The 69,833-nt window shown below is 51.3% G+C and overlaps 2 protein-coding genes across 3 annotated transcripts; both read left to right on the forward strand.

Annotated features, from left to right (window-relative positions):
• The first annotated feature begins 557 nt into the window (after nucleotides 1-557).
• On the forward strand, nucleotides 558-25,401 carry LAPTM5 (lysosomal protein transmembrane 5). 2 transcript variants are annotated; one of them, XM_053964827.1, is made up of 8 exons: nucleotides 558-695; nucleotides 6,674-6,767; nucleotides 13,346-13,422; nucleotides 14,807-14,935; nucleotides 16,713-16,838; nucleotides 17,490-17,585; nucleotides 21,688-21,780; nucleotides 24,845-25,401. In XM_053964827.1, exons 1-8 carry the CDS (start codon nucleotides 609-611, stop codon nucleotides 24,917-24,919), a joined length of 777 nt encoding a protein of 258 aa, XP_053820802.1. In that variant the 5' UTR covers nucleotides 558-608; the 3' UTR covers nucleotides 24,920-25,401. The 2 variants fall into 2 exon arrangements, with proteins under 2 accessions (XP_053820802.1, XP_053820803.1); XM_053964828.1 differs by having other exon boundaries at nucleotides 16,716-16,838.
• A 9,173-nt stretch (nucleotides 25,402-34,574) lies between these two features.
• MATN1 (matrilin 1) lies at nucleotides 34,575-54,413 on the forward strand. The gene is made up of 7 exons (XM_053964272.1): nucleotides 34,575-34,733; nucleotides 39,661-40,007; nucleotides 44,833-45,055; nucleotides 48,547-48,672; nucleotides 48,922-49,335; nucleotides 51,740-51,892; nucleotides 54,295-54,413. The coding sequence occupies exons 1-7, from the start codon at nucleotides 34,646-34,648 to the stop codon at nucleotides 54,411-54,413; spliced, it is 1,470 nt and encodes a 489-aa protein (XP_053820247.1). The 5' UTR covers nucleotides 34,575-34,645.
• Nucleotides 54,414-69,833: the final 15,420 nt, after the last annotated feature.

Raw genomic sequence — 69,833 nt, forward strand, 5'->3', positions numbered from 1 at the left:
TGACCCGTAGTCCATTTTTGGGTGTAGCCCTTGGGGGGGCTTCATCTGCTCAAAATATACCTGAAGGCCCTTCAATAAATATGACTGCTTTTTATTCCCTTATTTCTGTCTGGCCTGCGGTTTTAGGTAGCCCCAAAAAGACGTTGACACCCTCTGCCATCCTCCTCCTCCTTGCAGAGCCCAGGGCTGCTCCAGCAGCACTTGCAGGGAATGATGCCTTTGCTGGTAGGGAACGCCAGCTCCAAAGGGAGGAACTTGGATGCTTCATTGCAAAAACAGCAGGGTGAGTTTGAGGTGAAATTCCTGGCCTCTGTTTTGTTCCTGAGGATTTCTGTAGGACAAAGCCCCGTCCTGCTCCTGATGGTCCTCTCCTGACGCCCCGTGCTGGACACAGCATTGGGGCTCTGATTTCCCAGCTGGATGTGCTCAAAAAGCCCCCCAGTTTTGCTTTCTTTGTGATTGAGAAACCCAAAGGCTTCATGTGACTTTGTAGATGACTTCACACATTCAGAGAGCAGGAAGGAAGCCGAGCTGCTCTCACTTCGCTTTCTGTGGGGCGGCTGCAAATCCAACCTCATTAACTCAGGAGTGCTCAGAGGGACCCGAAAATGACTGCCCAAACCCCCCCTGAGCCCCCCAGGTGCTGCTGCTTCAACATCAAGACAGCGACAGTGGCCCTGGGGATCTTCCACATGGTGAGTCCTGCAAGGGGGCAGGGACGGGGAGACAGGAGAACAGAGGTGGAACCTCTCCAGGAGGCGCATTGTTGTGGGTTTGTTCACAGGGTTCCCTGACGCTGGAATGTTCTCTGTTCCCAAGAGGAAAACCCAGTGAGTTAAGAGGGATGAACAAAAGGTGGTGGGGGACAGGGAGAAGAGGAATTCACTGCACTGGGGGGAGGGGTTGAATGATTTTTTTTTTTTGTGGCTCTGCCAATTGGAGCTCAGGGAAACTGGCTCTGCTTCCTGTTTTTCTGCTCAGTGCAGGAGCTCCTACCTGAGAGCATCCAGAGCCTGCTGGGTGGGAATGGGCAGCACTGGCAGTGGGAATGTGGGAATGGGGCACTGGAGGGATTTGGGAGCTGGATGAGCAGAGGGTGATGGGCAGAGCTGCCTCCTCTGGGTCTCTTTTGGTTTCCATTGGGATCTTGGCCGTGTCTAGAAGCTGTTCAGGGCAGGGATGGCAGAGCAGGAGAGCCTGGAGGCCCCTCTCTCCCACGCTCCTGGCTGCACTGAGGAGCTTTAGGGGTTTTCAGCCACCCTGAGGATGTGGTTTCTTGCATGGCTGTGCTATTAAAATAATCCCTGTGCTGCTCTGGGTGTGCACAGTCAGCGTTTGGGAGCCCTCGGGGTGGTAACGGGGCTCTCACAGGTTCCTGGGACAGCAGAGCGGGATCTGGGGACCTGCAGCCTGCAGAAATCCCATGGGATCAGCTGCTGTGGCACGGGAAGGACATTCCACGGTCCCACCACAGCTCTGGGTGTGCACTGTCAGGGCGGGGAGCCCTCAGGGTGATAACGGGGCTCTCACCACTCCTTGGACAGCAGAGCGGGAGCTGGGGACCCACAGCCTGCAGAAATCCCATGGGAATGGCAGCTGTGGCACAGGAAGGACATTCCAAGGTCCCCCCTCATCCCTGGAGCAGCAGGAGCTGTACCATCCCTCTTGTCCAGGGTAATTTTTGGATAGGTCTTGTCTTACTTTAGGGGCTATCACACAATAGCAATCATTTCCCCCCTGCCTCTTCTCTCCCTTTCTGATGGTGCAGCTGCAGCTGGGCAGGGGGAGGGGAAGGGAAAAGGGGATTTATACCTTCACTGATTTGCTCCATCAGTGCTGGGGCTTTGGATCAGGATAAATTCCTGCTGCAGGTGCCAGGGATGAATCCCAGCCATGCTGGGTGAGAGCAGTGCCACCAAGGAGCTCTCAGGCTCTGTGGCGAGGTCTTCTCCTCCCATAAATCAGCTCTGCCTCGCTGCTGATCTCTTCAGAGACAACTGGAATAAATCCTGGGCATTCTGGAGCAGACAGGGAAGGAGGAGGAGAGCGAGGGGAGGATGGGGGTGTGTGATCAGCAAAGCTCCACTGGCTGTGGGGGGGTGACCTGCAGGTGACTTTCAAAGACAGCACTGGGGAGTTTGTCCTGCTCCTCAGGCCTCAAGGTGTTTGACAGAGAGATATAGGATCAGGGCTGGAAACCTGCTCCAGTGCAGGAACAGAATTCCCTTCCTGCTGCTCCTTGACTGGAGCCAGAGGAGCCTCGGGAAGCCGTGTCTGCACCTTGTCTGGCCTCAGCTGCACTCCAGCTCCTGTCTTTGGCAGCTCTGTAACTCACAGAGCAGAAATTCCCCTCTGGAACCCGCCCAGGCCCTGTCCTCACCTCTGGACACGACTCAGGCGAGCTCAGAGTGGGATTCACTGAGCTCTCACCAGGCTGGGGCTGGCCCAGGGGTCCCACAGAGCCTGAGCTGCTTCTCCTGGAACAGCTCAACCAGCAGGAGAAGATGAAATGCTGTGAAAGGAAACCAAATGAGAACTCAAAGCACTCCTCACTTCATCCTCAGCCACAAGAGCTACTTGGAAATTCAGGAGAGAAAAGGAGAAGCTCTGACAGGGTGGTTTTTGGGTGGTGCTCTTTGTGCTGGTGTCCCCAGAACACCCCAGCACCCAGAGCACCCTGTCCCTGTCCCCAGTGGCCCCTCTTGCCCACGGTTTCCCCATGGTTTCAAGCTCCCCTTGCAGAAAGCCCTGCTGTGAAGCAGAAGAGGAGCAGCCTCACACCAGGGCCACGTGCACGAAGATAAATCACTTGGAGATCAGGCAAGCTGCAAATATTTCAGGAAAAAAAAAAAAAAAAAGGCACAACATGGCCTCTGAGAGCAGTTTAACCCCTCTGCAGCTGCAGCAGGATTGTCCCCAGGGAATGGGGGCTCTGTGTGTCAGATTCTGCCTTCAGGTCACCCTAATTTATCTCCCTTGATTTAATGACTGGATTTATCTCAGTCATACATTATTCCATAATATTCCATATCATGGAATCCCAGAATGTCTCGAGCTGGAAAGGACCCACAAGGATCCTCAAGTCCAGCTCCTGTCCCTGCCCAGACCCCCAACAACCCCACCCTGGGCATCCCCGGAGCTCTGGCAGCCTCGGGGCCGTGCCCATTCCCTGGGGAGCCTGGGCAGTGCCAGCCCCCTCTGGGGGAAGAACCTTTCCCTGAGCTCCAGCCTGCCCTGCCCTGGCCCAGCTCCGGGGATTCAGATTTCTTCTACCAAGAACTGTGAAGCTTCTTTTACAGACAGGCAGCAAGAAGATGGGGACTGCTCCAGAAGTTCCAGCTCTAGGAGATCAGGGAGGAAGGGTTGGAGAGGGGATGGGAGTTGAGTACCTGGAAGTGAAATCCTCTGGTTTAAACCTGCATTTCCCTTTGCAATGGGAGAGGGAACTGGGTACTTTTCTGTCTGAAATGAGAAGTTTTTGGTTTCTGCCGGAGCTGAGGGGGGATCTGCAGAGGGAGTAGCTGAGCAAGGAGTGCAGGGCAGGCACCACATCCATCCTCCTCTGCCTTCCTCCCAAAAGGCCCCTCTGCAGAAGGTTTATCCCCTTGGATGTGCATTCCCTGCAGGAACAAGGAAGGCTCCACATCCCAGCAGCCCAGCTGCTGGAGAGGTGTCCTGTGCTGGCCTGGCTCTCCATGCCAAGGGAAAGGCCTGGAGGTCTCTGCCTGCTCACAGCTCAGTGCTTCTTTCTTTCTACACAAAATGGAAAATTTTAAACCAATTTTTGCCTTAAAAGTCTCCTGAGTCTCTGAGGCTGGGCTGGGGTTTCCTGCCATGTCCTTATCTTGTGTGACTGCACTTGGTCTGGGTTGTGTGGCTCATTTCCTCACCAGCAAGGGAACCAGGGCCTCGTTTTTCTCTGGCAGACATCAGAGAGGGTTTCTCATGCTCAGCTTCAGCCTCTGGATCTGCTGGATGCGATGGGAGAATTTGGGGTTTGCTGTCCTGCTCTGACCCACTCCTCTTTCAGAACAAAACTGATATTCAGGGCCCAGCTCATCCATTTTGCTCAGGCCTCCTTTTAAGTGGAACCTGAAAAAGCAATTTCTGCCCATATTTCCCAAGCTGGCAGTTGAGGGGTTGGACCAACAGCAGAAATAAAGGAAGCAAAAAGTGTTTGGGAGCCTGAACACAAAACCTCTCAGCCACCTTGCAGTCAGGTGTGATCTCCATGTGTCTTCATTAAGAGATCCCTCTCCTCCCAGGGGGCACCAGCAGCTGTAAAGACACTTTGGATCGATGCAATTTCATCCTTGACAGCGTTCAGAGCTGCCCTGGGAGCTGAAATGCTGTTCCATTAAGCTGAACTCGTGTTAACTTTGTCGTGTCCTCGTGTAATGAGATCTGGATATTCCTCTTTTTCTTGCCAGCTCATGAGCAAATTGCAAAGTTCATTTACTTAATTGAAAAAAAAAGGGAAGACAGCAGAGTGACTCTTGAAGAAGCTGGTATCAGACAGGCCCAGGGAAAACCTGACACATCCTTCCTTCTCACTCAGACTCTGGACAGAATTTTAAATTCAGAGGGACAGGGTGGACAGGGGCTCCCAGTGCCCTCACAGCCTGGCGTGGCTGGGTGGGTGCTCGCTCTGGGAGTGCCACAGTTCTGGAAGCTGCAGCTGGGGCCTCAGAAAGTTGATGAATTTGGTTTGAAATTATTTCTAGGTCTTCTGCGGCTGACACAGAGGGAGAGGGAGGGGCTGTGCTCAGCTCCTGTCACCTCCCAGCCTCGCTTCCCCCTTTCTGGGGCAAGGCAGAGCCCTCCCTCCCATAGCTCCTTTGCAAGGGCAGCACAGCTCCCCTGGCTGGGCATCCCCGCTGCCCAAAGTGTGCCTGGATCCCTCTGAAAACCCAGACCCACCCCCTGCCCAGCCCCAGCCCGTGCAGCAGCTGGCCCTGTGCCGTTCCAGCAGCCCCAGTTTGCAAACACAAGCCCAGACCACAGCAGTGCCACTTCCTCCTCGCCCGCGGCGCTGCTCAGGCCGTGGTTGAAGTGAAAGGTTGCTGCAGCTCTGGTGGAAAAGTTGTTTCAGCTCTGCCTGGGCTGGTGCTGATGTGGGTGGCAGATAGGGCCTGGCTTCTGCATCCCTGCAGGGCCAGAGGGCTCGGGGTCACGGAGAGGGGCAGCTGGAGGGACCCCAGGGTCACTGGTGCCACTCCCTGCTCCAGCAGGGCCATCCCAGAGCCCAGGGCAGAGCAGGGTGTCCATGTGGCTCTGGAATGTGCCAGGGAGGAGACTCCAGCCCCTCTCTGGGCTCTGCCCGGGGCTGGCACTGCCCAGGGCAGTTCTGCCTCCCGAGCAGGGGCAGCTCCTGGGCTCAGGCCCTGCCCGGGGCTCTGGGGCCATCGCTGGGCCTGGAGCAGAGCCTGGGGCTGCCCTGCCCTCCTGCACACAGGGATGGACAGGGATGGCCAGGGATGGACAGGGACAACCAGGGATGGACAGGGACACCCTCAGGGACAGCCAGGGATGGACAGGGACAGCCAGGGATGGACAGGGACAGCCAGGGATGGACAGGGACACCCTCAGGGACAGCCAGGGACGGACAGGGACAGCCAGGGATGGACAGGGACAGCCAGGGATGGACAGGGACAGCCTCAGGGATGGACAGGGACACCCTCAGGGATGGACAGGGACACCCTCAGGGATGGACAGAGCAGCTGGGGCTGCCCCTGGATTCCTGGCAGTGCCCAAGGCCAGGTTGGACACTGGGGCTTGGAGCAGCCTGGGACAGTGGAAGGTGTCCCTGCCCATGGCAGGGGTGGGATGGGATGAGCTTTCCAATCCCTTCCAACCCATGGGCAAATCCCTTCCAAATGTGGGCAATGGTTCCCACATTTCCCATGGAGCAATATTCCCAAATATTCCCGTGGATGGGTTGGAGGCTGCTCTGCTCAGCTCAGCCCCCAGTGCAGGGTGCAAACCCCTTCCTGCAGAGCTTTCCCAGGAAATGACCCAGCAGGGAATGACCCAGCATGTTCCATCCTTTCTGGGATTCCCTAACTCCATGGCGATCTCCTAAGCTGGGCTCAGACATCCCTGGGTGAGTGCAGAAGTTCAGGGCCAGGACTGAGCCCACAGCTCTGGACCTCCCTCCATCTCCCAGCTCATTAAACTCCAGGCAGAATGAGCCCTGGAGGCAGGGGTTTGATGGTCCACTTGGAAAACTTGGGGAAAATCATTCCAGTTCAATGTAAAAAAGAACATTTGGAGACTTTCCTCAAATAATAAAGGAAAAAAAGTGGTGGTTTTGTCAGTGGAGTGGCACAGCTGCACTTACAGGGAGATCTTTCATCTTTTTTGTGTTTCTTTTTACTCTTTGGAATACTGGTATTGCATTTTCCTCAACTCTGGAGCAAAAGGCAATTTCAAAACATAAAACCAGGATTAAAACCATTGAAACAAAACTCACTGCCTTTGTCATTTCTCCATCCTCCTTCTGCTGGCAGTTAAATCCAAAATATTAATAAACTGATAACTCTTGTCTCAGGATTTAAACCCTTTGTGTTTGGCTCACTTGGAGACTCATCCATCCAGCGTTCCCTGGAAATAAATTCACTGCTGGGAATTTGGCCCAAGGCCCCTGAATTGGGTTTTTTGCTTTGTTCTCCAGGTCATGAGCATCCTGCTGCTGATCGAGTATTCCCTGGAGGTGGCCAACGGGAAGGGCTTCTGCAAAGACCTGGACAAGGATTACTACAGAATTGGTGCGTCCTGGGAATGCTGGGAAGCAGCTGTGGGGCACAGAGGGATCCCTCAGTCTTGCATTGCTCTCTCTGTCTTTTCCATCAAAGAGTTTGGAATTCTGGGTCAAAAGCTCAGGAGGGAATTTAGGCTCTCTTGGGGGTTTGCTTTAGGCCAAGGCAGTGTTGGAGATCAATGTGGAGCCCAGAGAAGTTTTTATTTCAGAGGATCAGCCCAAACTCTGCAGCACCTGCAGAATCCTTCAGCTCCCTCTGGAATCTCCTGTGGATTCCCCTGGCAATCCTGGTTTCCCTTCCTCTCCCTTTTCCCCAGCTGTGAATCATTCCAGCCTCACACACACACTCCTGACCTCCTTCACATTCTGGGCATTTCCAGGGAAACACTGAAGTGTCCCAGAACTCCTCAATGGACAGAGGGGACAAATCCCACCCACACTGATCTCACAGATGTGTGGGCTGTGGGACACTGCCACCAACACACCAACGCTCCTCCATGCCATGGAACCATTGCCATGGAGCCATTGCCATGGAGCCATTCTCATGGAACCATTCCCATGGGACCATTCCCATGGAACCATTCCCACGGAGCCATTGCCATGGAGCCATTCCTGTGGAACCATTCCCTTAGAGCCATTCCCATGGAACCATTGCCATGGAGCCATTCCCATGGAGCCATTCCTGTGGAACCATTCCCTTAGAGCCATTCCCATGGAACCATTGCCATGGAGCCATTGCCATGGAACCATTCCCATGGAGCCATTGCCATGGAGCCATTGCCATGGAACTATTCCCATGGAGCCATTTCCATGGAACTATTCCCATGGAGCCATTTCCATGGAACCATTCCCATGGAACCATTCCCATGGGACCATTCCCATGGGGCCATTCCTGTGGAACCATTCCTGTGGAGCCATTCCTGTGGAACCATTCCCATGGAGCCATTCCCACAGAGCCATTCCCATGGAGCCATTTCCACAGAACCATTCCTGTGGAACCATTCCCATGGAGCCATTCCCACAGAGACAATCCATGGAGCCATTCCCATGGAGCCATTCCCATGGAACCATTCCCATGGAGCCATTCCTGTGGAACCATTCCCATGGAGCCATTTCCATAGAGCCATTCCCTTGGAGCCATTCCCATGGAACCATTCCCATGAGGCCATTCCTGTGGAACCATTCCCTTAGAGCCATTTCCATGGAACCATTCCCATGGAGCCATTCCCATGGAACCATTCCCATGGAGCCATTCCTGTGGAACCATTCCCATGGAGCCATGTCCATGGAACCATTCCCATGGAGCCATTCCTGTGGAACCATACCCATGGAGCCATTCCTGTGGAACCATTCCCATGGGGCCATTCCTGTGGAACCATTCCCGTGAAGCCATTGCCATGGAGCCATTCCCATGGAACCATTCCTGTGGAACCATTTCCATGGAACCATTCCTGTGGAACCATTCCCACAGAGCCATTCCCATGGAGCCATTTCCATGGAACCATTCCTGTGGAACCATTCCCACGGAGCCATTGCCATAGAGCCATTTCCATGGAGCCATTCCCATGGAACCATTCCCATGGGGCCATTCCTGTGGAACCATTCCCATGGAGCCATTCCCACAGAGCCATTCCCATGGAGCCATTTCCACAGAACCATTCCTGTGGAACCATTCCCATGGAGCCATTTCCATGGAACCATTCCCACAGAGCCATTCCCATGGAACCATTCCCACGGAGCCATTGCCATAGAGCCTTTCCAATGGGGCCATTCCTGTGGAACCATTCCCATGGAGCCATTCCCACAGAGCCATTCCCATGGAGCCATTCCCATGGAACCATTCCTGTGGAACCATTCCCACGGAGCCATTGCCATGGAGCCATTTCCATGGAGCCATTCCTATGGCTCTCCTGCCTCTCAACTGGACAGAGCCACACCACCCCTCCCTCCCCCTGTGACCCCCATTCCCAGATTCTCCCAGCCCCTGGTGTATTTTTCCAGAACACTGGTGGCTGGAAGAGGCAGCCAAGCCATTCCACAGCTCACAATTCCTGAAGGATTGAATTCCTCCAGTAGGATCCAGCTCAGATCCTTGCGAAGACCTGGAGCTGCCTCATGAGCTGCCATCTAAAAAAAACCAAAGGCCTCAAATATTGCCCAACCAGGATGTTCTTCCGGAGATGTTTGGAAACAAGTGCAGGGGGGTTTTCCTTTCTTGAGTCCTTTCCCGTGAAAAACCACAAGCTGAGAGAACCCCGGGAGCAAAAGAAGGAAGCCAGGCCCCCTCCCTGCTCCGCCCATGCCCACGGAGAGAAAACACAACCCCTGGCAGCCAGGAACTGCTGTTCCCTGATTCTCCAGAGCTGAAAGTTCCCTGTACATGGAGGAAAAGGAGGCTGAGTACGGGTTCCTGCACATTCCAAACCCTCCTGTTCCCAGGACAGGAGTCAGAAATAGGGGAAAGCACCACACCAGGAACAGGCACTGCCTGGCGAAGTTACAAAAGCTGGCTTCACGTTTTTCCAAGGAAAGATGCAGCACTGGGCTCCGCCAGGGCTGTTTGACATCAGCACTCAAAGGTTTGGTTCATCCAGCAGAATCATGGAATGTCCAGGCTGGAAGGGATTTTAATCACCCAGTTCCAAGGGGAAGGGCATCAGTGAGCAAAAAAAAAGGGAATTTGGGTGAGTCCTGCTGATAGGAACCCAAGCAAGGGCAGTGCAATGGTTCCCACATTTCCCATGGAGCAATATTCCCAAATATTCCCGTGGATGGGTTGGAGGCTGCTCTGCTCAGCTCAGCCCCCAGTGCAGGGTGCAAACCCCTTCCTGCAGAGCTTTCCCAGGAAATGACCCAGCAGGGAATGACCCAGCAGGGAATCACCTAGCAGGGAATAACCCAGCAGGGAATAACCCAGCAGGCTCCAGAGCCAGGGCTGGGATCAGCACAAGGAAACCGGGAGCATCCATCCATCATCCATCCATCCATCCATCCATCCATCCATCCATCCATCCATCATCCATCCTTCATCCATCCTTCATCCATCCTTCATCCATCCATCCATCATCCATCATCCATCATCCATCCATCCATCATACATCCATCATCCATCATCCATCCATCCATCATCCATCCATCCATCCATCATCCATCATCCATCCATCCATCATCCATCCATCCATCCATCCATCCATCCATCCATCCATCCATCATCCATCATCCATCCATCATCCATCCTTCATCCATCCTTCATCCATCCTTCATCCATCCATCCATCATCCATCATCCATCATCCATCCATCCATCCATCCATCATCCATCCATCCATCCATCCATCCATCCATCCATCATCCATCCATCCATCCATCCATCCATCCATCCATCCATCCATCCATCCCTCCATCATCCATCCATCATCCATCCATCCATCCATCCATCCATCCATCCATCCATCCATCCATCCCTCCATCATCCATCATCCATCCATCCATCCATCCATCCATCCATCCATCCATCCATCATCCATCCATCCATCCATCCATCCATCCATCCATCCCTCCATCCATCCCTGTAAAACATGTTCCCACTTCCCATTTTTGATGGGAATTGAAGAACTTGATGCAAGTGTGACCTCAAGGGTTTCCTTCCTCTTTCAGGGTTTGTTTGTTTTGCTGTTTCATGGGGGTTTTTGCGTTGGGTTTTGGTTTGGGTTGGGTTGGTGTTTGTTTTGTTTTTGTTTGTTGGTTTGGGAGTTTTGTTTGGTTGGTTCTTTGTTTGGGGTTTTTGTTTGTTTGTGTATTTTGGGGTTTTGTTGGGGTATTGTTTGTTTGGATTTTTTTTTTTGTTTCTGTTTTTGTTTGTTTGTTGGTTTGGATTCTTGTTTGTTTGGAGGTTTTTGCTTTGTTTGTTTGGGGGGAGGGGTTGAGGGTTTTTTTTTGCTTGCGTTTTTTGGGGTTCTGTCCATGGCACCAACCCACCCCTGGTGCCAGCAGGGAGGATGACTCTGTTTCCTGGGAACAAACAGGAGGCAGCCAGCTCACGGAAAGTTGTTTTCCCTTGGTTTTCCTTTTCTTTCCATCCCTTTGTGTTTGTGGGGTTGTGGAAGTTTTGTTTCTTTGTTGTTTTGTTTGGGGGGGGTTTAATCCAGGTTCTGCTTGGAAAATCCAGCTGGGCAATTAGCTGGCAATGGCTGCTTCCCAATTAATTAGGGATCCTGCCAGAGAGCTGGAGCAGGAGCCCATGGAGAGAGAGAGGCAGGAAAATGTGGCTGTGCTGGACCACAGAAAATCCTGGGATAAGGAGAGAAATCCTCTCTGGGCAAACTCCCGAGTGCTGGTGCTGGAAAAAACCAGGGAAAAAGGCCTTGGGAGACTGGGCTTTAATGGGATTGGGATTGGCTCCTTTAGGGAAAAGGCTTTGGGAATTTGGGATTTAATGGGATTGGCATTGGCTCCTTTAGGGCTGATCCCACAAAGACTGAGTCAGGTCATGAGGAAAAGCTGTTTCCTTGCTTTGCACCATCACAGCCCTCCTTTCCTGGGGCAGGGTGAGTGGATAATTTGGATCATTCCCTGTATCCCACCCCTCCAGATGGCTCCAGTCCCCCTCGAGATCAGCTTTTTTTGGTTTCCTGGCGGGTTGCAGCCTCCCCAGAGGGTTTTTCCCCCCAAGCCTGAGGAAGGAAGAGGCTCCTCGTGCCGTGGGGAGGAAGTTCTGGGCAGAGCTTCTTTGCACACTGAAAGTTTCCCATCAGCAAAGCTCATTTCTGGAGGAGATTTAAAGAGGAGACAGCAGGGGAATTGAAAATCCTTTTTATATCAATTGAAATGAATTTAAATTGCATTTAAATGAGCTCTGTCAGCAGAGGGAGGATGGGAGGGGTGGCGCTGCTGCTGCCACCTGCCCAGATGCGGCTCAGGAGGTTTTCAACAAACCTGGAATTGTTCCAGAGCTTCTCAGTGACATTTTTAGTCCTTTCTGGAGCTGCGGGTAGATTTGTGTCCCTTTACCCTGGGGGAATCTTTGCATTTCCCCCTAAACACAGCAAATGTCCAAATTCTGATAAAGTTATCATTGTTGGGGTCCCTTCCCTGAAAAACAGGGACAGGTTTCTCTGCCTTGACATCTTTAGGAATGATTTTGTCCTCTTGGCAACAACAACAAAAAAAAAAAACAAAAAACAAAACAAAACAAAACCACCAAAAAACACAAAAACAACAACAACAACAAACCCACAACAAAACAAAACAAAACAAAACAAAACAAAAAACAAAACCCCCCCCAAAAAAACCAAAGAACAAACAAAAAGCAAAACAAAACAAAAAGAAATCGATTTAATTAATAAATATTCACTGGAATAAAGAATATCCACTTCTGGAAAGGGAATAAAGGATGATTTGGGGTCTGCCCAAGCACTGAAATCTTCCCTCACCAAAGGGGCACCAAAGCTCCAGGTGAACACTCAGAGCTGGGGGAGATGGAGATGAATTTTCCTTGGGAAAAAAGGGTGATATGGAGCAGTTAAGGATTTCAGAGCAGCTGGAATGTGACAGGGATTCTACAGGCACAATTCCCAGAGTTCTTTATGAGAACAGTGGCAGTGTGGTGGATAAAACAGAGTTAGGCACTGGATTTATTCATAGTTGCATGGAACATCCTCAGCTGGAAGGGACCCCCAGGGACCATCAGTCCTGTGCACCTATGGGAAGGATCAGCTGCTTTAAAAAAAAAAAAAAAAGACAGAAAAATTAAAACTTTGGCTCTTTTCTAGCAGAATTAAACCCTTTCTTGAAGCATTTAGGAATTGAAGAACCCAAACTGGCCAGTGCTGATTTAAACTCAGGTGAAACAGAAGGAAAGGAGCTGGAGGAAGCTCTGGGAAAGGTTGTGCAGAGACTGATAAACAAAAAGCAGCAGAATTTTGCCTCTGGAGAGGTGAATCAGCAGCAGGGTAGGCTGTGATTGCAGGAGGGAAAATTGCTTCCAGGCAAAGGTAGAGCAGGAACTCTGTGGATATAAAACATCCCCCTCACACCCAAAGCAGCTGCCAAAAATCACCCTAAACCCCCTCACATGACATTTTGAGGTGTCCCTTGCATCCCACAGCTGCAGGGTTGGGGGGAGAGATCCCCCCCCAACCATCCCTGGGGTGAAAATTCCTGCTCTTCTCTGAGAGATTCCGAAGATCCTTCAGCATTTCACTGCTGGTTCCTTCATCTGCCTGTCAGCCTCTAAATAATTTCCAGCTCAGGAAAATTAGGATATGAAATTTGGCTCAGAGCTAAGAGCCAAAAGCCCTCTGGGTTTTTTTAATACTTCATTTTGTAGCCTGGGATATTTAACATTTCAGGCCTTGGTCCCGTCGAGCTCACAACCCGCAGCACCTGGTGTATACAGGAACTTCAAAGAGAGATGAAAAATGGGTGTAAAAAAAGGAAAAGAGGGTTAATTCCAGCTGCATGGCAGTAATTCCTGCACAGACACAATTCTTTGTGCCGGGTTGAACCCTCCCTTAGGGGTGTGATGGAGCTGGGACATCTTTTGGTGATGTGGTGATTCCTTTTATCATTTTTTTATCCTTTTCAGCTGATATCGCCACCAGTTTCCTGCTGATCCTCATGTTGTTTGTCATCAGCTTCCATCTCCTGCTCGGGGTGCTCAAGGTACGTTCCCCACAAATGACACTCAGGGTTTGGATGGTGCTCACTGGAATTGTGGTCAAAAAAAAGCAGGAAAACTGCCCAGAATCACAGAATCACACAGGAAAAAACATAGATAAAAATCCCAGAATCACAGAATCACACAGGAAAAAACGCAGATAAAAATCCCAGAACCACAGAATCACACGGGAAAAAAGGCAGATAAAAATCCCAGAATCACAGAATCACACAGGAAAAAAAGGCAGATAAAAACCCCAGAATCACAGAATCACACAGGAAAAAAGGCAGATAAAAACCCCAGAATCACAGAATCACACAGGAAAAAAAAGGTAGATAAAAATTCCAGAATCACAGAATCACACGGGAAAAAAGGCAGATAAAAATCCCAGAACCACAGAATCACACAGGAAAAAAAGGTAGATAAAAACCCCAGAATCACACAGGAAAAAAGGCAGATTAAAAATGTCTCCTGGTTCCAGAGGGGGAGAGGGACTGGTTTGAAGCCTCAGGTTCCTGTGAAAAGCTTCAAACACCCAGATTTACCAAATCTGGGCAGCATTTCCATCGGAGCTGCATTTGAAGCTGCTAAATGAAGGAGATTTTATGATTTGGAAAGGTTTTCTTGCCTCATTTCCTTGCCCTGTGGCAAGTCAGGTCCCATGAGAGAACTGTCACTGCCCTGCTGCTGCAGGGATTCATTTCCCAGTGCAGGAGGAGGAATGACCAGGCCTGGGGCTGGAAACCCCAGGAGTCTGAACCCAGTTCTCCCTCCACAGAGGTGAATTTCAGGGACAGCTGGATGACACCTCTGATGGGAAGTGCTAATGTCACAGAGGGAGAATTCACAGGAATTTTCCAAAGGGGTGAAAAAAGTCAGCATTGACGCCCTGTTTTCTCTGGATCAGTGGTCACTGAAATCAGAAATTCCAGGGAAGTGTTAATTCTTGGAGCACCATCTAAGGTGCTCCATTCCAGGTGTTGACAGCTGGTCTCATTTCCCACTTGGAATGGAAATAACCATTAAATATTGTCGCACTACGACGCGAGATAACTCACGCGCTCTAAGATCAAAAGGGTAAAAGGAAGCAACTTTTATTTCTGACTTCGCAATATGTAGAATTCCAAAGGTGACAGTGGATTGGGGGAAGAAATTGCCACTTCTCCAACTACACTGGTCAAACCAAGAGTCCATCAATTCTCTCCTCCCACAAAGAAGAATGCACAACAATCATTATTGACATGAACATGCGCGAGAACTCCAGTAGAAATATGTAAACATCAGAAGGCATAGAAAACTTTTAAAAGAACTTTAAAACTTTTAAAAGAACAGGGCGACAAAAATGTAATGGTTATATAATAAATAACCAGCACTGCTTTTCCTCCTCAGAAGAGGGAGCGGTTCCTGATCCCCTTCCTGGCTCTGCAAGTCATCGATTTCCTCCTGAGCCTCCTGACCATGTTCAGCTCCTACATCCAGGTGCCAGCGATCATCTCCGTGTCCTCCCTGGGCCACACGGTGGGTGACAGCTCCTCCTCCTTGTTGGAGCCCTGCTCACTGAGAATTGGAGCCTTTCTGTGCTGCCAGGCACTGACCCCCAGGAGAACTCTGCACTGACCTGAGGCCGTGGAGAAGCTTCCAAAATGGAATGGCAGAACTGGGATTGTGGGGGTGGAGTTTGAACAGAAGTGTGTGATGTCACAGGGTGGGAAACTTGGAGTTTAAGGGTTTAGAATACAGTAATAGATATAAAGCAAGATGGAGGTTTTGGGGCAGAGGCTGGGCCTTCTCTTTCTCCTTCTTCTCCTCCTTCTTCTCCTCCTTCTTCTCCTTCTTCTTCTCCTCCTTCTTCTCCTTCTCCTTCTCCTTCTCCTTCTCCTTCTCCTTCTCCTTCTCCTTCTCCTTCTCCTTCTCCTTCTCCTTCTCCTTCTCCTTCTCCTTCTCCTTCTCCTCCTCGGGTTTGGGTGGTTTTGTGTCATTGGATAAAAAGCCCGCATTGCAGGGCACGGGTGGTTGGTTATTGGGTTAAAAGTGAAAATAATTTAGGTGTCATTTCTTAATTGGACACTTTATCCCTAAAAGGCCTTGAGAGAGAGAGATGGGGCTCCATTTCAGTGTGTTGGAGTGAAGTGCTGCAGAACTCAGGGTTTGTGGGACTGTGACAGAGATAAGAACAGATAAACATCTGAGTGCAAACGAGAAATATCGTCTCACAATTTAACCCCAACCCTGGCAGAAAAGAAGCAAAGATTCCACACCTCCCAGGGGCTCCTGGCTTTCCTGAGGGGAGGAATGCATGGAATGGAGGATCGTTCCCTTGGGGTGGTTCCTTATGGAATCCTCTAGGTTGGAATGAAGGATCTTTACCCTGGGCTGTGGTTTGTTATGGAATCCTTTAGGTTGGAAAATGCATTTAGAGTCCTGGAAGGTTGGAATAAAGGATGGTTACCTTGGGCTGTGGTTCTGCATGGAATCCTGGAAGGCTGGAGTAAAGGATCGTTATCTTGGGCTGCAATTCTTCATGGAATCATTTAGGGTGGAAAAGACCTTTAGGATCCTGGAAGGCTGGCATGAAGGATCACTACCTTGGGCTGCGGTTTGTCATGGAATCCTTTAGGATGGAGTAAAGGATCATTACCTTGGGCTATGTTTTGTCATGGAATCCTTTAGGATGGAGTAAAGGATCATTACCTTGGGCTGTGTTTTGTCATGGAATCCTTTAGGATGGAGTAAAGGATCATTACCTTGGGCTGTGTTTTGTCATGGAATCCTTTAGGATGGAGTAAAGGATCATTACCTTGGGCTGTGTTTTGTCATGGAATCCTTTAGGATGGAGTAAAGGATCATTACCTTGGGCTGTGTTTTGTCATGGAATCCTTTAGGATGGAAAAGACTTTTAGGATCCTGAGTCCAGATGTGAGGTGGTTTCTCCTGGCCAGACAGGATGCAATCCTTGGAGGCATAAGGAAACCAGTGACAGCTGGGATATTTATCTTCCTCTGTCTTGAAATGTTGATTTTCTCCTGGATTTGAGGGAGGTGGCTCTGGGTGTGCCCCCAACAAGAGGAGTTTGCTGGAGATAAAGTGAGATTGTCACTGCTCTGGCCAGAGGCTTCTGTGGAGCTCAGATGAAGCCCCAGAAACAGTTTGCTCACTCTTTGGGCCAGCAGAAGGGAAGGTTTGGGTTGAATTTAAGGGCATTTAGTGGCTTAGACTCCGTGTGAACCAACCACAGGCTCTGTGTAAAGTGTGAATAATCTGCAGAGGTGACCCAATCCTGTTCCTGTCCCCTCAGCAGGGCCACGCCAGGACTCCCCTGCTGGCGCTGCAGCTGCTGGATTTCTGCCTGAGCATCCTCACCCTGTGCAGCTCCTACATGGAGGTGCCCACCTACCTCAGCCTCAAGCCTCTGGACAGTGGGGTAGGTCTGCAGCCAGCTCTGCTCGTTTCCCACTCTGGGAACTCCTATAAATTCCCATTCCATGGCTGTGCAGTTTCTCTGGAGCATCCCAAACTGCTCAGTTTGACAACAAAGAGGGTTTTCCGTGTTCTCCCCAGCACTGCTCCTGACTGACAGCTCTTGTGCTCCTTAAAAATAAACCTTGTTTCTCCTGGTAGGGATCTGATGGATGCAAATTGTGGAGCTGCCTGCATGGAAAATGCCTCAAATTTCATCTTTATTAAACAATCTTATTTAATAAGTCCCACCCCAGTGTTGTTTTCAACAGATGGAATCATCACACTCCTAGGGAAGGATGGAGACACTGATTTAAGGCCCTGGGATCACGGTCCCAAGTTTCTCCCTCCAGAGAAAAGAGCAGGAAAACCCCAGTCTGGTGGCAGAAGTGGAAATTAAAATTTTAAAAGTCCATTTAAACAGGGCTTTGCCCAAGGAGTGGAAACAACAGGAAGAAAGCAATATCCCTGTGATCCTGCTGCCAGTGAAAATCCCTTGTTCCTTATTCTGCCTGAACCTTGAACCCCTCTCTGTGGGTGCCCCTGGCAGAGGGAATGAGTGTTTTGGGCTGAGACCTGAGTGTTTTGGGCTGAGACCTTCTCCCTTTCCCCCCAGGGCTCTTTGCCAGCCCTGGAGAAGCTGCCAGCAGAGGAATACGCCAAGGTGATGATCACCTTCACCATCGCCTTCGTGGCTGTGCTCATCCTCAAGGTAAGGACTTCCTCCTCCGAAGTGAGGCTTCCCCAGGAAAATTCAGCTTTAATTCTCTCCCAGAGCTGCCTTGTTGGGCTCTCCTCGGGTGTGGGAAACTTTGAGATAAGAAATGCTGACTTAGAAATGCCATAGAATAGACTTTGTTGAGAGAGAAGTGGAACTAGAAACAAGTTTCAAAAGATGGCCATGCAAATAAGAATAGATACTTTGGAGAAGTAGAACTATGAAAGATGCATTGCAGTAGGACCCGCGAGGGGTAATTTTAGATTTTTGGTTTGAAGGCATTTACAGCAAGGTGTGGCTAAAGCTGACAGGCCAAGAAACGCTTCTAATGTATTGTAATCAGGAAATAGTTGGCTTCTGATTGGTGTGAATTGTAACATCTGTATTGTCTCACCCTTCTCATGAGATGAAAATGGACTAAAAGTTTTTAAAACGCCTCTCAGTTACCCCATCTCTGGGTCAGAAAAAGCTTAATCCAACACCTGGGCACAGTGGGAGCTGTGCCTCCATGCGGTTTATCCAAACCCCTGCCTTTACTCTTCTCTGTGAGTTACCAAGCAAAATCCCTCTTACATCCCCAAATCATCACTGTCCATTCCTGTCTAGAAGGAGAAAAAGGTTGAAAAAACCACAGCAAAGTCCTCCGCTGCAAAGTGCCCAAATAAATGAGATTACTGAGCAGCAGGTGAGATCTTTCATTGGGTGAGTGGCTGTGTCCTCTCTGATATGGGAGCGGGGTTCTGCACCCTGGAACTCCCAAAGTTCATTAAAACCAGGAGCCAAACCCTGCTGGTGCCTCAGGAAGCTCCACATGAGAGGGGTTTTACTCTTCTGTTGCTTCGGTGGCACACAGAACTGATTTTTCACCTTCAGCCCCATGAAGAAAGCCAGAATCGTGCAGGTACTTGGGCAGAAAGTGCTGCTTGTGAGCTGGAAACCATTTTATCTTCTGAGCCCTCCAGGTGGGCCAGAAAAGCCAGTGGGGAGTGGAGAGTTTTGTACGGATGCACTCCAGGCACGGCTTTAAAATCTCTTTTAATATTCCCGTGGAACGTGCAGCCCGAGTGAAGATAACCCCGAGCCCCAGCTGGCAGGAATCTCCCTGCCCTGGCAAATGCATTAATTGGAATTTTCCACAGCTTTACCCACAAGATGCTGGACTTGCAATGGGTTTTTGTGTTGGGGTTGTAAGAGGAGGGATGGGGTGGGATAATAAAACCCCAAAAAGCCACCAGGACCCTCATCCTTTAATCCCAGTGCCAATCCCTCTCCTCCTCCATGGGTAAAATCCCATGGAATTCTCTCCCTGCAGCCTCCCAGCTCAGGGCAGCATGGGGCTGCTCTGCATTACCTGTGGTGGCAGAATCAGTTCAAAATTCCCTGGAAAAAATATTCCAAGGGCAGGGTGATGCTGCCATTAGGGCAATTCCACTCTGCAGCCATGAGTGATCCTAAATCCATGGGGTGGGGTGGGGTGGAGGCACTTTTGGGTTCATCTCACTGCCACTGTGCCAGGGAAGTGGGCAAATATTCCAATAGTCTTTATCTCACTTTGGAATGATAAAGGCCACAGGGATAAGAAAGCAGAAATTAAGGGGAATAAAAGATTCCTTGTGATTTTGATTTATTTCAAAACCAAAATCGGGAAGTGCATTCCTTTGTTGTATGATTTTAATTGATTCCAAAATCAAAATGGGGGAATGCATTCCTTTGTTGTATGATTTTAATTGATTCCAAAATCAAAATGGGGGAATGCATTCCTTTGTTGTATGATTTTAATTGATTCCAAAATCAAAATGGTGGAATGCATTCCTTTGTTGCATGATTTTAATTGATTCCAAAATCAAAATGGGGGAATGCATTCCTTTGTTGTATGATTTTAATTGATTCCAAAATCAAAATGGGGGAATGCCTTCCTTTGTTGTATGATTTTAATTGATTCCAAAATCAAAATGGTGGAATGCATTCCTTTGTTGCATGATTTTAATTGATTCCAAAATCAAAATGGGGGAATGCATTCCTTTGTTGTATGATTTTAATTGATTCCAAAATCAAAATGGTGGAATGCATTCCTTTGTTGCATGATTTTAATTGATTCCAAAATCAAAATGGGGGAATGCCTTCCTTTGTTGCATGATTTTAATTGATTCCAAAATCAAAATGGGGGAATGCATTCCTTTATTGTATGATTTTGATTCCAAAATCTAAATGGGGGAATGCACTCCTTTGTTGTATGATTTTGATATATTTCAAAACCAAAATCAAGGACTGCAGTCCTTTTTTTGAGTGATTTTTATTTATTTCAAGACCAAAATGGAGGTATGCATTCCTTTGTTATATTTTATTTCAAAACCAAAGCCAGGGAATGAAGTCCTTTGTATGTTTTTATTTCAAAACCAAAATCAGGGAGTGCATTCCTTTGCTGTGTGCTTTTTATTTACTTCTTAGATGTATTTTTTAGATTTTTTTATATTTCTAGGATTTTTTTCATGGATGAGTGGAGGTTTTTACCCAGTTTCTATGACAGCTCCAGATTTGCTCTCTGGATGAAGAGGCTTTGGAAGCAGGAAGGGTTTTGCAACATTCCCAAAAGACGCTCAAAGTTTGGATTTACCTCCAGTCTCTGGAATGTTGAGATTGATTTTTTCAGCTCAGATATTTCATGGATTTTTTTTTTTCCCCCCCCCACTTTCTCTTGGCTTGGTGCCAGCACAAAGAGCCCTCATTGTCCTGGGCATGCTCAGCTGCACAGCCCGGGTTTGGGATCTGTGGCTCCCTGTGTTCCCTGAAAATCCCAATGCTCCCGAGCACGTTCCCAGGCCAACACAAACACCAGGCACACGACTCGTGCTGCTTGGAGCAGGGAAAATATTGATTTTACAGGGCCAGCCCCACAGACCCCGCTTATTTCCCTGGGCCACAACCCCCTCAATCAAACCTTTTTCCTCAGAAAATGGATAAATATCCATTTATTGCATGGATAAATCCATGGGCTGCCAGGAGGTCCTGTCAGGGAAGTGCGAAAATGGGATTTTGCTGAATGAAGGGATTTTTGGGGCAGTCCTTGGGTCTCTGTGGTGCCTCTGGTGCTTTCCTAAGGCAGCCAGACTTTGTAACCTGCTCTGAAAAACGACATCAAGGCACGATTTCCTTTCCTGCCTGGGGATATTGTGCTCTCAGAGCTCTCAGTGATGTGTTTTAACAGATTTTATGTTTAATCATTTGATATTGACTGGATTATTGATCCCAGTCCCATCCCAGAGTTGGGATGGGATTATTTTATGTTGAATCATTTGATATTGACTGGATTATTGATCCCAGTCCCATCCCAGAGTTGGGATGGGATTATTTTATGTTTAATCATTTGATATTGACTGGATTATTGATCCCAGTCCCATCCCAGAGTTGGGATGGGATTATTTTATGTTTAATCATTTGATATTTACTGGATTACCGATCCCAGTCCCATCCCAGAGTTGGGATGGGATTATTTTATGTTTAATCATTTTATGTTTACTGGATTTCCAGTCCCACCTCAGTGTTTTGAATTCATGGGATCCAGACTTTGTAACCTGCTCTGGAAAACAATATCAAGGCCACGATTTCCTTTCCTACCTGGGGATATTGTGCTCTCAGAGGTCTCAATGATGTGTTTGACTGGATTTTATGTTTAATCATTTGATATTTACTGGATTACCGATCCCAGTCCCATCCCAGTGTTGTTCTGAATTAATGGAATCCAGACCTGCTCTGGAAAATTACATCAAATCCACGATTTCCTTTCCTACCTGGGGATGTTGTAACCTCAGAGCTCTCAGTGATGTGTTTTAACAGATTTTATGTTTAATCATTTGATATTTCCTGAATTATTGATCCCAGTGCCACCACAGTGCTGCTCTGAGTCCATGGAATCATCACATTCCCAGGGAAGGACAGAGACGCTGATTTAAGGCCCTGGGATCGTGGTCCCAAACTTCTCCATCCAGAGAAAAGAGCAGGAAAATCCCAGGCTGGCAGCAAAAGGGGGAATATGCCCTTTCTGCCCTGCAGTGCCATGGGAAAATGCCCTTTTCCCTCCCTTTTCCCTCTTTTCCAGGCCTACATGTTCAAGTGTGTCCTGAGCTGCTTTAAGTTCATCAAAGCCAGCAGGAGGGACGAAGAGAAAGTGGAGCCACACGCAGTGGAGAAGGTGAGGAAAAGTGAATTTACCCCAAAAGTGGGGCCAAAACAGTGGAAAAAGGTGAGGAAAATTGAATTTACCCCGAAAGTGGGGCCAAAACAGTGGAAAAAGGTGAGGAAAAGTGAATTTACCCCAAAAGTGGGGCCAAAACAGTGGAAAAAGGTGAGGAAAAGTGAATTTACCCCAAAAGTGGGGCCAAAACAGTGGAAAAGGTGAGGAAAAGTGAATTTACCCCAAAAGTGGGGCCAAAACAGTGGAAAAAGGTGAGGAAAAGTGAATTTACCCCAAAAGTGGATCCAAAATAATGGAAAAGGTGAGGAAAAATGAATTTACCCCAAAAGTGGGGCCAAAACAGTGGAAGAAGGTGAGGAAAAGTGAATTTACCCCAAAAGTGGGGCCAAAACAGTGGAAAAATGTGAGGAAAAGTGAATTTACCCCAAAAGTGGGGCCAAAACAGTGGAAAAGGTGAGGAAAAGTGAATTTACCCCGAAAGTGGAGCCAAAACAGTGGAAAAGGTGAGGAAAATTGAATTTACCCCAAAAGTGGGGCCAAAACAGTGGAAAAAGGTGAGGAAAAGTGAATTTACCCCAAAAGTGGGGCCAAAACAGTGGAAAAGGTGAGGAAAAGTGAATTTACCCCGAAAGTGGGGCCAAAACAGTGGAAAAAGGTGAGGAAAAGTGAATTTACCCCAAAAGTGGGGCCAAAACAGTGGAAAAGGTGAGGAAAAGTGAATTTACCCCAAAAGTGGGGCCAAAACAGTGGAAGAAGGTGAGGAAAAGTGAATTTACCGCAGAAGTGGGGCCAAAACAGTGGAAAAAGGTGAGGAAAATTGAATTTACCCTAAAAGTGGGGCCAAAACAGTGGAAAAAGGTGAGGAAAAGTGAATTTACCCCGAAAGTGGGGCCAAAACAGTGGAAAAGGTGAGGAAAAGTGAATTTACCCTGAAAGTGGGGCCAAAACAGTGGAAAAGGTGAGGAAAAGTGAATTTACCCCGAAAGTGGGGCCAAAACAGTGGAAAAAGTGAGGAAAAGTGAATTTACCCTAAAAGTGGGGCCAAAACGGTGGAAAAATGTGAGGAAAATTGAATTTACCCCAAAAGTGGATCCAAAATAATGGAAAAGGAGAGGAAAAATGAATTTTTTCCTGTTAGTGGAGCCAGTGGAGGCAGTGGAAAAGTGAATTTTCTCAGGGATAACCCAGACATGGAGCTCCACCAGCAGAATTCCTACAGCAAAGGGATCAGCCAAAAATCCCCCAGGAATTGCACTGCCACTTCCACAAGAAGTGGAAAAGGGGTGTAAAAGTGAATTTATTCCCGAAAATGGACTCAAAAGCAGTGGGAGGGATGAGGAAAAGTGAATTTATTCCGTGAACATGAATCCTTTAGACTGGTGATCCTTATCCCTGCTTTTTTGGGATCTGAGAGGATTTCCAACCCTTCAAATCCCCAGTAGCAAGTGGTAATAATCAGCTTTTAATTGCAATAAATCCATTTAATTTTACTTCAGCGTAAAATCTTTAAAGTCAACGTGCAAGGAAGGTGAAAGTCAGGCATGGCAGCTAAATGGGAATGGATTCCCTGTGACTCTGATCCAGGAATTTGGGGTTAATTCCAGCTGGACTTTGCTTTCCATAGCTAAAAGTGTTTAAAATCAGCTTTTTCTTCACTTTTCTGTCGGAGAGTTTGGGATTTTCAGTGTTGTAAGGATGGGTGGGAAGGAAAAAGGGAGGGACATGGAATGCTGAGGGATGTGGAATGCTGAGGGATGGAATGCTGAGGACTGGGAATGCTGAGGGATGGAATGCTGAGGGACGGAATGCTGAGGACTGGGAATGCTGAGGGACGGAATGCTGAGGACTGGGAATGCTGAGGGATGTGGAATGCTGAGGACTGGGAATGCTGAGGGATGGAATGCTGAGGACTGGGAATGCTGAGGACTGGGAATGCTGAGGGATGTGGAATGCTGAGGGATGGAATGCTGAGGGATGGAATGCTGAGGGATGGAATGCTGAGGGATGTGGAATGCTGAGGACTGGGAATGCTGAGGTCTGGGAATGCTGAGGGATGGAATGCTGAGGACTGGGAATGCTGAGGGATGGAATGCTGAGGGATGGAATGCTGAGGACTGGGAATGCTGAGGTCTGGGAATGCTGAGGACTGGGAATGCTGAGGGATGTGGAATGCTGTGTTTTACCTTTTGTCTCAGCCAATCTGCTGGGCCCTGTCTTGCCAGCAGCGGTGCCCCAGCCGTGCCCCTCTGCACAATTCCTCAGCTTTCCTCGGGAGTGAGGCTGGCATTCCACACATTCCGGAGCCTTGGGCCGTTTATTGCCCAGGGACTGGGGGCAGCACTGGCACCAGGCGGGTCCAAGCCCTGCTGGCCCCAGCTCTGCTGGACTTCTGCCCTCTGTGCCCTAAATCCCAAGTGGTTCTTTGTCCCTGCTTGGAGCCAGGCAGAGGAACCCTGATTTGCAGAAAAAAAACAAAAAAAAACAAAAAAAAAAAAAACAAAAAAAAAAAAACCACAACTCTACAACTTGTAAAAGTTGTAAAGTTGGCCTGATTTATTTCAGGTGGGATAGCTCCCCCAAAGGACAGCGCACCTCTGAGAATTCTTGAGTCTGTTTTATCCCCTAACCTGTTGCATATGCATAAAGTTTCACGACGGGTTCATGCATATTTATTTCCTAGCCCCGTTTCATATTAAAATGTCTCATCAGTTTTTATGAGCCTGTGCAGTTCTCTAGTAACGTCTAGTAATGTCTAATAACTTAGCTTTAGTTTTCTTTTTAAGGTTGGTGGGGCCCCTCCTTATTTCTCTTTAGTTTAGAAACTTGCGTTTCTTTAAGTAACATTTTTTTAAAACTTTTTTTAACTTTGTTTTTCCTGTAGGTTTTGAGCACAGTAAATTAGTAGATTAAATAAATTTAGCAAGCTACAGACTAAAAAAGTTACAACGGCGCTCTTCAGCTAAATCTGAATTAGTTTCTACTTTAAGGTCAATTTCTAACTCTCTGTCTCAGCCCTCCGGGGTGAAATCCCTGTGATCCCATAACCTTTGGTCTCTTCCAGGCCGTGCTGCCGTCCTATGAGGAAGCCCTGGAGCTGCCTTCCAAGGATTGTCCCCCTCCCTACGTGACCATCTGAGCCCAGCCTGGGGGAGAGCTGGCTCTGGGTGCTGCTGGTGCCTCTCCCCCGCAGAGCCCCAGTCCTCACCCAGAGCAGCTCCCAGCTTTTTCCAGCCACATCCGGCCAGGGAACTGCCGGAGCCTCGTCCCGCTCTGGCACCTCAGTTTCCTGACTCTGGTACCTCCATTTCCTGACCCTGGCAATCCAATTTCCTCACTCTGGCACTTCAATTTCCTAACCTTGGCACCCCAACTTTCTGACCATGGTACCCCAATTTCCTGACTCTGGCACCTCAATTTCCTGACCCTGGCACCCCAAGTTCCTGACCCTGGCACCTCCATTTCCTGACCCTGGCAATCCAATTTCCTCACCCTGGTACCCCAGTTTCCTCACCCTGGCACCTCAATTTCCTGACCCTGGCACCTCCATTTCCTGACTCGGTACCCCAATTTCCTGACTCTGGCACCCCAATTTCCTGACCCTGGCACCCCAATTTCCTGACCCTGGCAATCCAATTTCCTGACTCTAGTACCCCAATTTCCTGACTCTGGCACCCCAATTTCCTGACCCTGGCAATCCAATTTCCTGACTCTGGCTCCCCAGTTTCCTGACCCTGGCACTCCAACTTCCTGACTCTGGCTCCCCAGTTTCGTGGCCCTGGCACCCCAAGTTCCTGACCCTGGCTCTGGTTGCCATCCCTGGAATCTGGGATTTGGCTGCTGTGGGTGCAGGGCTGGCCTGAGCCCTGCCACCCTTGCTCTGTGCCACGAGGGTGGTGGTTGTCCTCTGGCTCAGCACTCTGACCTGTAGGAAGTGGGATTAAGGGATTGCCCTGGTTTAGGGCAATTCTGCGAGGAAAACTTGTAAAGGGCTTTCTTCTAGAAAAACAAATTCAAGTGGTTCCTCCCCTAACTGGTTCGAGAAAAGCATTTCCTTGGAGCAAAGTGGAAAGAAATGTGTATTTAATAGGCAAAGCATTCACCAGCACAAAAAATGAACAGTGTTAAACAATAAAACCTCTCGCTGTTCTGAAGAGATGGCAAACTCAGAAAGTCCCTCCGTGGGCTGTAGGTCAGCCCACTCAGTCTCTTATCAGTCCCTTATCAGTCTCTTATCAGCCCCTCTGGTGAAAATGGAAAATGGAAATGTTCCATGGGACATGGAAATCCCATCTCAAACTATGACAGGGATGAACAGGGAAGGAATTTTCTCAGGGATAACCCAGCCCTGCAGCTCGGCCAGCAGAATTCCCACAGCAAAGGGAGCAGCCAAAAATCCCTGGGAACTGCAGCCCTCACCCTGTCTGCTTGTGGTGATTGACAGCCCCCCAGAATATCCAGCTCTGCCTTTTCATACCTGAGTGGGTGCACTTTTCTGTGCTGTTATGTCACTTGGAAGACAAGTTTCAATTAAAATAAAAATGTTAATGGCTTCCAAACTGTGAGCCTGGTTTCTGAGGGTGTCTGATTGCTGAGTGAAGGAAGAAATAATTTGATTTCTGAAAGAAATTAGCGAGCAGAAAATGGTGCTTTGACCTTGGCCTGATCTTTCTCGTGCTTGTGCTGCTTGCAAAGGAGAAGCTGATATTTCTGTTTCAATTTCCTCTCAAAACCTGCCTCTGTGCCTTATCAGCAGGGACAAGGATCTGTGGCCTGTTCACCAGTGACTCTGCTCAGCTCAGGCCCTGCAGATGTCACCGATGGTGCTGCTGATGTCCCTGGAATTCCACCCCTGCTCCCCTTTCGGGATCATTTCCTGCTCTTTTCAAACATGGCAGTGGGAAAAAAGCGGCGTTTTCTCAGTCTTAAATAAAGTCTCCATTCCAGCCTCATCCAGAGCTCGGATCACAGCCCGGGGGGGCTGCTCCACTCTGAACCACCACAAACCAGGCTGCAGTGGAATATCTAACAGCAAACTTCAATGGAATATTTGCAGAGGATGAATAAGAAATGTGCTGCTGCCCCTGCTCTCTTCACTTGATGTGCATTTCTGTAATGGGCATGAAGAGGATGATGTTGGTTGTATATTTTCCAGCTGATTTTCCCATTAAGGGGGGGGGGGGGATAATTCCGTTTTTCTGTGCTCCATCTCCTTGTTCTGGGCACCAGGATGTTCCTCAGCAGACCTGGAGTCTGGAAGGGTGCCCCAAATGACATCTCAGTGGCTCCAGTGCTTTTAAACATGCTCAGAAATCAATCCCAAAAGCTCAAACCAGTCCAATCCTCCGAGCAGAAAATCAGTTTTCTGCCCCTACGTCTGCCAATTGTCTAACTGCACCCAAAGAGCAAGAGAGCAACTCGAAATTCAACCAGAAAACTTTGCAGGAGAGCCCAGATCATTGCAGCTAGGCCCAGCCTAGTCTCCTGCTTTAATCTGGAGAGATTCAATGTGATCTTTGAATTATTAATTGATTACTGAACCCTCCACCCATCTCTGGGTCCCAGCCACAGGACCAGGCTGGGTGTTGGAGCTCTTCCTCATTTCTCACTGTGGCTGCTCCAAGCCAGGCCTGGAGGAGGCCTTGGGATGGGCCTTCCCTTTGGAAAAGCACATCCTGCCCTGAATATTCCTTATCAGAGCCTGGAGCGGTGTGGGGCAGCTCTGGGACATCCCACCAAGCTCCTCCCACCAAAACCCCATTAACTGGGGCTGCCCAAACGTGAAATGCTGGCAATTCTCTTGGTTTCCAAACCAGAGGAGGGCTCCTCAATGTGATCCTACTAAATCCTGTTAAAACCTCTCCTCCACCTCTTTCAGTGGTTCAGATCCTCCCTCTAATTAAATTCCCGTTCATAATGGGGAATGCTCCTGGCTGTTGAGTGGCTGCAGCAGGGTAAATCAGTCCCTGGGCCCCTTGCTTTAATTGGCTTTGATAATAGAGCTGCAGTAGCTAAAATATGGTCAGGACGTGTCTGGCAGAGCTGGGCTTGGTTTCAGTGTGGGTTCACACCTGGTCTAACTGAGCCTGGCTCTAGCCAAGCCAGCCCGGGGCAGAGCTTTCTCTCCAGAGCTCAGCGTTCCAGCATTCCCGTTCCCTGTGAGAGCCTCCAAACCCCCAAACCTGATAAAATGCATGGATTTCTTGTGAGCTGCCAGCCAGGCCAGGGCTGTGCTTGAGACAGGACGTGGGGTCGGGTTTCTGAAATGCCACAGGGTTCGGCCAACACAAACTGAGCCCAGCCTGGCCCAGGCTGCTCCCCAGCCCCACCAGGGCTGGGCTTGAGACTGAGAAAAGACCCTTTTAAATAGCCCTGTTATTCTGGTTTGGCTTCTCCAAACTGATTTATGGATGTGTCCCCAGCCCGGGCTGAGACGCAGCTCACGCGAAGATCTCAGCGCTGCTCCAAGCTGGATTTTGGTCAGGGCAGAGGAGAAACGAGCAGCAGTTCTCTGGTGGAGGGGAAGATTGAGCTGATGATTGAGCTGGGGATCTCAGAACTGGCAGCACAGATAAACGAGAGGGTCTTGACTGAGCCAACAGCATCTCCTGGAGTTTGGTCATCTCCAGGGATGACCATTAAATTCCCTGGCTGCCTGTGGCTTTTACCACCCAGCAAAAGCTCCAGTGGAAAAGGGGATTTTGTGGAACATTCCTGCCAATGGAAGTATTTTACAGTGATTTTGGATGGGCTTGGAGCAACCTGGGAGAGTGGAAGGTGACCCTACCCATGGCAGGAGGTGGCACTGGATGGGCTTTAAGATCCTTTCCAGCCCAAACTACCCCAGGATTCTGGGATCCTCTGATTCCTGGGGCTTTTGTGTGCCTTGTCTTGATCCATCAGGTGTTTTGGGTCATTCCCCTTGGAGAAAAGGAGCTGCCCACACAGTGACCAGTGTTTGCAACTGGTAAATCTTATCCTGCTGTTCTTTCATAGAATCATCAAATCGAGGAACATCCTCAGCCAGAAGGGTCTGCAGAGATCACGGATCCAACCCTGGCCCTGCCCAGACCCCCCAACAACCCCACCCTGGGCACCCCTGGAGCTCTGGCAGCCTCGGGGCCGTGCTCATTCCCTGGGCAGCCTGGGCAGTGCCAGCACCCTCTGGGGGAAGAACCTTTCCCTGAGCTGCAGCCTGAGCTGCCCTGGCCCAGCTCCAGCCGTGCCCTGGCTGCTGTCCCTGTCCCAGAGCAGAGCTGGGAGCTGCCCCTCGGGAGCAGCTGCAGATCCCTGAGCTCTTTGCTCCAGCTGGACACTCTTAAGTGCCCTCAGCTGCTCCTCCAAACCCTTCCCCATCTCCACGTCCCTTCTTGGCTGCTCTCTACCACCTTTAGACCTTTTTTCTATTGTGACACCCAGAACTGCACAAAGTTCTGGTGCCATCCCAGCCGTTTCTAGCACGGAAACCACCTCAGGGCCTCCTGGTCCAGGCCAGAACTGAGGAATTGCACAGGTGGAGAACTCCAGGCATGGATGGAGGAGCAGAGCCCTGCAGGTGGCCAGCAGGAGAGGCAGGAGCCGTGCCCAGGAGGCAACTCAGTCCCAGGGGAAGCTGTGGGCAGGGGGAACAAACAAAAAGTGATCCCCGTGAAATGAGTGTGACCCATAAAACACACAAACAAGGCCCAGCCATAAACAGCATTTGCTATTTCCAGCAGCAGCCCCAGGGATATTTGCCAGCTCTTTGCAGCTGGAAGGATAAACAGAAATTCCTTTGATCCTGACTCGGTGCAGGGGTTATTTTCAAAGCCACTCCTGCCTCCCCAGCCTTTCATTTGCATCATTTGTTGGGTGCTTTGCTCTGCCCCCACTGCTGTAATTCCACGTTGCCAGGGTGGGAAACGGGGATGCAGGAGGTTGGGAGGGGTCCCTCCATCCCTCAAACCAAAATAGAAACATTTTGGGGGTAAACCACAAGAACTGGAGCTTTTGTCATCATTTCTTTACAGGTGAAAAGTGGAGCTGGGAATGCGGCTTGGAACACTCACCTGGAACATCAAAGGAAGCCAGAAATAGGCAGAAATTAGGGAGCATTTTGTAAAAACTTGGAGCTTTCTGGAGGCTGGAGGGCAGCAGAACTGTGTTTACTACAGCTCCTGGGTTTGTTTAGAATGAAATAAAAACCAACAGCAAACAACTCAGAGTTTGGCTGCTGCTCCCTTCCCAGCCTTTTCATTCTGCCTCATCTGTGGGACTCAGGCACCCTCCAGATCCCTTTGGAGAAGAATTTCTGGTCCAAAGCTAAAAAAAAACAAAAAGAAAAAAAATCTAGTATTTAACTCGTGGCATTGTTAAGGTTGGAAAAAACCTTTACGATCCTCATGCCCAGCCATGGTCACCACTAAACCACATCTTAAAGTGCCCAGTCCACAGATTTTTTGAGCAATTCCAGGGATTTGACTCCACCACTGCCCTGGGCAGCCTGTGCCAGTTCCTGACCACCCTTTCCATGATGAAATTTTTCTTAATATCCATTCAAAACCTCTCCTGGCCCAATCTGAGGTGATTTCCTTATCCTGCCTTCTGCTGGAGCTCCACTGCAAGTTTGAGAATATCTTGAGATCCCTGATTTCCCATTTTTTCCCCTCCAGAAAACCTTCTCATTTTTCTGGGTCATTTCCATGGCAGTGCCTCAGGGACTGCTGCTGCATTTTGATTTTAACACGTGGGCTTGCTCCAGGGTGAAGTTTACAGCGAGATATTAAATGCAATCAGGGGGTGTCTATTGGAAATAGGGAAATCCAAAGCTCAAATGCAGTTTTGAACCAAAACTCGAGCAGAACTAATGGCATGAGTGCAGTGCCTCTTCTAAACAAGAATTGTCAGTCCCGTGGAAAATCCAGTGCTGTTTTTCCTGGCTTCTCCCAGCTGATCAGCATTCCTGGGAAGGGCTGTGATGGAGGAAGATCTGGATTCACATCGTTTATTCCATCAGAGTTATTTGTGTGATGGCAAATGAGGAGTTGCCACCTCTCCCAGATTTAATTTTGCTTTAATGTTTTCATTTTAGTACTTTCAGGACTTATCCTTAAGCTGGGCTTTACTTTCCCTGCCCCAAGACTGGAGGATTTGGCCCTTTAAAGGTGAAGGGGTCCAGCAGAGTGGAATTCTGTCACGGGGAATTGGCAAACCAGGAAATTTGTCTGGAAAGAACAGAGGAGCCGAAGGACAACAAGAACCACGAGGAAACCCTGAGGAATTTGGGGAATCCTTCAGAGCTTTCAAAGTGAGGAAACCCAAAGCTCTCTCCTGCCTGGGTGCAGATGATCATTCCCAGTTGTGCTCCCCGTGCTGGGGAGGACAAACTGCAGCTCCTGAGCTCACGTTGGAGTCTTGGAATCACAGAATTCCTCAGGTTGGAAAGGACCTCTGGGATCACCAAGTCCTTCTGCCCCCCAGCACCACCAGGGCCACCACTGACCCTGGGTGTCCCCAGGGGCCACCTCCAAGCCCTCCTAGGACACACCAGGGATGGGGACTCCACCACTTCCTTGATTCCACCTGAGCCAATGCTTCACAACCCTTCCCGGGGAAAATGTTCCCAAATATCCTGAGCTTGCCCTGGCCCAGCCTGAGGCCGTTCCCTCTCCTCCTGTCCCTGTTCCCTGGAGCACAGCCCGACCCCCCCGGCTGTCCCCTCCTGGCAGGAGCTGTGCAGAGCCACAAGGTCCCCCCTGAGCCTCCTTTTCTCCAGGCTGAGCCCCTTCCCAGCTCCCTCAGCCTCTCCTGGGGCTCCAGACCCTTCCCTGGACTCGCTCCAGCCCCTCCAAGTCCTTCTTTTCCAAAACTGCCCCCAAAATTCGAGGTGTGACCTCACCAATGCCCAGCACGGGGGACTCTGAACCTTTTGCCTTCAGCAGGAGCAAGGTGGGACCAAAGTTTTCTGTGGAAGGAAAGGGAGGATTTGGTGTTTTAGAGCATCACTTTTGGAGTCAGGATCCATGGATTTGAGGGTGTTGGAGGAGAGGCAAAGCCTCCCCGTGCCAGGACACGTGAAGGCCACAACAGCAGCAGGGCCACGCTGGGGCCAGCACGAGCCATTCACAGTTGGTGTGTTTACCTTGCAGGCAGGCTGGGGAAGAGCTCGAAATGCATATTTTCCTCCTGAAATATTGACTCCAGTGTTCTCCTTCTCAGGAGCCTGGGGAGAAATGATGTTTCATATTTTAAAAATAAACACTGCTTTTCCAGAGGCATCAATGCAGCCCCAGAGCTCCCAGCACACCTTTGCCCCTCGCCCTCTTTTCAAAGCTTTAATGCTGCTTGTGTGCCACGAGCTCTGCTGGTGAAAATATCCACCTGAAATGTATTTATCTTTGCTAATTAACAGCAGAATGACACAGAGCAACTTTATATTTTCCCCGCAAGGACAGCCATAGAGGCTTCATTTACGGAGGGCTCTGAATGATCCCCATTCATGGGGAGCAAGTGCTGTCTGCACCAAGAGATCCTTGTGTGCAGGGCAGGAAAACAGGAGAAACCCCAGCCCAGACGGGTCCAGGGCAAAATCTCCCGAATTTCAGGCTTTTATTTCACTCTGGGCCCTGACAGTCATAAGTGCAAGGGGGCAGTTTTATGTATTTGGGGAGCAAACTCCGTGTGTGCGAACGTGGGAGGGGATTGTTGTGTTTGCACTGCCCTAAATCCGTGATTTTAGAAATATATCCATGAAAGCATCCACAGAGGAAGGGAAGGGGGTGGAAGGGACCTCAAACCCCACCCAGTGCCACCCCTGCCCTGGCAGGGACACCTCCCACTGTCCCAGGTGCTCCCAGCCCCAGTGTCCAGCCTGGTCTTGGGCACTGCCAGGGATCCAGGGGCAGCCCCAGCTGCTCTGGCAATTCCAGCCCAGCCCCTCCCCACCCTGCCAGGGAACAATTCCCAATTCCCAGGATCCCATCCATCCCTGCCCTCTGGCACTGGGAGCCATTCCCTGGGTCCTGTCCCTCCATCCCTTGTCCAAAGTCTTTCTCCGTCTTTCCTGCAGCTCCTTCAGGCACCAGAAGGTCTCAGTGAGGTCAGCCCAAGTCTTCTCCTCTCCAGGCTGAGCAATCCCGATCCTGCCACCCTTTCCTCATGGCACGGCTGCTCCATCCCTCACCTGGAGCATTTCCTCCTCCTGACTGAAAATCCCCAGAGCTGTCAGCTCCAGAGCTGGCTGAAAGCCTGGGACTGATGCTGTGGGAGACAGTGGGACAAATCCATGCTGATTTTGCATGAGAACATTGCCAGATTTTGATATTTTAATTAACATTTTTAATGTTAAAGAGTTAAGAGGAGCCCGGGAGCTTCAGTGAGGACAGGTCCTTCTTTCCCCTCATCAAAGAGCCTTTTTCCCCAGGAGCTCCCAGGCTGCTAAAGAGCTTTTGGAGGAAAGAGAGAGTCTGGATAAGGGAAGAGAAAGTGTGCTTTGAGTTAAAGGTACTTTGCATGGCCCTGCACTCACACAATGCAGATTAAATGGATGAGGGATCCAAGGACGTGCTGCAGGAAAAGGTGAGCAGAACCTAATCCATGCGAGGAGCAGGGCTTTAATCAAGTGATGGCAATGTAAAACAGTCGTTAAAAAAAAAAAAAAAAAAAAAAAAAAAACAGAAAAAGATGCACTGCTTTGTGACAAAACCATCATTAGATCTCTCTTTCCCGGCTACCAAATCTCCCTGCTGCTCCTCCAAAAAGGAAACATCGGATTTCGCCTCATTTGCAGCACCCTCAGCCTTGGTGGCTGATTGAGACCGCTGGGTTCTGGCAGGAGCTGCATCTCCCTCGTGTGTGCGGAGCTGAACGCTGCACTGCCAGCTCAAACCCCTCAGCTGTCTGTCTGTCTGTCCGTCCCCAGCCTCTCCCGTTTGTCTGCTGTGGGCTCTGGAGCCCGCTCTGCTCACAGGGGCTCAGCCGCACAGAGGAGCGCCCGTTCCTGCAGGAAAATTCTTCTGCATCCCGGATCGTCACCCGTGCTCCCAAACCCTCCTCTGCTTTCCCGAGCCTCTGTCCGCTGCCGCTGCTCTGAGCGAAGCCCCCGCTGCCACAGGATGCTGTCCTGCCCCTGGCACAGCGGGCACTGAGAGGGGACCCGCGTGTCGCCGCCGCTGTCCCCTCGCTGGGCTCTGCAGGAGGGACACAAGCCTGCCACCCCCATCCCTCTGCTTTCCTGATGCTCTCTCCGCTGCTGCTCTGAGCCTTCCCCCAAGGCAGGGATCCCAAAGTGACCTCCAGCCCTGCCCTCGGCACAGCGGGATCTGAGAGGGGACCCGCGTGTGGCTGCCACTGTCCCCTCGCTGGGCTCTGCAGGAGGGACACAAGCCTGCCACCCCCATCCCTCTGCTTTCCTGATGCTCTCTCCGCTGCTGCTCTGAGCGAAGCCCCTGCTGCCACAGGATGCTGTCCTGCCCCTGGCACAGCGGGCACTGAGAGGGGACCCGCGTGTCGCCGCCGCTGTCCCCTCGCTGGCACCCCCGGCCCTGCGCAGCTCTGCGGGCAGCGGCCGCTGCCGCCCAGCCCCACCCAGGGCTGCTCTCAGTGGTGCCACTGTTCCAGCCCCGCATTCCCCACCTTCCCCCCGCTCCTCCAGAGCTCCCCGTGCCCTCAGCAGCAATGGGGCCATTGTGGGGGGCTGGGGGCAGGGCTGGGCATCGCCCCCTCCCCACCCTGGAGCAGCATCTCCTCCTGCTCCTTCTTCCTGCCCCTCTCCCCTCGCTGCCCCCCCCGGCCCCGCCGTGTCAGGGGCTGGCTCGGAGCCTCCGCAGAAGGGCAGGTTAATACTCGGGGCCAGCGCTCTGCCCCGCACTCCCAGCCCGGCTCAGCCATGGCCAGGATTTGCTGCGCCCTGCTGCTCTCGCTGCTGCTGCTCCTGCACAGCCCGGGCACCTGCGGGGCCCCTCCGCAGCCCCGCGGTGAGTGGGGACCGGGGGCTGGGGAGGGCTGGGAGGGCTGGGGGTCCCTCTGTGCCTCCGGCCTGGCGCTGGGGACGGGGAAGGGCAGGGAATGCCCAGCAGCAGCCGGGGAAGTGCAGGAGCTGTGTCCAGTGTGTCCCCAAGGCAGCGGGACCTAGGGCTGGGATGGCTCCTGTGGGGACAGCGCGGGTGGCCCCGGGTCACCCCTTGGGGCTGGAGGAGGCCCGGGTGGGACAAGGGCTCTGCCTTCCCTCCCCTCTCCAGCTCCAGAGGGGCTGGAGCAGGACCTGGCCGGGCACCCGGGGTCACCTCCCGAGCAGGAGGTCTGGGTCGGGTTGCTGGGAACGGGACTTTCCTTGGATTTCCTTCGTCAGTTCCTGAGCGAAATCCTGCTCTGCCTGGCTCCCGGGTGGGCAGTAGGGCAGCCAGGAGCAGGTGAGCTGCCTGCTCTGCAGCTTGCATGGCTCCAAACCCCAGCCTGGAACGAGTGCAGCAAGGGCTGGACACCCAGGAAAGGATGGACACGCAGGGAAGGGATGGACACACAGGGAAGGGATGGACACACAGGGAAGAGAGGGACACCCAGGGAAGAGATGGACACAGAGGAAAGGGATGGACACCCAGGGAAGGGATGGACACAGAGGAAGGGGATGGACACACAGGGAAGGGATGGACACACAGGGAAGGGATGGACACCCAGGAAAGGATGGACACGCAGGGAAGGGATGGACACCCAGGGAAGGGATGGACACACAGGGAAGGGATGGACACACAGGGAAGGGATGGACACACAGGGAAGGGATGGACACACAGGGAAGAGAGGGACACCCAGGGAAGAGATGGACACAGAGGAAAGGGATGGACACCCAGGGAAGGGATGGACACAGAGGAAAGGGATGGACACACAGGGAAGGGATGGACACCCAGGAAAGGATGGACACGCAGGGAAGGGATGGACACCCAAGGAAGAGAGGGACACCCAGGGAAGAGATGGACACACAGGGAAGAGATGGACACACAGGGCAGGGATGGACACACAGGGCAGGGATGGACACAGAGGAAAGGGATGGACACACAGGGAAGGGATGGACCCACAGGGCAGGGATGGACACCCAGGGAAGGGATGGACACACAGGGAAGGGATGGACACCCAGAATAGGGATGGACACCCAGGGAAGAGATGGACACCCAGGGAAGGATGGACACAGAGGAAAGGATGGACACACAGGAAAGGATGGACACACAGGGAAGGGATAGACACACAGGGAAGGGATGGACACCCAGGGAAGAGAGGGACACCCGGGCCAGGGATGGACACACAGGGAAGGATGGACACACAGGGCAGGGATAGACACACAGGGAAGGGATGGACACCCAGGGAAGAGAGGGACACCCGGGCCAGGGATGGACACACAGGGAAGGATGGACACACAGGGCAGGGATGGACACACAGGGAAGGGATGGACACCCAGGGAAGAGAGGGACACCCGGGCCAGGGATGGACACACAGGGAAGGATGGACACACAGGGCAGGGATGGACACACAGGGAAGGGATGGACACCCAGGGAAGAGAGGGACACCCGGGCCAGGGATGGACACACAGGGAAGGATGGACACACAGGGCAGGGATGGACACACAGGGCAGGATGGACACCCGGGCCAGGGATGGACACCCGGGCCAGGGATGGACACCCAGGAAAGGGATGGATACACAGGGAAGGGATGGATACACAGGAAAGGGATGGACACCCAGGGAAGGGATGGATACACAGGGAAGGGATGGACACACAGGGCAGGGAGGGTCTGGTCCTCAGGAGCATCTCTGCTCTTCCCCGGGCTCCAGGCAGCCCAAGGATTTCTGGATTTCTCCAGAAATCACTGCAGGAGAGGCAAACTCGGCTGCAAGGCCAGACTAGCGGGAATTGAAAATGTTTGGACAGCGTGGTGATGATGTCTCACCCACAGCCATGGGCAGCCCGAGCTGTGCAGGTGTGACAGTGACTGCAGAGGTACCTGGGGCTGAGGGAGGGGGGATTTCAGATAAACAGAGCCCTTTCTCCTCAGGAATTTGGGAAAGGAGGGTTCTCTTTGCTGTGCAAAGCCGGGAGACAGAGCAGTGACTGAGCTCAGCCTTGCTGTGAGCAGTCAGCTCTCTAAAATAAACCCTTTTTAGTCCTGGGCTACTGCGCTGTTCTCCCAGGGTTTAATGGACATGGCAAAGATGCCCTGAGAGGAATTTTCTGCTGAAGTCAGCATTAATTCAGCTATTCCTGAATAATTCCTAGTGTGGATGTTTGTAAATATAGAGGAAGGTTTTATTTCTGGTTTAATCCCAGTCTTAACTAAACTATGCTGAGTCAAGGTGTCAATCAGAGCAAGTGACTGTCACCTCCTGGAGAGAATGGGCCTGTCCTGCAGACCCTGACTGTGGCTGAAATCCCAAAAATCTCCCACCTGATACCCCTTCTATACTCTTTCCTTCTCTGAAATAAACTCCACTCTCATAAAAAGAGCTTAAAAATGTTATTTAGGGTCAAATCACAGAGCAGGAATAAATAAAATAGATAGACTTAAAATTTTCTATTGGCTCCAGCTGTTCTTAGGGAAATAAAATAACTTTTCCTGCTTAGTTTGTCACTAAACCCAGGGATGATTCATCAGCACAAAGGGGGATTTGTGTTTTATTTCTGGAGGAATTAATTGAGCCTTTCCCTTGACCTTCATTTCTCACCTGTAAACTGGGCACCAGCAACCCCTGGAAGAGGGATTTCCAGTGCTGCAGATGGATCTCCCTGGGAGTTTTCCTCCTCTGCAGTGAATTATGGGGGGGAAAATGAAATTCATCCATATGGGAAAATGTTAAATTGGATTTTAGTGGGAATTAGAGCTCCTGACAAAGTGACCACTGCCTGCTTTGCTCCTGCCCTCCCAGATCTTTCTGGAGCAGATTCAGCCCCGATGCCTCTCAGGAAACAAACCTGATTATTTCCTTTACGGATCCATCACTGAGTATTTATTTTTATCTGCCTCAAAGTCTGAAGGCCCCGTTAGATCTCACACTGAGGACCAGCTGTAATATTTATGCCATCATTTGGTGCAGATTTGTTGGGCCCAAAAGCTCACATTTAAAAATCTGTCCACAGAAATCTCCTTTATGACAGGAACTCCCTGGGCCCTGCAGAAATCAAATAGTAACAGAGCACTTGACAGAGACAGGCTAAATGAGGAGAAAAAAATTTAAAAGGACAGGATGCCATAGATCTGCTGGGGGAAATGGGGCCATCCATTTAGGAAATCATGAAAAACACCAGGCCTCTTTTTTATGCCTTGTCACAGCTGAAAATTAAGATGGAAAATGGCATGAAAGTGAGAAATTTTAATAATAATAATAATAATAATAATAATAATAATAATAATAATAACAACAACAATCATTCAGTTTGCTGCATTGCTGATGCCTCCTGTTTATAGCCTCCCCTTTTCACTGTGGGTGTTCATGGGGCTGTGGAGATTAATTACCTCTTATTAATTATCAGTTATGGGTTCCAGATTTCTCTGTTGTTTCCCCCTGACAGATGTGAACCAGCTCTGTGCTGTTTCTGGGGTTTATTCTTGGCGCCATCACGGGGGAACAGGGGTCTGGCTCCTGTTGTGCTGGGGATGTTAACCCTTAACCTGGGAATGTTGTTCCCAATCCCAGCTGATTGCTGAGTGTTGTTCTGGGCCCATTCCCATTAACAGATATCCGTGGGGATTGGTTATCCAGGTATGAGGTGCAGATAATCCCTTTCCAGCCTTTTCTTGGATGCAGAAACGCAGCTCAGGTTTCAGTCCACAGCTTTATCCCTCCTTCCTTCCTTCCTTCCTTCCTTCCTTCCTTCCTTCCTTCCTTCCTTCCTTCCTTCCTTCCTTCCTTCCTTCCTTCCTTCCTTCCTTCCTTCCTTCCTTCCTTCCTTCCTTCCTTCCTTCCTTCCTTCCTTCCTTCCTTCCTTCCTTCCTTCCTTCCTTCCTTCCTTCCTTCCTTCCTTCCTTCCTTCCTTCCTTCCTTCCTTCCTTCCTTCCTTCCTTCCTTCCTTCCTTCCTTCCTTCCTTCCTTCCTTCCTTCCTTCCTTCCTTCCTTCCTTCCTTCCTTCCTTCCTTCCTTCCTTCCTTCCTTCCTTCCTTCCTTCCTTCCTTCCTTCCTTCCTTCCTTCCTTCCTTCCTTCCTTCCTTCCTTCCTTCCTTCCTTCCTTCCTTCCTTCCTTCCTTCCTTCCTTCCTTCCTTCCTTCCTTCCTTCCTTCCTTCCTTCCTTCCTTCCTTCCTTCCTTCCTTCCTTCCTTCCTTCCTTCCTTCCTTCCTTCCTTCCTTCCTTCCTTCCTTCCTTCCTTCCTTCCTTCCTTCCTTCCTTCCTTCCTTCCTTCCTTCCTTCCTTCCTTCCTTCCTTCCTTCCTTCCTTCCTTCCTTCCTTCCTTCCTTCCTTCCTTCCTTCCTTCCTTCCTTCCTTCCTTCCTTCCTTCCTTCCTTCCTTCCTTCCTTCCTTCCTTCCTTCCTTCCTTCCTTCCTTCCTTCCTTCCTTCCTTCCTTCCCTCTCTCCATGCTGTCATTCCACACATTTATCCCTCCCTCCTTCTCTCCGTGCTGCCCTAGGTGGATGAGGTTTCCTGCAGCCCTCAGAGGCAGCCCGGGGTGACAAGGGACACCCTGCTCACCACAAGTCCGTGTCGCTCCCCAGGAACTCTGCTTTCCTAAAGGTGCTTCCCTAGAAAAGCACAAGGAACATTTTAAATATTCGGCTAAAGCTGTGAAACAGAGAAAGGACTGAAACCTGCAGCTCCTCTCCGCCCGGCGCTGCTTTACCAGCACCGACCTCTCCCTCCCGGGACACTTTTCCTTTGACACTTTTCCTTCTCTCCCTTTGATTTCCCCTCTGTCCCTGCCGTCCCCAGGCACCCTGTGCAGGACCAAGCCCACGGACCTGGTGTTCATCATCGACAGCTCGCGCAGCGTGCGGCCGCACGAGTTTGAGAAGATCAAGGTGTTCGTGTCGCGCGTGATCGAGGCGCTGGACGTGGGCCCCAACGCCACCCGCGTGGGCGTCATCAACTACGCCAGCGCCGTGCGCAGCGAGCTGCCCCTGCAGGGCCCCCAGAGCAAGGCGGCCCTGCTGCAGGCCGTGCGCAGGATCCAGCCGCTCTCCACGGGCACCATGACGGGCCTGGCCATCCAGTTTGCCATCAGCCGCGCCTTCGGCGCCGCCGAGGGCGGCAGGGGCAGCGCGCCCAACTTCAGAAAGGTAAAAAAGGGTCTGGCTCCTCCAGCTCCTTGCTTGGGACTCATCGTGGAGTGGTTGGGATAAGCAGAAAGATGATTTTTTTTTTTTTTTTTCCCTGGGCTTTGGTTGTGTGTAGACACGTGGGGGTTGATCGTTGCAGGTGGAAAACCTCTGGGAGGTGCAAACCGGAGGTTTGAAAACCTCCGGGAAGTTCACGCCTCTCAGTTCTTCTTGGAAACCTCTGGGAGGTGCAAATCCCTCAGTTCTTGGAAACCTCTGAGAGGTTCAAACCTCTCAATTCTTGAAGACTTCTGGGAGGTTCAAATATCTCCACTCTTCTTGGAAACTTCTGGGAGGTTCAAACCTCTCAATTCCTGGAAGCCTCTGGGAAGTTCAAACCTCTCAACTCCTTTTGGAAACCTCTGGGAGGTTCAAACCTCTCAATTCTTGGAAACCTCCAAGAGGTTCAAACTTCTCGATTCTGCTTGGAATCCTCTGAGAGGTTCAAACCTCTCAACTCTTCTTGAAATCCTCTGGGAAGTTCCAGCCTCTCAATTCTAGAAAACTTATGGGAGCTTCAAATCTCTCAGTTCTTGAAAAATCTCTGGGAGGTCCAAACCTCTCAATTCTTCTTGAGAAAGAAGCTCATCTTGGGGGCTTAGTGAAAGAAAATACAAAACTCATTATAACGTATTCAGTCTTAGTCTCAGTTTTTGTTCTAAATGCAGTCTGACAATTACACACAGCATTGGCCACTCCTGCAGATTGGAGAGACATTTCCACTGAGCTGTCCATGAAAGTGCTGATCCTCATCCCCGGAATCTCTTCCACGCCGTTCACCATCCCTCTCCTCGTGCACTCTTTTCCTGCTGCCAGGCAGCTCCCCCGAGCCTTGCTGTTCCCTGTCACCTCTGGATGTGTGGAACAAACTATCCTGGATTTCCAGTGTCTCCCTGGCACCTCCTTTCCTGGACAGCTGGAAGAGCTGGGAGCAGTGAGCTTTGGAATGATTTATCTGAGGCATTAAAAAAAAGGAGGGGGAAAGGAAATCACTCCTTGCTTTCCCTCTTGCCTTCCACTCCGGAGCTGATCCAAGAGGCAGAATCACAGGAGGAGGTTGGGAGGGGTCTCTGGAGCTGACCCTGAGCTCCAGAGGGGCTGCCCAGGACCATGCCCGGGTGTCTTTTCAATGTCTGCAAGGTGGAAAACTCCAAGGCCCGTTGTGTTCTTGGTTCCTTGGTTATTTTTTCTCTTTTTGCTCTGCCTTGAAGTCCAGCCAGCTTCTCCCTTCTGCTCAGGGTGACCCCATCCCCAGCCTGGGAGGAGGAACAGGTCATACAGGGATTTAGGGAGGTGAAGCTTCCAGAAACACCGGACACGGTCTTTGCTCCTTCCCACAGCAGAAATCCAACAAATCCTCGTGCAAATCTGGTCGTCAGCATCCCAAAACATCACACGGTGCTTTGCTCCTGCTTTGTGCAGCAAATGCCACCCCCGGGCAGGGAAAAGCACAATTTGTTTCTGGAGGAGCTCCGAGAAAAACCTGCTCCCACCTTCCTCAAAACCCGCAGGGAGCCCAATTATTTTCACCTTATTTTTTTTAGGGAAGAACAAATAAATTGGCAAATTGCTGAGCAAATCCAGGGCTTTATGCAGCTTTCTGCCATTCTCCTTGGAGCTCTGCAGGAACATCACATTCCCAGGGCATAATGAGCCATCACTCCCTCATTAGCCGCAGGATCGCCGGGAAACGCCAGCCCGGGCTGGGAATACCTGGGAATGCCAAGGAATGCTCAGGAATGCTCGGGTGTCTGAGATAAGCAGGAATAAACTATATCAGACCACGTGGGATTTCTGTCTGACAGAAGGATGAGGGATCCAGAATGTCAGGAATTCACAGGGAAAGCTGCTGGTTAATTGAGCAAAAGGTTTGACCTTGAAAAGCAAAATTTCTGAGTTTTCCCAGGGTAAAACTGAGGATCAGGGCAAAATTCAGCTGTTGGATGCAGCAGAAGCTTCACCTTTTCATAATTCCCCTCACAAGGCTGAGCAGTGCCAGCCTCCCCAGGATCCAGAGGCTGCTCCTTCCCTCCAAGCCTTTCCCAAACCAGGCCCACACCAGGACTCAGCTTTTTTCACTGTCAGGGAATTACAGAGATCCTCCGACTGCAAATAATTTGGAGGTAGGTGTGAAAATAATAATAATAATAATAATAATAATAATAATAATAATAAAGGATATTTTTTCACATTGGCTCAGGCTGGATGCAGGGAAAATACCTATGGTAGGAATCCTAGGAACAAAACAGGATTTCCTGATTATTGGGTTAACCAGATGTGATATTAAGAGATATTTTTACACTCTTTCTGTCAGGCTGTCACAGAGAGGTCTCCTGGCTTCCTCTCACTGTTACGTTCATTTTCCCCATGGGTTCTCTGGTTAATTCCCAATCCTGACTCTGTATCCCGAAGTTTTGTTTTCTCCAAGAGCAGAGCAGGAAGCAATGTGAATTTTGGGTCCTTTATGTCAGATTTCCACACAGAGGCATTATGAGATCTTTCCATCACATCCAGGTGTGGAGGCAGCAGCCCCACCGCATCTGGGGTTTATCTGGGCTCGGGCTTATCAGGGCTTGGGTTTAGCTGGACTCAGGCTTAGCTGAAGATGGACAGGAGCTGATAAAACCTGGAGAATTTCTCGATTTAGGAAGAGAATTGCAGGAGGACACACGGCTGCTGGCAGGACCTGCTGGCAGGGTATGGTCCCTGATTTGATAACGCCTCTGATCCCTGATTTGATAACTCCTCTCATTCCCTGATTTGATAACACCTCTCATTCCCTGATTTGATAACTCCTCTCATTCCCTGATTTGATAACTCCTCTCATTCCCTGATTTGACAACGCCTCTGGTCCCTGATTTGATAACTCCTCTCATTCCCTGATTTGATAACGCCTCTGATCCCTGATTTGATAACTCCTCTGATCCCTGATTTGATAACTCCTCTGATCCCTGATTTGATAACTCCTCTCATTCCCTGATTTGATAACTCCTCTGGTCCCTGATTTGATAACTCCTCTCATTCCCTGATTTGATAACACCTCTCATTCCCTGATTTGATAACTCCTCTCATTCCCTGATTTGACAATGCCTCTGGTCCCTGATTTGATAACTCCTCTCATTCCCTGATTTGATACCGCCTCTGATTCCTGATTTGATAACTCCTCTCATTCCCTGATTTAATACCGCTTCTGATCCCTGATTTGATAACGCCTCTGATCCCTGATTTGATAACTCCTCTGGTCCCTGATTTGATAACTCCTCTGATCCCTGATTTGATAACTCCTCTCATTCCCTGATTTGATAACGCCTCTCATTCCCTGATTTGATAACGCCTCTGATCCCTGATTTGATAACTCCTCTGATCCCTGATTTGATAACTCCTCTAGTCCCTGATTTGATACTGCCTCTGATCCCTGATTTGATACCTCCCCTGGTTCCTGCCAGCCGGGCTTTGAGGGCTCTCCTCCTCTCCTCGGCAGCCCCGGGCGGCGCTGCTGGCGCTGCTCAGGCGGAGCAGCCCGGCTGGAGCTGAGGCTGAGCCGAGGGCTCTCTCTCCTGGCAAAAGGCTCCACTGCACGGATGGATCCCCTCCCGCCCCAGGAGAACCCCGGGGCTCCTCGGGCACACCCATTCCCCCACACCTGCCACAGGTGCAGCCTTGCCTTGCTTTTGCCACGCTAGAAGAACAAGGCTTGAATTTGTTTATTTTTCCCCCTTGGGAGCACCAGTTGCAGAATTATGATGCTCCTGGGAATTTTTAATTGTGCATCCTTTAAGAAGTGCAAATAAACAGCTGAAATGAGATTGTAGAGCGCCACATTCTTCCCGTTTCTCCTGTTTTTTCCAGAGGGGAAGCTCTTTCCCCATTCTGTATTCCAGCCCAAGCCATTCCTTTGGAGTCGGCAGTGGTGTCACAATAAACCAGCTGTAAGGAAAAGTGGCAGGGGCAGAAGAATTGGCAAAGAGCAAGAATTCAGGTCTTGTGACATAGTCTCTTTCAGAAGAAAAATAAAGAGGAAAAGGGACAAACGAGGAGCAGGACTCTGGGAGGCTTTTAACTGGTTCAGGGCACCGTTTAATCCAAGCTGAAATCCAGTCCCCACTTAAACCAGCTGCCACTTTAATGCTGGGGTTAGCAGGGGTGGGGTTTAATCCCTGCTGTTTATTTTGGAACAGAGAATCACAAATCCTGGCAGGCCCTGACACGCAGCGTGACCTTGGGCCTCTTCTCCTCTCTCCCCATGGAGATGGTTTCAGTTCCATCCTTCAGCTCCTCCATCTATAAATGGGATGAAGCCTTCATCTCACATTTCCATGGCATTTTCTGATAAGCTGTGAAGCACCACACTCAGCTGGGCTTGTCCTGAGTGTCCCTGGAGATCTTTAGCTTGGCTCGAGCTCAAGTTCGTTTAAATTAAAACATAAAATTTAATTTAGTTTCCTTAGAGGGGGATGCAGCAGTTGGTGAAACCATCAATCCCTGGCACTTGTCCCTTGGTGAAACCATTCAATCCCTGGCACTTGTCCCTTGGTGAAACCATTCAATCCCTGGCAGTTTAACTTTTCCAGCTTGGAAAGAAACAAATTCCACCTCAAAAAAAAAAGAAAAAAAAAACAACCCACGGTTTGTGTGATCTCCAAAGAATGGGAAAATCTGGTGGGATTCCCTTTTCCCTTAATTTTAGAAACGCAAACCCTTCCCTCCTACCCCGCCGGTTCCACCAGCACTGGGGGAATATGAGCGAGGATAGCAGTGCCCTCCCAGCCGTCCCTCCCCACTGCAGGTGGCCATCGTGGTGACCGACGGCCGGCCCCAGGACGGGGTGCAGGACGCGTCCGCCCGGGCCAGGGCCGCGGGCATTGAGATCTTCGCCATCGGCGTGGGCAGGGTGGACATGGGCACGCTGAGGCAGATGGCCAGCGAGCCCCTGGACGAGCACGTGGACTACGTGGAGAGCTACAGCGTCATCGAGAAGCTGACCCAAAAGTTCCAGGAGGCTTTCTGTGGTGAGTCCTGGCGCGCCCAGCCCGGAGCTGCGCGTCTGCCAGCCAGGAATTGGGAATGGTTTGGGTGGGAAGGATCTTCAAGCTTTGCAGAGAATCCTGGAATGCTTTGGGTGGGAAGGGATTGGAAAGCTCATCCCATCCCATCCCATCCCATCCCATCCCATCCCATCCCATCCCATCCCATCCCTGCCCTGGCAGGGACACCTCCCACTGTCCCAGGTGCTCCCAGCCCCAGTGTCCAGCCTGGCCTTGGGCACTGCCAGGGATCCAGGGGCAGCCCCAGCTGCTCTGGCAATTCCAGCCCAGCCCCTCCCCACCCTGCCAGGGAACAATTCCCAATTCCCAAGATCCCATCCAGCCCTGCCCTCTGGCACTGGGAGCCATTCCCTGGCTCCTGTCCCTGCAGGCCTTGTCCCCAGTCCCTCTGCAGCTCTCCTGGAGCCCCTTCAGGCCCTGCAGGGGCTCTGAGCTCTCCCTGGAGCATTCTCCTCTCCAGGGGAGCACCCCCAGCTCTCCCAGCCTTACCCATTCCCTGTGTCCTGTCCCTCCAGACCCTTTTCCAAAATCCTCCTCCAGCCCTTCCCATGGAAGTTGTTCCTGTGACCACCCTTCACCCCTGTGGGAATCAGGGGCTCTTTGAAGTTGCCTTTCCAGAACTGCAGGGGTTTGTCTGGGGAATTTCAGGTTTTGGTTAAAGAAATCTCCAGATTTCACCGGCACTGGAGAGTTTGTAATCACGATCCATACACTCCTGGAGGCACTGGAAAACAACCTGGAAAAGAGGATTTTAGCACAGCTGAAATCACAGCCCTTTTGGGGCAGTTGAGAGAATTTGTTTTGTAATTCCCCCCACCAGCGTTGCCTCCAGAATTCCCAGTTCAACTGGGATGGTCCCAGTTCCTGTCAGAGGCTGAGCTGCCTTTGCCTGATGCTGCTTTTGGGGCAGGAATCTCTCCTGGCTGGAGCAGCATCTAATTCCTGTCTGCACAGCATGTCAAAGGAGCCCGAGCATCCTAAAAACACCATCCTAAAAACACCATCCTATAAACACCCTCCTATAAACACCATCCTATAAAAACAGCATCCTCCAAACGGCACCCCACAAACACCATTCTACAAACAGCATCCTAGAAAACCACCATCCTCCAAACCTAATCCTCCAAACCCCATCCTACAAAACAGAATCCTACAAACGCAGCTTTGCTCCTCCAGGAGCTGCTGAAGGACTGGGTATGTTTTATTGCTTCCAAATGTGCCCCAAGGCAGCAGGAATGGGCCATAAATCCCCTTTTTCTGTCAGCAGAAGAGGCCCAGGGGCTTCTCCCTGCCATTCCCTGGAAGCAAAAATGTGTGGCAACACTTCCTGAAAGGTGTGATCCACCTGGAACTCCAAACACACACGGCTGGGCTTGGAGAACTCCCAGGCTGTGAGAGGTGTAAAATCCCCTGGTCCTGGTCCAGCTCCCTGGCTGAAAGTGATGAAGGGGAGCAGCTTTTTGTCATGGAAGATTGGCTCCTCTGTGGAGAGGAGGGAAATTTCAGATCCCGAGTGAGCCATGGATTATCCTCGGGTGATAACACAGAATGAGTCAGGTATTACCAGGTGTCACTGCAGCAGCAGCTCGTGGGAGAGGGAACAAACGCTTCAGCCAAAAGGAGGGAGGGACACAGAATTTGAGGAGCGGAATCCAGGCCATGAATATTTGTGGAGTTTGAATTGGCTGCCCTGGGATCAGGAGGCAGCAGCGGTGCCGAGGTCTCACCGTGTGGTTTGAAGTTGTGGGGAAAAATCCTTTCTGTGCCTCCCTGTGCACATGGCAAAGCTCTTCCCATGGAAAAGCCCCGGGAGACGAGGGAAGCACTCAGGATTGCTGCAGGGAGCAGAGGACAGCCCTGGGGGAATGCCCAAGTCCCTGTTTTCGTGTTCTTCATGTGCAGCCGCCCTAAACCACCCCAGAGATGAACCCAAACCCCCTGCTTGGGCACAGCACAGGATTTGTGGGATTGGCAGCAGGGAAAAGTGCTTCCCACAGCGCTCAGCAAACTCATGGGGAAACAGGAAACCCTTGGTGCTCCAGGCAGTGGTGAGATTAACCAGAGCACTGAACTACAGGCAGCTCCAGGGGCAGGAACATTCCCAGCGATCCGGGCTGGAACAATCTACCAGTGCTGGCACAGCCACGGGAAGTGGAAAGGCCAAAATAACGAACAAAATAGGAGTGGAGCAGAACACAAATGGCTCAAAATAACAAACCTTAACTCGGAAAGACTCTGCTCCACCTGTCACCCCCCAGCGCCGCTGGCTCCTGCTGCTGCCACTCAGCTGCTGTTTGCTCAGCATTCCAGGAGCCACAGCCAGGGCAGGAGGGGCAGCAGGAATGTTGGGAGAGCAGGGATTTGAGAGCTGCACATGCAGGGAGAGCTCTGAGGTGAATTCCAGGTGTGTTCACACGTGAATGCCATCCAGGAAGGGCAGCTGAGCTCCCTGCTCAGAACGGTACTGCAGAGCTGCAAAAGTGGGGTACTGACCAGCCCAGCTGGGACCCAAACCTCACCCAGGAGCTTTGCAGAGTGAGGTGTGCTGTGATTTGCCCCACACCCAGCGGGGTTTGCCCTCAGGATGGGGAGGATTTCCAGTCCTGGCTGTGCCTTGGAGCAGGGAGACTTGTGGGAATTTCTTCCTTGTCTTTATGCCTGTCTTGGTTTGAACAGACAGGTGTCTGCTGAGGAAGGCAGGAGCCTCCCCTGAAATGGAAAATGCAAACCCCCCCACTCTGAATTATTGTAATTCTGAAATTGAGGGGCTCTCAGGCAAAGATATGGGAGCAGGAATAACAGTTCTTTGCTAGGGAAATGAAAACTACAAATGCAAGAGCACAAAGAAAGCAGTGCAGAGTCAGAGCAGGCCCTGGCAGGCTGTGGGGCAGGGTGCTGGCAGCAGTCCCATTCCATGGGGGCTCAGCCCTCCTGCAGTGCCAGCTGTGCTTCTGCTGGAGCAGGATCCTGCACAAGGCTGGAGTTTTCCTCTGGAGCTCCAGGGGTGGTTATGGAGCTCTTGTCCTTTGGGAATGCAGTGGATAAGGCTGCTGTGGTGTTGCAGGGCTCAGATTGGATCCAGGTAGGAATGCTTGGCTGCTCCCCCTGGGCGCAGCCTCTGCCCATGGGATGCTGGAATTTTCTCAGCCATGCAGGGACACTCAGTGGCCATGGACAGAAGAGATCTCCTGGAGGGAGGATTGGCTGTGGGAGAGAGAAAGAAAACTGCCCAGAGAACAGCAGAGAGCTGCCCCAGCTCTGACAGATGGGACAGAACACACAGCCCCATTTCCAACCTGAGACATTTCCTCAGCCACTGTCCAGGATCAATGAGCTGTGTCCCACTGCAAAGCAGATTTAATTATGGGGTCGGCGTGGGGCTGTGCAGAGCTGGCTGTGGGCAGGGAGGCCTCGGGCTGGCCCCTGCTTGAAGCCACCCCCTCCTCTCCTTGCAGTGGTGTCTGACCTGTGTGCCACGGGGGACCACGACTGCGAGCAGGTGTGTGTCAGCACCCCGGGGGCCTACAGGTGTGCCTGCAGGGACGGCTTCAGCCTCAACAGCGACGGCAAGACCTGCACCGGTACGTGAGGGGTCCCTGAGGGGCCGGTGGTGACAGCACTGGGATGTTCTGCTCATGAAGGCACAAAGGGAAACCCTGCTCTTACCAGGCAGAATCACATTCAAAACGTTGCTGTGATGTCCTGTTGGGTTTTCATTGATTAACCCCATTTCCTCAGCAATAAATGGCACTAGGGTTCTATTTTCCTACATCATTTATTGAGGCCTTTGCTGCTGTTTTCTTCTGCCCTCTTCTCGTGTTTTTCCTCAGCTTGCAATGGTGGCTTGGGGTCTGCTCTGGATCTTGTGTTCCTCATCGACGGCTCCAAGAGTGTGAGGCCTGAGAACTTCGAGCTGGTGAAGAAATTCATCAACCAAATCGTGGATTCGCTGGAGGTGTCGGACAAACAGGCCCAGGTGGGGCTGGTACAGTACTCCAGCTCCGTCCGGCAGGAGTTCCCCCTGGGGCAGTTCAAGAGCAAGAAGGACATCAAAGCAGCAGTGAAGAAAATGTCCTACATGGAGAAGGGGACCATGACAGGCCAGGCTCTGAAGTACCTCGTTGACAGCTCCTTCTCCGTCATCAACGGAGCCCGGCCCGGGGTCCCCAAGGTGGGGATTGTCTTCACTGATGGACGCTCACAGGATTATATCTCGGATGCTGCCAAGAAAGCCAAGGACTCAGGTAGGGCTCCTGAATTCCCAGGGCCTTCTTTCTCCCTTGGCCCAAGCAGGACTTTTCCCTGGATCTGTCTCCTAGGATATAAACAGGTCTGGGGAGATATTCCCTGACTGTCCTCGCTCAGAGAGAGCTTGGAACTCCTCAGTCTGGGCGTCAGGTGCACCTTGGTTTGCCAAGAACTGGTTTTAGTTCCCTTCTGTGTCTTTGGAGGAGTTTCTGCTGGCCAGGATAGAGTTCCATGCCTTGGGAATGGGATGGACAGGATGGAGTTCCATCTCCTGGAATGGGATGGACAGGATGGAGTTTTACCCCTGGAATGGGATGGACAGGGTGGAGTTTTACCCCTAGAATGGGATGGACAGGATGGAGTTTTACCACTGGAGTGGGATGGACAGGGTGGAGTTCCATCTCCTGGAATGGGATGGACAGGGTGAAGTTTTACCCCTGGAATGGGATGGACAGAGTGGAGTTTTACCCCCTGGAATGGGATGGACAGGGTGGAGTTCCATCCCCTGGAATGGGATGGACAGGGTGGAGTTTTACCCCCTGGAATGGGATGGACAGGGTGGAGTTCCATCCCCTGGAATGGGATGGACAGGGTGGAGTTTTACCCCTGGAATGGGATGGGCAGGGTGGAGTTTTTCCCCCTGGAATGGGATGGACAGGATGGAGTTCCATCCCCTTGGGATGGGCAGGGTGGGGTTTTACCCTGTGGAATGGGATGCACCCAGATCTAATTGCTCCACACAAATGTGGAAGGAAGCTGCAGGGGGAATTTGGAATTAGGAGGTTCCAGCACCTTTAGGGTTGGACAGGGCTTGGAGCAACCTGGGATGGTGGAAGATGGTGGAGCAAGAGGAGCTTTAAGGTCCCTCCTGACCCAGGCCAGTCTGGGATTTGTCTGGGGTTGGTCAGGAAGCCCAGCCCAGCAGCAGAGGCACACGGGGGCAAAGACAACGAACCCCAGGATTTGTAGGGCCAAGTGTGGCTTGGCTTCGTCAGCCTCAAGGCCTGGAAAAGGCAAAGAAAAAACAATAAAACAACAAAGCACAGACACGGGTTAAGGAGGAACCCCGGGCACATTAATAAGGAACTTTTCTCAGCTGCTGCTGTAGGAAAAGCGCTCAGTGGCCACAAACGGATGAATTCCTGTGCCTGAGCCCCATGAAATATTAATGCCTCGAGAGCTGCCCTTTGCTGACCCGCTGAGCACGTCCCCAGTCTCTGACACCCCTGTGCTAAATGGATCCAGCCCCTGGGAATTCATTCGGGAGCTGCTGAATCCTTCCCTTCCTTTTAACTTCGCTCTCCACCACTAGATGGGACTCGGGGCCAGCACATAACCAGAAAGGTCAGGGAGCTGGTGAAAAACCAATGTTTACAAAGCACTCTGACATCTTACAGGGCTGTTCAGCTCTTATAAAACAAAAGGTTCTTATAAAGTGTATTCATAGAATTTATTCCTCCCTGGTGATAAAACTTTGTGCCTTGTCTGTCCCTCCTCTCTTGTCCCTGCAAGGAAATCTCTTATCTGTCCATGAGTTATTGCTGTGGGATAAACAAGTGCTTAAAAGGAGACTGCAAAATTGTTCAGTGAGCTGAGCCTTGGAAAAACAACCCATATTTGATATATCCAGAGAAAGAAAGGCAAAAAGGGGAGCAGGGAAACATTTCCAGTGCCTGGGCATGGACAGTAGAGACAAAGTAGAGACAAATATTTTGAATCGGGGCTAATTAATACCACCCAAAATAGGAAAATTGCATTTCAGTTCAAGAGAAACAGGTTTAATGCAGATCAATCTCCTGACAGAGCAGGACAATCCCTGGGCAGGTTCTGAACTCCCAGGGGAGGCTGCAATTTTAGACAGAGACTCAGCTCAGTTCTGCTGACCCCAGGTCTCCACTGCAGGGGGACTTTGCCACTCAGGGGCTCGTTAACAGGGCTGATTAACAGTGCCTGAGCCTGTTCTGGAAACTCCCACTCTTTCCTTTTGCAACATTATCACTTCCAGATCAGTGAGATGGTGTTACCATCACCCGTCCTTTCCTGCATCTCCAAAACCTTGTTCTTGTTGTCATTGGCTGGGAAATTCTACTTAAACTCTGCCTGCAAAAATATTTCGGCCCCTGTTTGACCTGGCTGAAAGGAGCGTCTCCAAAACCTTGTTCTTGTGGCCACAGCGCCCATGGTCTGGTAAATTTTAATAAAATCTCTGCTTGTAAAATTATTTTCACCCTATTTGACCTGGCTGAAAGGAGTCTGGAACAGCGGGGGTGAAGGGTAATTCTCAGTTAGGATCTGGAGCTGTGTGGGGCCTGGGGGTGCAGGGGGGGGATGAGGATGTCCAGCCTGGCAGGGTGGCACCGTGCCGGCTCCGTGCCGCTGACAGGATCCCGTTCCCGGCAGGATTTCGGATGTTTGCTGTGGGAGTGGGCAACGCCGTGGAGGACGAGCTGAGGGAGATCGCCTCAGAACCCGTGGCTGAGCATTATTTCTACACTGCTGACTTCAGGACCATCAGCAAGATCGGGAAGAAGCTGCAGATGAAGATCTGTGTTGGTGAGAGGGGACTGTGGTTCAGAATCTGAACGGCTGAGGGAGCTGGGGGTGCTCAGCCTGGAGAAAAGGAGACTCAGGGCTGACCTCACTACTCTCTGCAGCTCCTGAAAGGTGCCTGTGGCCAGCTGGGCTTGGGCTCTTTCTCCAGGAGCTGACAGAACCAGAGCACACAGCCTCAGCTGCCCCAAGGGAAATACAGGTTGGGTAGCAGGAAAAAGCTTTTCATGGCAAGAGTGATAAAGTTCTGGAATGGCTGCCCGGGAGGTGGTGGAGTCCCCATCCCTGGGTGTGTTTAAAACAAGCCTGGATGTGGCACTGGGGGCCAGGGTTTAGCTGAGGGGTTGGGGCTGGGCTGGACTCGATGGTCTGGAAGGTCTCTTCCAACCCAGGGATTCTGTGATTCTGAAGGGTGGAGCAGAGGGGTGAAAATGCCCCTCCAGAAACTGCCAGGTGAAGATCTGTGTTGGTGAGAGGGGGATTGGGGATGGAGGGGTTCAGTCAAGGCTGGAGAGGAGGGATGGAAATGCCCTTGGAGAAGCTGCAGATCCTCGGTCTGTGTTGGTGAGAGGGCTGGTGTGAGAAACACTATTCAGGAATTTAAAAGGATTATTAAACCTTATCAAAAATCCAACAGAAACTGAATAGAGAAAATATCACAGTGCCAGGAGCAGAGGATTTCCCCACCATGTGCTCACCCCCACAGTGGAGGTTTCACCTTTTAACCCTTTGGCCCCTCCCAAGGTTCTGTCCATCGACTCCTCCTTGGCTGCCCAGGGCTGGAGATCACTGCCTGACATCCTGATTGGGGGCAGCTGTTGCCATGGTAACGAGCCCACCCTCCCAAATGTCCCAAACCCAGGGCAGCCCTGAGAGCAACGCAAGGGGGGTAAAACACAACTATAAATCCATAAAACTTCTCCTGACATACACATAATATTTGCCCTTTAATTGTGAGAGTCAAGCATTTCATTACTCATCCATCGCAGCCGGGATGGAGGCTTCAGTCAGTGTTTGAGGCTGGACTGGAGGGGTGCAAATGGCCCTGGGGGAGCTGCAGCTGGAGATCTGTGCTGCTGGGAGGGGGACTGGGGATGGAGGGCTTCAGTGACAGCATTTGCCGCCTGGAGTAGGGGGGTGAAAATGCCCTTTTAGGTGAATGCGATAAAAATCTCCCAGTTCTCAGTGTGTGGAGCTGGCAGAACACACGGGAGCATCGGGAGACATCAACATTTTGGGTGGTTACCTGAGGCAAAGCAACCCCCACACCTCAGCCATGTCCCCCTCTCCCAAATCCCCTCCTCCTTCCTTTTCCATCCACCTTTCTGCCCTTCTTTTTCTTCAGAAAGGATGAATTTGTCTCCAGGTTCCTAAAGATGGGATTTCCTTTCCTCCTGGAGAAGTTGGAGAGGGATAATCCCCGTGTCTGCAGAGCAAGGATTGCAAGGCAGAGACTTTTTGACAAGTCTCATTAAAAAATTAGGATCAATCCAAGAACAAGAGGATGGGGTCTTTATGAAACCCCCAACAAATTGTACTTTAAAATCATTCAAATACATTTAAGGTTCAGCCTTCCAAAAAAAAAAAAAAAAGTAAATGTCATAAAAACTATCTTTTTTAAAATATAAATTTGGGTAAATATGTTTACATTTGAGTATTAAAAATAAAAGGAAGGCAAGGAGACATTTGAATTTTTTTTTTCATTCCCAGTGCCAGCTTGCATTTCTCAACAGCTGCCTTGAAATCTTCTGTTAACCTCCAGCTTTAGGTTACACCTGGCTGGTTTAAACCTGTTGTGTTTTGGTGCAAGTGATTAAATTTCCTTTAAAAATTCTGTCTTTTATTTACTCCTTCTTTGCTCAGCTCAGACTGGCCTTGTAACCCCTCCCTTTCTTTCCCAGTCATCTTTTCCCTCCTGCTCCAGTCTAAGTTAATTTTCCTCGAAGAACAGATGTAAATTAGTGACATAAATTGGCCAAGTGATTAACACTCATGGTTCCACCCCCTCAAGGACTGGAGTTACTGAAGCAAAGCTCAAGCTCAAGTCTTGATGGCAGCATTTCCTCCAATTTTTATTGCATCTTGCTGGGGAGACAGAGGTTGGTTTTATTTGGTCACACTCTTATTTTAGGGCAAACTTGAAGCATCAGGGGCAGAGCTTAGTGGGTTTCCAGACAGATGGGAACCCAGGAAAGATTTCTTAGGGCTGAAATAACAGAAAAATGTGACATTCTCTGCTCATCTGAGCCCGAAGACATCAATCAGATAATTAGAAATAATTCTATTTTGATTTCCTTCCCATTTCTGACATAGAAAATAAGAATTGTTCTGTTTCACTGGGCTCAGGGATTTTGATTAAGTCAATTTTTTGGTGCCACTCATCCTCTTGCTGTTGTGACCCACAGAGGAAGATCCGTGTGAGTGCAAATCCATCGTGAAGTTCCAGACCAAAGTAGAAGACCTCATCAACTCCTTGCAGCAGAAACATATCCTTTGGAAGTTTGGCCAGGATGGGGTGGGTTAGGCTGGGATTTCCAGAGGGACCATGGGGAAGGTCTGCTCCTGGGGGAAGGAGCTGGGATGGGGCTCAGGAAGGTGGGAATGAGGCAGCTGGGGGAGTCCGGGCTGGTGACAAGGAGGGGGTGGGTCAAAAGTTGGACTCGATGACCCTGGAGGGCTTTTCCAAGCTCTGGGATTCTGGGATTGTGGGGAGGTGGGGCTGCAGGTCCCGAGGCAGCTGGAATGGGAGGCAGGGAACTCCATCAGAGCAAACATCCACCACTGCCCGAATTCCTTCATGGACTGCAGGGACAGAGGGACGTCAGAACACCTCAGACTGTAGGTGGGTGGTGTGGATAATCCAGATGGACACATCCACCCGCCCCAGGTTCTCCCAGCTGGCCAAAACTCAGTGCTGGGAGATAGATCGTGGTGGAACTGTTCCCTGGAAGCATCTCCAGCCGGGTGAGTTGGATCCCATCAGAACCCACCTGGTGGGACTGAGTTCTGCCGTGCTGGGCCTTTCATTAAGTGGCAGAATGAGAGAAAAAAATGCACCAGAAAATTGTGAGTAGGATTAAAACTTCTTCTGAAAAAAGGAATTCATGGAGCCTCAGGATGGCTCACAGGGGCAGGGGAGATGTCTCACCACTGAGGATCAGGAGAGGATCTAATTTTAAAAGCAATATTCTGATTTCTTCACACATTTCTGGGCCGTGCTGTGGCACAGTTCTGTTCCTCCTCCCGGAGCCAAGCTGGGTGAGATCCGTGACCTGTGTGGTGCAGAGGTCACGGGAAGTCGCAGCTCCCACCCGGTGGGTGGCCTCTCCCAGGCACACCATCAGCAGCAACTAGTGAGAAGAGCAGAAAATTGCTCAGGAACTCCAAGAAAAGCTCTTGCTCCTCTCCTCAGGGTCACAGGCTCCGTCAGCCCCTCCTTTCCCTCCTCCTCTGGGAGTGAGCCCGTGGCAGTGGGAGGATGTGTGAGCTCCATCAGCCCCAGCAGCTCTGGGAACGCCAGAGGGGATGGGCACAGATCCCCTCTGCTCCTGCTCCCATCCTTACCTGTGCTGCCAGCCTGGGATCAGGGAATTATTGAGTGGTTTGGGTGGAAGGGGCCTTTAAAATTCATCCCACCCCACCCCTGCCCTGGCAGGGACACCTCCCCCTGCCCCAGGTGCTCCCAGCCCCAGTGTCCAGCCTGGCCTTGGGCACTGCCAGGGATCCAGGGGCAGCCCCAGCTGCTCTGGCAATTCCAGCCCAGCCCCTCCCCACCCTCCCAATATCGCATCAAAATCTCTCCTCTTTTAGTTAAAACCTTGGCCCATCACTCTGTGCCCACACGAAAAGTCTCTCTCCCAACATTCCCAGAAAAAATTGCACTTTTTCCTCCTTAACTCCTCCTCACTGGAAGCTGTGGCCAAAAGAATCGAAGCCCTGGAGAACAAGATCATCTAAAACCCCACCCCAGCAGTTTTTCACCTCCTTCCCAAAGTAACAGAACCAGAACTGCTCCATTTTTCAGGGAGGGCAGCTCAGCCCCAGGGCTCTGGGCAGCTTTTATTAAGGTCTAGGCTACCTGCATTTGTTTAAAAGGAAGAATTATTACAGTAGAGCAGACTTTGTATAAAGGGCAGAGCGCAGGGTGTGACTGAGAGTTAGACCAGGCTCGAGTTTGCTGCATCCTATAGAGTGCATATATTCAAAAAAAAAAAAACCAAAAAAAACCTTGAAAGATTTTTTTTATTTAAAGCTTAATATATATACAATGTGTTACTGAGTACTTGATGATGAGTTCTGTGAATCCTCTGCTGCAGCTTTTGTTTCTATGCATGAGATAATTTAATTTAAAGTCGGAGTGACTTAGAATCACCCTCAGCTGCTGGGTGTAGAGGCCAAAGCCAAGCTCCTGGCTGTTGTCAGTAATTAGGTGAGGTTTAATCCTGATCCTGAGCGTGCTCTGCAGGCAGGCTGGGCCAGGCTGCTCCTGCCTGGGTTCATCCCGAGCTGTGGAACTAGAACGGGAACAGCTTTCCCAGCTTTCCCAGAAGGGAATGGTGGGCTGAGCCTGCTCTGGGTGCCGTGCAGGGGACCCTCTGTGGCCCCGGGTGCCACCAGCCAGGAGATGTCCCCTGTTCTGGGTGATCCTGATGAGGTCCAGGGACCCCTCTGTGGCTCTGCCACCAGCCAGATGTGCCCTGCTGTGTCCCCACAGCCTCAGCTGGAGCTCCAAATCCATCCCCACCCCGGGAATGCTGCTGGAGCTGCCCTGGAATCGGAGCCTCCATCCCTGCGCCCGCCCAGGCTCGCCCCACGCCCCGGAGCAGCTCCCAGGCTCACCACAGGCCCTGCAGACTCTGCTGCTCCTGGATTCCCCGGGAACGTGGCCTGGGAGCACCTCAGGCTGCCTGTCCCTGCAGCTGTACCTGGCCATGGATCCCCACGGCACCGCTGGATGCCTTGGGGGAGGTTTATGGGGTTTATGGGTTTCTTTATGGGGTTTTATTTTTTGTATCAAAATATTTATACTTGAGACTACGTGAGAAAAGCTTCTCGGGGCGACTTGGCCTGTTCAGAAGTGTCACCAGAGCAGATGTGTTTTGGTTTTGGGGGAATATTAAAAGTTTGCTGGAAATTTGGGAAGCCAGCGTCATCCTTTGTGTGAGTGCTGAGGAGGTTGCCTGACAACAACACTTCTCCAAAGGCTCCTTGGCGGGAGGAAATCGTCTCATGTCTCATCCTCTTCTCTCTGTGAAAGGGAAGAAATGGGTCCAGAGAGAAAGGCAGACCCTTCTCTCCAAACAGAGCCTCTTTTCCGATAAAAATCATTTCTTTCACTCCTGGAGACGCGGGGATGAGTCGAGCCCTGAGTCAAGGGCTGCAGGCAGCTCTTGATGGCCAAACCTCACCCTCACAGGCAAATCCCGAATATCCCAGATCCAGGGTAACCCCTCCAGCTCCTGAACTTCTCGGGATGAGTTCCTGCCTATTTTTTCCACATAAATTGCAGATGTTTCATATTTGTGTCTCGGCAGGAGCAGATCCTGTTACAATCATTTGTGGGATTATTCCAAGTGCACCTTTGAGAGCCCCTGAGCCACTTCTCTTTATGAATTAGAACAAATTCAGATGTGCAGGTGCCTCCTGAGCCCCTCTCCCAGGGGAGCAAGTCACCCCTGCTACCACCCAAGGAATCCTTTTCCTTATGTGGAATCACTTTCCATCTAAAATATATTTAAAATGGGAGCAGAAAAACCCCTGCAGAAAAGTAGAAGTTGTTTCTGTGTGTTCTGGTTCACAGCTTTTTTCTTACCCTTCACTCTGTTTTTCTCCTCTTCCATTTTCCCCTCTCTTCAATCAGCTGATCAGAATTCATCCCCATCTGATAAGTTTAATCACTGATTAATTTTCTTTTCTTTCCAGCTATAATCCCTTTGCCCATCATGGAAATGAGCTCCCGTGGGTAATTTCCTTACGTGCTTATTTATTTATTCTTTAAATGCCTTAAAAGTAAAAATGTAATGGCCTCAGGATCTGGGAGATGGATTTGATTTTAGCTCCTGCTGTGGCACCATGGAAGTGCCCACGTTAGAGGTTCTCACTGTTGCCATCCTGCAGCTGAAGCCGTTTTCCTGGTTTTTCAGGAAATGGGAAAAATTCCTGGTGGATCGTTGCCTCCAGCACTCAGCCCACTTTGAACCCAACAACTTCCATGAAACTAATTTTTTGGGGAGAGAAAACAGTTCCAGCCCTTTCTGGGGAGGCTGAGCCAGGCAGGGCCATTCCTGGGGCAGGGATTCCAATCCCGGTTCTCGGGATGGGAAGGGTTGATCCGAGCATTGTTCCTTCACGGCACCTTCAGGCAGGACCTGGGGGATTGGATCCTCCCTAAATCCTGGAGTTCCTTGTTTCAAGAGTGCAGACACAGCAGATCTTCTTCCCTGTGGTTTTTTACAGAGAGAAGACCATTATATCCATGTTTTGCTCTGCATTTTTCCCAGAGTTTCTCTGCCCTTCCATCCCCTCCATCAATCAAGGAGTGATCTCCAGATTTCTCTGGCTATTACTCATTAAAACCCCAATCCCAGCTAAACTCTGGATCACCCCTCACCCAGGAAAATCCCCCTCAAGGAGCCCAACTTCAGAATTGGTCATAAAACACAAAAACAAAAGGAATTTTTCCTCCCAGTGCTCCAGGGCCAAGATCCATTGTCAGGCCCAGAATCGTTTCTGTGAGGAATATTCGGGGCTGTGGTTCAGATAAAGCAGAACTAAACTAATTAACAACCCTTCTTCCTCCCTTCTCCCTTCCCCTTAAAACAACAAAAGCCAGCCGGAAGTCAATTAGTCACCGGGTTCTGATGTCCTAATTAGCTTCATTAATGGATTGCCCAGGGCATCGGGATGCAGAGGAGAATCCCTGGGCTCAGTGCAGCTGATCCGGGAAACAAAGGATGCTGCACTGCCAAACACAGCTCTGATGTCCCCGTGAAAAACACATTCACTGCCTGTGAAAATTTAAAAAACTTTAAAGTTGAAAAGTTTTTAAAGTTTTTAAGTTAAAACTAAAGTAAGTAAAAGAAAATTGAAAAGTTTAAAAGTTCAATAAAGGACAATAGGAGACAAAGACACTAAAGCAAAGACCCCCCCCCCTGCTATTTTGGAAACACCCTTTATTTACCATTTCTATTGCATCAGTTATGCATGGTAAACTTTTCCCCAAAGTAGTTTAGGTGCTCCAAGAATTGTTCAGCCTGGCTCCTCCTGGGTTCCACCTTTTCAGAGCGTGCACATTCCTTGGCTGTGCTTTCAGTCCTTTTGATCCCCTCCCGTTTGGGCGCTGGCCCACGCTGCCTTCAGGCGGTGAGTGCTGATGGGTGGCAGATCTGTACAGGTGTGCTCACCCTGTGTCCATGGGCTGTTATCCCATCCCAGCAGCATTTTAACACGGGCACACCGACATCAGCGACTGTGCTGAGCTTCATTAACAACAGAAATGAAACCTGTGTCTTTATAACACAGGTATTTAACACCACACGTATAAACTCCACTTTAGTATTTGCCAAAAGCCAAAATTACAATATGTATCTGTAACATCCCAAATCCCGCAGGGATGGGCTGGGAGAGGTCTGGGTGCAGGAGGGTGAGATGATCCCGCTGCACACAGGGAGCTCCTTTCCCTTCCCTTTGCTGCCTCATCCTTAAAGGAGATTTTCCAGAGAGGTGCTGATGCCACGTTCCTGGAAATATTCCAGGCCGGTTTGGATGGCGTTGGAAGCAAACTGATTTCCTTGAGGAGGTCCCTGCTCCTGCACCAGGTGACCTTTAAAGGCCCTTTCCAATCCCAACCATTCCATAACTTCATGATCTTACACGTGCCCCACTCCTTTTCACTTTTCCACCATGTCCAAGTTCCTTTAGATTTTCAAGCCAAATGATTTACAAAATGTCGTCCCCAAAATCCCAAGTTCCTTTAGATCTCCTGGTCAAATGATTTATAAAATGTTGTCCCTTTCCCTTTAGGGCTTCAAGTTCCTAAACTAGTTGTCCCAAGTTCCTTTAGGTCTTCAGGTAAAATAATTTATAAGTTATTGTTCTCTGGGCATGGAAAAAAGGCACTTTTCCCTTGCCTCTCATTGGTGCTGAAGCCACGGGAAGCCTGAAGCTCCCCAAGGCAGAGGGAAGCTCTTTTCCCTCTGGGGAAGCCGTTTCCTCCTGCAGGGCACTGATATAATAACACAGGGCCATTAGTAATCAAATTAAAAAGTGTTTTCAATTAAACCCAGGGCTGGGAGCTCGCTGACATCTTTCAGCAGCAATTTGTAACATTCACGCCCTGTAATTGCTGCTAATGAACGGGCAGGGAGCGCCAGGCACTGTTGTGGTTTTCCTCCAAGCCCTGGAAGCAGGTTGGGATCCCAATAAACGGCAGCAGTTCCCTGCCCGCAGGGGTTCCTGGGGAGGATCAGGTTGGTTTCCCCCTTTCCTGGGTGGAGGAAGTGAATCCTAAGAATTCAGAGCATCAATAAGTGCTGGGAGAATCCAGATTTTTCTCCAGGGCCTGGAATCTCTCTGAGGCTGGAGGAATTTCCTGTTCTTTGGGAACAGCAGTGAAGTTTCTCTCCTCCCTCCTCTGAGGTAATTCAGTGGTCAGGCAGCTGAAGGAGCTGCTGGCTTTATGTGGTGATGTCTTGGTTTGAACAGGAGGAAGGCAGGAGCCTCCCCTGAAATGGGAAATGCAAACCCCCTCCCTCTGAATTGTTATAATTTTGAAATTGAGGGGCTCTCAGGCAAAGATATGGGAGCAGGAATAACAGTTCTTTGCTAGGGAAATGAAAACTACAAATGCAAGAGCACAAAGAAAGCAGTGCAGAGTCAGAGCAGGCCCTGGCAGGCTGTGGGGCAGGGTGCTGGCAGCAGTCCCATTCCATGGGGGCTCAGCCCTCCTGCAGTGCCAGCTGTGCTTCTGCTGGAGCAGGATCCTGCACAAGGCTGGAGTTTTCCTCTGGAGCTCCAGGGGTGGTTATGGAGCTCTTGTCCTTTGGGAATGCAGTGGATAAGGCTGCTGTGGTGTTGCAGGGCTCAGATTGTATCCAGGTAGGAATGCTTGGCTGCTCCCCCTGGGCGCAGCCTCTGCCCATGGGATGCTGGAATTTTCTCAGCCATGCAGGGACACTCAGTGGCCATGGACAGAAGAGATCTCCTGGAGGGAGGATTGGCTGTGGGAGAGATAAAGAAAACTGCCCAGAGAACAGCAGAGAGCTGCCCCAGCTCTGACAGGTGGGACAGAACACACATCCAGCCACATCTTGCATTTCCAACCCAAGACGTGCAAAGTATTATTTCTCACTCAGGGAAAAGTTTCACCAGGGCCGAGAACACTCCCCTGGAATTCTTACAGTGAGGAACCTCCCGAGGATCAGAGCTCTGGCCAGAATTTGGAAGTGGCTCTGTATTGCAAGCAGTCTTTGGGATCTGTTGATGTTTTCATCACTGCTCGGGGCAGGAGCTGTTCTGTGGGGTTTGCAGTGGTTGTGGTGTTTGGCTGCTCCCACCATCCTTCGTGGATCAGGCTGGGATCCCAATAAACGGCAGCAGTTCCCTGCCCGCGGGGGTTCCTGGGGAGGATCAGGTCGGTTTCCCCCATCCTGGCTGGACGAAGCGAATCCCAAGAACTCAGAGCATGTCGGGAAGTGCTGGGAGCATCCCCAGAGGGCTGTAGGGATGCACCCTCATCCCCTCTGCTTCTCCACCCTGAGACCTGTCCATGACCCCAGGGGCAGCTCTTGGCACAGCCTGTGGTGGCAGGGATGTCCCTGAGGTGGCAGGGTGTCCCTGGGGTCACGGCAGCGATGTCCCCTTCCCTTTGCCCCCCCTGCAGGGTCCCCTGGTGTGACCTTACCCTGGTGAAGCAGCTCCCAGTCTGGAGAGAGGGAAAAGCAGGATAAAAGCTGTTCCTGCCTTCCGGGGAAGAAGCCCCAGACCCAGCCGGTGCCAGGGCTGGAAACTGGGAACTCCACACTCCTCATGAAGTGGGAACGGGGAATTTGGCACCTCAGCACAGCCTGGCAGGGCTCAGGTGGCACAGGGAGCTCCTGGCCCGGGGCTCTGGGGAATCCCAGTGCTTCCACCTGGGTCCTGGGCCAGGGCTCCCTGGAATCTCAGGTCCTTCTGGAAGGTCCATTCTGTTGTTGGACCTTCCAGAAGAGCACAAAATTAATAATTCCCACGGAAAATCACTCCCTGCACCTCCGGTGCAACCACCTGGATTTGGGATTTTATCACCGTGCCCATAAATTAAGCCACTGTGTCTCAACAGCTAATTGGAAAAAAAGTTAATTACTGATAGCAAGGTCTGCTTTGGGAAATAAAGGATTAATTTCAGACCTGTATGGAGGAGATCTTGATAGCAGCAGGTGGAAGGGAAAAATTTAAGGTGGATGTAAATTGGGGCAGGGAGATAAAGTGGTAAACATGGAAGTGGTTTTGGAGCTCAGCGCAGCCCTTGGGGCAGAGATGGAAAATCCTCAGCCCCACTGAGCCTTTCCTGCTGGAAATGGGGGAGTGAAGTGAGAGCTCCCAGAGGGACGGAGAGTGACAGGGACATGGGTTTGTCACAGCCCCAGATGCTGCTCCAGATGGGCACTGGGGCTTGGAGGGCAGCTCTGGTCCCACCTCTCACTCTGTGGGTTCATGTGGGGCACATTCATTTCACCAAGCCCTCCAGTCTGTCCATACAGCAGCCTGCTCTGGAAAGAGCCATAAACTTATTTCTTAGTAGGGATAAGATTTTTTTTTTTTACCCTGGCACATTTTGCTCTGTTTCTCTGGGCCCTGGCATGGATTCCCAGAGCAGCTGGGGCTGCCCCTGGACCCCTGGCAGTGCCCAAGACCAGGCTGGACACTGGGGCTGGGAGCACCTGGGACAGTGGGAGGTGTCCCTGCCATGGCAGGGGTGGCACTGGGTGGGATTTAAGTCCCTTCCCACCCAAACCCTTCTGGGATAACAGCAGAGCACGGGGAGCTGGGGGTGTGACAGGGACAGTGACAGATCCAGGGGGGGAAAGCTCCAGGCCTGGAGCAGCAAAAAATGAAACAAGAGCTGGGCGTGTCCTCCGCAGGTGAGTCCGTGTGAGCAGGGGACATTTGGGACAGCAGGGACGGGGGGAGCCCCCCCAGCAGCAGCTGCAGGGTCAGAGGTGCCCACAGGAACCCGGCTCCAGGGGACACCCAGCTCCAGAGGACACCCAGCTCCAGGGGACACTCAGCTCCAAATGACACCCAGCTGCAGGTGACACTCAGCTCCAGGAGACACCCAGCTCCAGGTGACACCCAGCTCCAGGTGACACCCAGCTCCAGGTGACACTCAGCTCCAGGGGACACCCAGCTCCAGGTGACACCCAGCTCCAGGGGACACCCAGCTCCAGGTGACACTCAGCTCCAAATGACACCCAGCTCCGGGTGACACTCAGCTGCAGGTGACACCCCGCTCCAGGTGACACCCAGCTCCAGGTGACACCCAACTCCAGGTGACACCCAGCTCCAGGTGACACCGCAGCCCGGGCCATGCACAGGATGAGAATCAGCCCTGTGGGAGGGCCACAGGAACAGGAGCCAGGCTGGCTCTGCCGGTGGGGCTGGGATTTATCCAGAGGTGAGGGGCACTGGGAACTGCAGGAGCTGAACTGGGAGCACTGGGACTGTCACCCCCAGTGTGGTCAGTGGGGACTCAACACCCCCGACCCCTGGCACAGGGGTGTCCCCTGTCCCCGTGACTCCCCGTGGGCACCAGAGGAGCCCAAAGCTGTGCCAGGCTTATCCCTGTCCCCATCACATCCCGCTGGACGGAGCCTGGCAGGGATCCCGTGGGGGTGACACAGCTTTGGGGGTGCCCTGCCCCATGGCGAGACACCCAAGAGGCCGAGACAGAACCCATCGGGGGACACGGCCCGAGGGATGACGGGGAGGGGCAGCAGCAGGAATTCCAGAGCTGGAATGCAGGAGGCCAGAGCGGCTGGGATCCACGCTTCCCATCCCCGGGACGCTTGCACTTGTCACCGTTGTCACTAGATGTCCCCACGCGAATACAAATCACGGCTGGGTCCCCCAAAGCCCGCGCCCGGCTGCTGTCCTTGACGCTGACGGTAATTAACGACAGCACCAATTAGCCGCTCCTCGTCGGCACCGCAGCGGCGAGCTTTGATTTGTTTAACCCGCAGCGAACAGAGTGGAATGGATGGATAGATAGATAAATAAATAACGAAATAAGCAGCTCCGCGGGGCTGCGGGAGGCTGCGGGAGGCTGCGGGGAGTCGCTCCCGGGATCCCGGCTGATGCTCCCTGTCCGTGCTCCGGGCACCGCCGGGCCCGGCAGTCCTGCCCTGCGCCGCCTCCTCAGCCCTGCCCGTGCGTCGGGAAACGGCGCCGCTTCCTCCCCGAACGAGGCAAACGGGCTGGGTTGGGATGGGAACGCTGGGAACACTGGGAGCACTGGGAACAGGAATGGGAACACTGGGAACACTGGGAACACTGGGAACACTGGAAGCACTGGGCACGGGAATGGGAACACTGGGAACACTGGGAACACTGGGAACACTGGGCACGGGAATGGGAACACTGGGAACATTGGGAACACTGGGAACACTGGGCATGGGACTGGGAATGTTGGGCATTGGGATGGGAACACTGGGTACTGGGATGGGAACATCGGGAACATTGGTATGGGAACATTGGGAACTGGGATGGGAACTGGGATGGGAACACTGGGATGGGAACATTGGGAACTGGGATGGGAACATCGAGAACATTGGGATGGGAACATTGGGAACTGGGATGGGAACATTGGGCATTGGGATGGGAATGTTGGCATTGGGATGGGAACACTGGGTACTGGGATGGGAACACTGGGATGGGAACACTGGGTACTGGGATGGGAACACTGGGATGGGAACACTGGGTACTGGGATGGGAACACTGGGTACTGGGATGGGAACACTGGGATGGGAACATTGGGCATTGGGATGGGAACACTGGGTACTGGGATGGGAACACTGGGTACTGGGGTGGGAACACTGGGATGGGAACACTGGGTACTGGGATGGGAACACTGGGATGGGAACACTGGGTACTGGGGTGGGAACACTGGGATGGGAACACTGGGTACTGGGATGGGAACACTGGGTACTGGGATGGGAACACTGGGTACTGGGGTGGGAACACTGGGTACTGGGATGGGAACACTGGGTACTGGGATGGGAACACTGGCCATTGGAGTGGGAAGTGTGGAGTCCCCGCGCCCGGAGGTGTTTGAGGAAAGCCTGGATGGGGCACTCAGTGCCATGGGCTAGTGACAGGGGGGTGCTGGGTCTCAGGCGGGACTCGATGATCCCAAAGATCTTTTCCAGCCCAGTTGATTCCTTGATCCTGTGATAACCACGGCTCCCATGGCCCTGCCCGTGCCCAGAGCACTCAGGAACCCCGAGGTGGTCAGGGCAGGCCAGGCAGCTCCAGCTGTGGGGAAGGAAGAGATGTGAATTCCTCAGGGTTAGGGGGCTGCCCTGGGGGCAGGGAGCGAGGATGGGCAGAGGGACAGGCTGGGAGGGAAGGAGGGAGGGAGGGGGACCCAGGTGCATGAACTGGGCACAGGTGAGGGCTGGATGGGAGAATTGCAGGGCTCAGAGGTCCAGCTTTTCCTGGATGTGACAATTCCAGGGCTCAGGGGATCAGTTTTGGCTGGTTGGACATTTCCACTGTTCAGGGTCCAGCAGTGGGATATTAATATTAATTCCCAGCTCGTTAAAGCTGCTTTATTTCTTGAGGAGAGGACAGTGGAGGTTGTGACTGGAGATGATCAGTCCTCAGGGTTTGCCCTCCCCATTTCTCTGCTGGGGCTGCTGCTCTCATTTCTCCAGGCTGGGAGCTGAGTTTTCCTGGGAAACTGAGGATGATCCCATGGGAGATATCCCTCCTGCTCCTGCCCTCCTTGGGGTTGCTGGTCTTTAGGGCTGCTGGTCCTTGGGCTCAGGGTTTATTCCCTCTCCAGTGCCTGATTTTGTCACGCTCCATGTCCCCAGGTAACATTTTGCTTCTTCCTCCCTCCAAAAAGAGCTCACGGAAGTGCTTGGGCTGTGTGACAAGGCTGATCCCATAAAATGTCCGGGAACTGCACAGCATGGCTTCCCACATCACAGGAAAATGGCCCACAGCCATCAGAGGGGAAAAAATAAAACTAAAAATCCACGCTGCTGTAACAGCAGCCAGCGGTTTTGGTAACCCCCGGAGCCTTCTGATCTGTGCAGAAATCCCAGACACAAACCCAGGGTGCCAAGGGGAGCTCGAGCTCAGAGTTTCTGTCCAAGAGGAGAATTGGGAAGTGGGGTTGGTCCTGCAGGCTCAGAGGAACGGATTGAGAAATGTGTTTGGAGAGCGGGAATGGCCCAGCCATGCTGCAGGTGGGCTCATCTGGGATTCCAGGCAGGCTGGGCAGGATTTCACTTGCCAATCAACATCTGATTTATTTCCTGGGAACACGAGATCTTCATTCCGTGGCTGCCTCTGCTCCGACATCTCTGGAGACTGCAAAATGGAGCTGTGTGCTCTTTTGGTTTTTTGGGGTTTTTTTGTTTTGTTTTGTCCAGAGCAGCAGGAGAAGGAGGAAAACATGGATCCAAGGAGAGCTCCTGAGCAAGGTGGGATGAGAGCAGAGTCGGCTCCAGGTCACCCCTGTGCCTCCTCAAACGCTGGGATCACCAGGGTGAGGCTGGAGCGCGGATCCCAGGGATCATCTGCTCGATCCTGGAGGCTGGAAACCTCCACCCGGGAGGAGGACAAAGGCTGGGAAAGCAAATCCACTTCTCCTGCCTTCCATTCTCTGCCCAAATCAAGGGATCCCAGGTGGTTCATCCTGGTGGCCGCTGGGACAGCCGCGACCTGGAGCTCCCACAGGGAGCTGCTCTGACCAGGAAAAATCCCTTGGGAAGGGCTGGGGCTGTGGAACCAGATCCTGGGGGCTGCTTAAAGCCCAGCCCCTGCCCAGCAAGAAGTGTGGTATCCAAGGAAACATGGTATCCAAGAGAATGTGGTGTCCAAGGGATCATGACATCCAAGGAAACACAAAATCCAAGGGATTGTGGTGTCCAAGAGATCAAGGTATCCAAGGGAACACAATATCCAAGGAAATGTGGTGTCCACGGGATGGTGGCACCCAAGGGATGCCCCCATCCAGCCCCTGTATCCCTTCAGGACCACTTGGATATTTTGTGGAGCATCCCAAGGCCTTCCTGGATCCCTGGGGCTCCCAAAAGTCAGAGCCAGCCCTGGTGTGCTGCAAAGGCAAGGGCAGGATGAGGAGAACAGGCTCAGGTTGTGCCCGGGGAGGTTCAGGCTGGACATCGGCAGGGATTTCCTCATGGAAAGAGGAGTTAATCACAGAAAGGGACTGCCCAGGGCAGCGATGGAGTCACACCCCTGGAAGTGCCCAAAAAAATGTGTGGATGTGGCACTTGGAGATTCAGTTCAGTGGGATTCAGTCAAAGTCTGGCCTTGATGCTCTTGGAGGTTTTTCCAGCCATAGCTGCTCTGTAATTCCATGATTTCCCCAACAGCCTGGGCATCCAGAGGCTCGGGATTGTTTCAGGGAAGAACAAACCAAACCATTTCTAACAGAAACAACTGTTTGAGGTCGTCTGTTTTTTTTTTTTTTTTTTTTTTTTTTTTTTTTTTTTTTTTTTTTGTTTTGTTTTGTTTTATTTTGGTTTTGTGTTTTTTAAAGCTCCTCCACAAGTCCCAGTGTGGGAGAGAGCATTCAGATCCTCATTTTCATTCTGCTCAAGACAGAAACCTTTTCCTGCAGTTGTTTCATCAGAAAAGAATCAGATTTTTTTTCCCCCCACTCACCCTCCCTGAATCAAATAAAGAAAAAAAGGTCATTTAAATGAAAGCCGGTGCTCAGAAGGTTTAATACATTAAATTAGATGCAGAGCAATAAAACCACACCGGAGCTGTTTCCTCATTGAAGGATTTGGACAAAAGAGCTCCCTATTAAAAATGTTTAGCCACTGTTTTGCTCTGAAAATATTTGAACTCCAGTACAAAAGAGACAAAAAAAAAAAAAAACAAACAAAAAAAAAAACACTTTCCAGAAAGAACCATCAGAAAATAACTCAGAATTCAAATTAATGGAGGATGTTTTGGTTGGGATTTGGGGACTGAAAAAATGTTATTTGGGAAAAAGAAACTGTGTTTCCAGACAATGGGAAGAAGGACACAGACAGAGACATTAAAAAAAACGCTTTTTGCTTCAAACAAAACATCAAAATGCACAGATTTGGGTGAAAACAAACAACCAGCACCATTCAAGGTGTTTGAAGAGCCAAGAGATTTCCTTGTGTTTGGTTTTCCAAAGTTCCCTGTTCCTCACCCTTAAAAAAGGTGCTGTAGGTTAACAAAATATTCCCCTCACCTGGAACTCACCCAGGCAGAGGTTTTCCTGCCTCATTTCCTTGGGAAGCTCTGGGATGGGCTCTGGGGCTCTGCCTTCCACAGCTCCAGACCTTCCACACCCCTGCAAAGATCAGCACCAGGAATGGGAATTTCTACTCCCTTGAGGTCTCTGTGGCAGGACCTGGGAATTGCTGATTTCCTTCCTTTCTCCTCATCCCATCCATCACTGTCCTCTCTCCTCATTCCAGCACCATCCACCGTTCCAGTGCAGCTCCATCCCCACTGGCACCAGCTCTGCCTCCAGCCCTGCTCTGCTGCAGGTCCCAAAGTGTTGGAGGTGCCACCCCACGGCACCATCCCTTTCATGGGATCGTGGAGTCCCAGGATCACTGAGGCTGGAAAAGATCTCTGAGACCATCGAGTCCAAGCTGTGCCTGGTCCCCACCCTGAACCCAGCCCAGAGCTCCGAGTGCCACCTCCAGGAATTCCTTGGGCACCTCCAGGGATGGGCACTCCAAACCCCCCTGGGCAGTTCCAAGGCCTGAGCCCCCTTTCCATGGGGAAATTCCTGCTGATTGCACCCTGAGCCTGCCCTGGCCCAGCCTGAGGCCATTTCCCCTTGTCCTGGCCCTGTTCCCTGGAGCAGAGCCCGACCCCCCCGGCTGTCCCCTCCTGGCAGGAGCTGTGCAGAGCCACAAGGTCCCCCCTGAGCCTCCTTTTCTCCAGGATAAAGGAGGATTGGAGGATATTTCCTTTTAGCCAGGCCTTGGCAGGGGCTGCCCAGGGAGGTTTGGAGTGCCCATCCCTGGAGGTGTCCCAGGAATTCCTGGATGTGGCACTCAGAGCTCTGGGCTGGGGACAAGGTGGGCATTGGGCACAGCTTGGATTCGATGATCCCGGAGGTTTTTTCCAACCTCAGCAATCCTGGAATTCTCAAGGCTACTGTCACCATGGAGGAGCAATGAAAACCAACTCACAGGAAGTTCTGAAGGAAAAAAAAACGCTCCATCCTTTTATTGGGAGCACAAAATCCAGCCCAGATCCACCCCAGCTCCATCCAAGCTCCAGAAGCTGCCTGGCAAATCTTCAGTGGAACCGGTGTGACCCAGAATTCCCATTCAACGGGAGCCGGTCCCACCCAGAGCGGCTGCTTTCCCTTTCTTCCCTTTCACTCCTTTCTTTCATCCTTCTGGGAAGAAACCCAAGATGAAATCTCAGCCCCTTCAGAGCGCGGGGCAGGAGGGAAGGAGCCTCAATGCGGATCGCGAGTGCTGATGAGGAGGAAGCACATCTGCAGAGGAGACTTCCAATGGAGCATTGTCTGCGGGGTGTCGCCGGCCCATTTCCTCCCATCGGAATTCTGCTGCTGGAAGCACTCCCGGGGAGCGGCCCCGCTGCACATCTGCAGCAGCCCCCGAGCTGCGAGCGCTCAATCCTGCCTTTCAAACGCCAGGCATGAGGGAGGAGAGCGGGGGAGGCAAAATCGCGGCTTTTATTGATGAAA

This window comes from Vidua chalybeata, chromosome 25, assembly GCF_026979565.1.
Source record: "Vidua chalybeata isolate OUT-0048 chromosome 25, bVidCha1 merged haplotype, whole genome shotgun sequence".
Classification (NCBI taxonomy): Eukaryota; Metazoa; Chordata; class Aves; order Passeriformes; family Viduidae; genus Vidua; species Vidua chalybeata.

Coding starts and splice junctions, on each gene's coding strand:
- LAPTM5 (XM_053964827.1), top strand. CDS start 609: ATGACTGCCCAAACCCCCCCTGAGCCCCCCAGGTGCTGCTGCTTCAAC. Junction 696..6,673: donor CCCTGGGGATCTTCCACATG/GTGAGTCCTGCA, acceptor TTTGTTCTCCAG/GTCATGAGCATCCTGCTGCT. Junction 6,768..13,345: donor CAAGGATTACTACAGAATTG/GTGCGTCCTGGG, acceptor TATCCTTTTCAG/CTGATATCGCCACCAGTTTC.
- MATN1 (XM_053964272.1), top strand. CDS start 34,646: ATGGCCAGGATTTGCTGCGCCCTGCTGCTCTCGCTGCTGCTGCTCCTG. Junction 48,673..48,921: donor CGACGGCAAGACCTGCACCG/GTACGTGAGGGG, acceptor GTTTTTCCTCAG/CTTGCAATGGTGGCTTGGGG. Junction 51,893..54,294: donor GCAGATGAAGATCTGTGTTG/GTGAGAGGGGAC, acceptor TGTGACCCACAG/AGGAAGATCCGTGTGAGTGC.